Here is a 71738-nt window from a genome sequence, read left to right on the forward strand (position 1 = left end):
GGTCCAGCAAACAATTTATTCATTTCAATTATTTCATTTCTATACCGCCCAATAGCCAAAGCTCTCTGTCAGAAACAATCCTTATCTTTGGTTGTGAAAGGCCCAGGTTCAAATCCTCATCCCGCCATGAAGTTTGCCTATGGGCAAGTCCCTTTCTCTCAGCCTATTCCCACCTCATAGGATTACTAAGAGGTGGTATGAAATAACAGCTGTATGAAGAGATGGGCAAGCTTGCTGTGGACTGATTCTGAAATGCATTGGAGATAAGTAGTGAGGTGTGTGTGTGTGTGTGTGTGTGTGTGCGTGTGCGCACGCGCACACACGCGTGTGTGATACGTCTACCACTGTGGAGGATCTTTGGGGAAAGAGAGTTCCCTGCAGGGGTGAGGTTTTGCCCTACTCCCAGATTTCCCAGAGCAGCCCTTCTAAATGAACCCATAAACCAACCTTCCCCAACCTGGTGCCCTCCAGATGTTTTGGACTACAACTCCCACCAGCTCTGACCATTGGTCATGCTGTCTGGGGCTGATGGGAGGTGTGGTCCAAAATGTATGGTGAGTGCCAGATTGAGGAAATGTATTGGCTTAATTCCCTATGGGGCCAGTTTGAAGGAGGGCTGGAGGGCTGAGCCAGAAGGATGGAAGGGGTGTTTCTCCCTTTGAAACATGCCCTCTGCTTTGGCGTTAGTTTGGGATGTGTGTGCAAAATGGGGGGTGAATATGTTCATCTGCTCAGAACAAGGGCACAAGCCATTGCCCTCACTCTGATTTGGCTTCATGATGTCATGATATAGCCAAAGCCCATTACGATCCCCACCCACCTCTTGCAGAAGTACAGTTCCCAGACTTATCTGGGAAGAGGGAATAACCATTGTGGAAGAAAACTCCAACAGCCATTAATCAGACTGATGCTTGCACTGATCCTGCGTTTCACTAATCTTGCATGCAGCAAGGTGACAGTAAACAAAGAATGCAGACTGAAAGTCTGGGTAAAAAGCAATGTCAGGGTAAAGGGAAAATATTTGTGCCCTGGCTTCAATGCCACCTGAAAAGCCAGAGAAAACCAGAACAGTAAGAACTGCTTATTAGGGATGTTAGAGAATTCCGCCACGGACTCCAATGAGGCCGGATTATTCTAAAGAATTCCAGAGTCTGTGGCGGAATGGAGCACTCCCCCCTGCCACCCCATGAACTAAAGTCGGGACGGACCCTACCTGCTGCAGGCCAGTCTGGGTTCATCCGCTGCCATCCATCCACTGCCCCAGACTGCAGACACAAATGGCTGCCCCGGTCTGCGGCCGCCATTTGCCTCCCTACTTTAGCCGTGATGGGCTATGTAAATATTTACATAGCCTATCACGGCAAAGAGCAGGGACGCAAATGGCACCCGCTACGCCATTTGCGTCCCTGCCTTTTGCCGTGATAGGCTGCGTAAATATATACGTAGCCTATCACGGCTAACGCAGGGAGGCAAATGGCAGCCACTACGCCAGACGCCATTTGCGGCCGCAGCCCAGCAGCGGATGGAAGTCTGTCTGTGGGTGGGCCCAGCCGGCGGCTCCGCAGACTTGCCGCAGAGCAGAGCCGGCCAGGCAGGATTCCGGGGGGAGGGACAGATCGCCTCCCCCCCCAGCGGATGCCCCCACCCAGAACGGTGTAAGTAATCTGCCCATCCCTAGTGCTTATCACACTGGCAACTAGGCTTATTGTTTTGCTATGTGGCAGTTGCAAGCCAATCCGAAGTATGTATTATACACCTTGTCCCGCCTCTGTAACGTTCTGTATCCAATCAGTGTTACCCAAAGTTGTGCCCTGTCATTCATTGTAGAAAAGCTTTGTTTGAAATGTAAACGAGGAGAAACTCCCTACAAGAGTGTTGAAGGAATCTCCACATATATATATGCCTTCTTTCCTGTCTTTTCGTTTTCTTTGAATAAAGATGTGAATGCTTGGAATAAGCTGTGAAGTTTTCTTCAACACCATTAAATCAGTCGAAGGGTCTGTGGTCCTGGGACTCCTGCTCTCCATCTTTTCTGGCAGTGAGAGAGGTATCCACAGTCCCTAGGCTTGCACTAACAGTCCGGCAACTTCCTTTTTTGCCACATTGGGCAGACTGCTAATCACTGAACTCTCTCTTTTAAAAAACAACAGCAGCCCGGCACGATGCCCCCAGAGTAGCTCACCTGAAGTCGATACCCTCATGCATCCTCCCTAAAATGTTTCTTAATGATCTTGATCGTAGTCAAGATTCCTTTCCAGGCTCAAGCCAGGACTGGAATCAGCCCCAGCAGTGGCATCTGGGCCTCAGGATGCCAGCAGGTACAGACTAGTCCTGGCTTGTCAGTGGATAAGCAGCCGCCATGGTAGTGGTGCCTGCATGTGCTTATTTTCCTCTTCCCTCCCCACCCCTTTTCCTTTTGTACCACAACAATTCAATTGCAGGTCATTATTTTAAAGTGTGAATTGCATGAAGTGTATGGCAAGAACGTCGCTATATAAATGTGAGAAGCAAATAAATAGCTTGAAGCGTTCCAACCTGGGTTTTGGAAGGAAACTTATCTGAAGGCAAGCTGGTACACTGGCTAAGTAGGCATTCAAGCCAACCAGTGAAAAACCAGGGAGTTTAGAAGGACTCAGTGTGTACATGAGCAACCTGGAGAGTGAGAAGCCTTATAGCACCTGTTGTTTCCTGATCAGTATCAATCTGGTAGGGAGAAATATGTCTGGTTAACATTTTAATGTGAACTTATCTCATTCCCTTTTCCTGAACCAATCTTTGAACTGAAATGCAGTTAGACTTTGAAATTTGTGCTTTCCCAAATGTTGTGATGCAGTCCTCCAATAAAAAATGCATTAAAATGCAGAATTTAGGGGAAAGTGCACACAAAAAATGCATATATTAGAAAAAATGGGACACTGCACATTAGGAGAAATGTGCACAGAAATGTGTCTGGATTTTGTGTGGACCGTTAAAATAATTATCGAATTGATATGGAAACAGGATGAAACAAATTTGAGGTTGGAATAATGAGAAACAGAGCAAAGCCAAAACTGACAGACTCATCCATCCCTGCTCAGACCATTTGCAATGGTGGAAGTACAAGCCTAGCAACTCCCTCCTTAGAATCAAGTCATTGCAGTGGTTGAAAGAGCAGGGGACCCCAGTCTCATTGCCAGAGTCACAGGTTGAAGGTTCCTGGTCTTACACCCACACAAATGTTAACCTGATGTACAAGGATAATCTTGCCTGTAAGTCTTTCGAACACAAGCCCTCAATATATTTTGTCTCCAGTTGCCATAGTTTCTAGAGATTCCCACTAGCAGAACATGCTGCTGTGGGCTCCAAATGTTGTTGTCTAATATGGGAAATGGACCATTGGAAGGGCCGTGAGATGCCACCCTCTATGCCTGCTATATAATCAGCCATCATCTGCTAAGTGTTGTGAGATGCGTTTGCATTTCTTTCGGTACTCATCAAATGACTGCCAGAAAAAACAAGGGACACGTGGATTTTCTGATTGCATCAAGCAGCAAGTAGAGCTTTATTGGACAACCCTCATCAACATCAGAAGCCAAGTACCAGCCACGAATAAAGCAAAGTGAGAACACGACCTGCGAAAAAGAGCTTTGAAGAATGGGAGGAACATGAAGTGGGGGCAACTGGCTGCAGTGGACTCATACAGAGAGATGGCAAAGGCAGCGTTGAAGATCGGGAGGAAGCCATCTGTTCTGCCTTGGGGGTCCATGCAGAGAACTTCAGCTGGTGCTCTCTTCCTCTATCAGCGCAACAAACTGGAGGGTTTGGGGTGGGAGCGTCATCATCGAGCAGTTGGTTACTTTTAGGATTTCCTGCCATGTCCTGTTGAGAGAGAGAGGGAAAGAGCGGGGAGGGTGGGGGTGACATGAGACTTTAGAGGCACGGGAATGTAGGAGTGCCAAGAACTGAGTTGTGAAATGCACTTGCTGCCGACTTTTCTCGCTTGCTTTTGAAAGCCCTGGATGTAACAAGCTTTGCACAGTCCTGCTAAAAAGATTGGCTGTCTATCCTCATAAGACAGTGATGTGGCGTATTTGACCACCAGCTTAGGGGGAGCAGGGCAGGCCACACAGCCCACAACTCTTTCCTCCAACATCACGCCACTGCCTCCCAGCCTGAGTCAACCGCCTTACTCTGCCTAACAGTAGGGCCGGCCCTTCTAGAAAACAACTGCATCACACTTGCATCGACTTTTATTGATTAACGTCCCTCCCACTGTCTGAGAAAAGAAAAATATGGAGAGAACAGAAGGTTTAAAGAAGCAAGATTGCCCTTGTGTTCATTCCAGCTCACCTGGTCTGTAAGAACCGCCATAGCTTCCTCCTCCTCCACCACTGATGCCTCCACCAATTCCTCCACACGAAACGCCTCCGCCGATGGTTCCTCCACCAATCCCACATGAGCCGCCACCTCCGCCGATGCTTCCTCCACTACTGCCTCCTCCCACACTGATGCCGCCTCCGCCGCCGCTTCCTCCGCCAGCACCTCCTCCCACGCAGATGCCGCCTCCACCGCCGCTTCCTCCGCCAGCGCCTCCTCCCACGCTGATGCCGCCTCCGCAAATTCTGCCAGTGCTGCCCCTTCTACCACCACTATATCCTCCTCCGTATCCTCCTCCGTATCCGCCTCCTCCTGAACCACTGGAAAACACAAACATAATCATGAATGACATGGAAGGCCCCTTCACAGAAAAAGAACACCATGGTAGAACATGCCTTGTGGACTGGGCATCAGCATCCCAGTTTCCTCCATCTATGCCCACCACCACCACCATTCAGTCTGGGAAAGAGCTCCGCCTGAGGCCAACTGTCAACCAGTTGGAGTTGACAGTATTGGATAGGGACGTTAGAGAATTCCACCACCGACTCCAGTGAGTCTAAAGAATCCGGCCCCCTGGAGTCCGTGGTGGAATGGAGCAATCCCCCCTGCCACCCCACGAAGTCTGGTCGGGACGGACCCTACCTTTTGTCGGCCTGCTACGCCACTTGCGTCCCTGCTCTTTGCCGCGATGGGCTATGTAAATACATACGTAGCCTATCACGGCTAATGCAGGGACGCAAATGGCGGCCGCTATGGCAGCCGCCATTTGTGTTTGCAGCCCGGCAGCAGACAGAGGTCCGGCTATGGGCAGCCCCAGACAGCGGCTCCATTGACTCACCATGGAGCGGAGCCGGCCAGGGAGGATTCTGGGGGGAGGGACGGAACGCGTCCCCCACAACGCGAAAGCCCCGAACCGGAATGGGGTGAGTAATCCGTACATCTAGATGGACCAGCGGCAGGGCTGTATCATATTTCAGTTCATATTTTCACCCATCACACCTATCACCCATTGTTCTCCTGAACATAGATTTGTAGCACGATCAGTAAGTACATAAAAGCATGACAACCAGCTGACTCTAGAACCTCTTACAGGTTCATTACTGGCAAAATGTGGGCAACAGGATTTATATAGAAATCCTCAGGAGGAGGAGTAATAGTAGTGGTTTGAGTCAAACAATCCACAGCGGTTGATTCATTTGTCTAATATTCCGTATCGGCAACCTACATTTCTTGCTGTCCTTCCTCAAGCAGTCGGCGATACTGACAAATCTCCTGTTCCAGACGGGTCTTGATGCCAAGGAGCAACTGGTACTCCTGATTCTGGCTCTCAATCTCGCAGCGGATGCTGGCCAGCTCAGCTTCTACTGGCTCAATCATGCACTGAATCTGTTGTAGCTGCATGTTGTACCGACGTTCTGTGTCCTCCAGATTATTTTGCAGAGACTGGATCTGAGATTAGAAAGGAAACACATGGGATATGACCTTCAGGAAAGAGGCAAATATGCCTTGATGCAATACAGAAAGCTGAGATGTTTTTAGGGAAAGGAGAAAAATATTTGGCCGTAGCCAAATGGAAAATCAGGTGTGCCGAGTTTCCTGTGGACTCCACATGCCATTTGCGCATGCGACCACGTACCATGCTGATTTGAGATTGCAGCTCGATCTCCAAAGTCTGATATTCTCGTCTCAGCTCTGACACTTGCTGGTTGCCTGTCGTTATCTCCTGGCCACTTGAACTGACCTGTTGGCGAACCTCCTCCATCTATAAAAAGGCACAAACAAAGGTTTTGTGATTTACATGGCCGTTTACTTCCAGAGGCAGACATGGCAAACTTGTGAACATAAAGAAGGTAAAAAGACGCACCTAGGACTGGACTAAACAAGCACACATAGTATTAGACAGCTGCTGAGTAAGCTTTCCGCCCTGTATTTCTGTATGTAGAATAATGCTAAATCTCATTTAAAAGTTTTGTCAATTCAACTTAGGAATGGATGGATCGGTTTATTTTCAGTCCCTGTAAGTTTTGCATGTGTTCACTCATAAACCCATCCTGTCCTGTTTCTGCATTAATTACGATTTAAAAAAAAACCTGCATGAAAATGTGTGATTTAAATATGTAATTCTTCTCAGCTCCCATCTTCCCTTGACATGTTCCCTACTCTGTTCAAATTGTTTCTGTTGACCCCTGCACAGCCTACAGATCCCTGGCAATAGTCCTACTTTGCAGTCAACACTTGGAGCTATGTACTAAATTCGACTCAAGATACCAGCATCAGTCCCTGTTCTCCAGGATCCTGTCAGTGGGTCCCTCAAAATAATCTGATCGTGTTGACTTGAAGGGTTGGAAAGAGTTCCCTCTTGTGAGTTTTCCAATCACTGATGAGGCAAACACAGTAAATAAATATACTCCACTTGCCTTGGTTTCATACCAGGTTTCCACCTCTCTGCGGTTTTGTTCAATGATGTTTTCATATTCACACCTGAGCTGATCAAGACGTTGTTTCAGATCCTGGCCAGGGGCAGCATTCACCTCAACATTGACATCTCCATGAGTACGTTGATTTCTCAGTTCTCTCAGTGTCTGCATTGGTGGGGGAGGAAAATGCATCATAAAATGAAACCTGCACAACAAATGTGATTCTTAAAAACACCTGACTAGTGTGTCTGTGACTGACTCTAGGAAACATCAGATAGAAGAGGGAGGGAGAAGCACCTTCCTGCTCCAGGAGAGAGAATAATCACTGCACCTGAAAAATTAATGTATGAAGTGGCCCTTAAAGTGGCAGAAATACAAGGCTAGTAGTCAATTTAGGTCCCTGTGACTTCCCAAATAGAAAGGAACTGGAATGCATCCAGAGAAGGATGACCAGGGTGGTGAGGGCTCTAGAGCCCAAGTACTATGAGGAAAGGTTGAAAGAGCTGCGGGTATGTTTTGCCTGGAGATGGAGAAGAGACGATTCAGGGGAGCCATGATAGCTGTCTTCAAATACGTTCTGTCATGAAGATGGAGCAGACTTGTCCTCTCCAAAGGGCAGGCAGAGCCAATGGGTGGGAATGGCAGGGAAGCAGAGTTTGGCTAAACCTTAGGAGAAAATTCCTAACAGTAAGACTGCCATGGGAGGTGGAGGGCTCTCCTTCGCCGGGGGTATTTAAACAAAGGCTGGTCAGCCATCTGTCAGGGATGCTGTGGTTGTAACCTGCATTCAGTGGAGGGTTTTTTTGCACTAGATGGCCTCCAAAGTCTATCTCTGTGATTATTTAACTCTATGCTGCTTGAAAGCCATTCACTCCCTTAATACAGTTTAGTCAAGAGTTGTATGTACTGATAATGCAATGCAGCCTTTACCGAAGAAGAAGAAGAAGAAGAAGAAGAAGAAGAAGAAGAAGAAGAAGAAGAAAGTTTCCTGCCCTAATTCATGCTTAATGAAGATGGGGAGAGCATATCTGGTATCACAGAATGCATAATTTGAATTTTCTACCCAACCTAAACAAAATGGTGGGTGACTACATGTTACCCAACAAATCTCACAGGAGGCTCAGAATGTTCTCTTTTTTTTTTCATGGTGAACTAGAACTCTTACCTCCTCATGGTTCTTCTTGAGACAGATCAGCTCCTCTTGCAGAGACTCAAACTGCATCTCCAGATCAGACTTTGCAAGAGTCAGTTGATCCAAGAGAGGGCGCAGTCCATTGATATCAGCCTCCACATTCTGACGGAGTCCACATTCGGTTTGATACCTAATCCACAGGAAAGGGGGCCGGGGGGAACATTATTGACAAGTCATGCAGAAGTACCCCCCCCAAAAAAAAACCCAAAACAACAACAATCCCCAAACAGCCCAATCAGGACTAAGCTCAGTGGCCACAGAATGCTTGCTGACTTTCGGAGGAGTAAAAACAGAAAACAAGGGGAGAGTGGGGAAGGGAAGGGAAGGGAAGGGAAGGGAAGGGAAGGGAAGGGAAGGGAAGGGAATCTGTGGAGACTGGTGGCTCCAATTCCGGTGGGGCTGTGAATGCATTCTGGATTTCAGTCAGAACTAGCCAGAACCCTAAGGGGTCTATCCAAGGTGCTGAACCTATTTTGGGGAGGTGGTCCAGCAGCTTGGATAGCTCCTTTAGAGTTCTGACTGGTTCTAACTGAAACCCAGAATGGATTCATACCCCCCCAAAATCAGAGCCACCAGCCTCCACTGGACAGAATGAAGTGCGCTGGAAGAGGCCAAGGCTGGCTGGCTGGCTGGAAGGAACTCAGTACAGGAGTACTCCACACTGCAACATTTTGTTGCAGTTCCCTCTTGTCATTTGTGTTCTTATCAGCCACTTTTTGTTTCTATAAACAAAAAGTGGGATCTCTCTCTCTCTCTTGTAAAACTGGCGAAGGGAGCTCAATCTGTTTCTGAAGAAGGCAGGTGAAAAGGAGGTATACTCACTTCAGTTTAAAATCTTCAGCAGTCATCCTGGTGTTATCAATATTCAGAAGGATTTGGTTATAATCATCTGTTTCACAAACAAGCTGGGAACAGATGAGTGGAAATGTTTATTTTCAATCATGGCTATCGCTCTAGAGATTGTAACAACATAACAGAAACCATAGATCAGCCTTCACCTGGGGGCCCTATAGATGTGCTGGACTACAGCTCCCATCAGCCCTCAGTCAGCACAATCTACCCTGATCTACACCCCTGTCCTTTCTCTTCCTCCCTCCATCAGCTTTTTGGTTTTACTTTGGGCTGCCTGTCTGGTGCTGCAGTTACGTTCTGTTTATATGAACTAAAAACAAAACTTGATAAAATATTAATAAGAGAAAAAGGATAAAGGATACTACTATTACAACTTCTACAACTACTAGAATTAGTTTTCGAGGCTCAGATCTATATGTTTGCCTCCACTTGTAATGACTATAGAGGTGGTTGGTATAATATGCATTGTTGTCAAAAGCAATATTGGGGTGAATGCTCCAGATAACTTGACTTAACATGACTTGATTAAACAGAGATGATTTGGTTAAAATGGGGGTGGGTGCAATCCAAGTGGGGGCTTGTGGATTTAATTAAGCCCCTTCCACCTTTGTCCTCCCCCAAACTTGAGCATGGGCTAATACCAATGAGCAACCCAGCCAGCTGCCATATTCTGGTCCAGTGGCGATTTCTGAACCCTTTCCAAAGGCAGTCCTGCAGCCTGCCACATATAAGGCTGGATCCAGATTTAGTCCTACTTCGAGCAGACCCATTGAAATCACTGGGCCTTCAATTCATCATTACTAACTTAGGTCCCGTTGATTTCAACAGGTCTAACTCTAAGTAGGACTAAATCTGGAACCACTCCACTATATAATAGCTATAGACCAAAGTGCACGCATGAGATCATGACAACTTAGTCAAGAGCTCGGTTGGCTTAAAACAGGCTTGTTTTCTGGGTGCGACCAGCTTTGCCCAGCATGTGAGTACTTGGGTCTGGTTCATCTATGCATCTGTAACAGTCTCTACATCTCATTGTGAAGCACTGGATGGGCAACTGAAAGAGTGAAGTGACTCCCATTGAAGAGCACTGTGACTGAGCTCCTGCAAGACCACATTAGCATTCTCTCCATGGTATGCTGTATCCGTGATGGGCCAGTCACATCTGTATCCGTGATGGGCCAGTCACATCTGCGAGCCATCACTCAGTGCTGCGGTCCTGGACAGGTGATTGTGCTCTTCGATGGAGAGCCCAAGTTCAGTTCTGTGCAACGATATGTGGAATAATCGGGGTGAATCCCCTCTCCAAATTGGTAATGATTACCACTGGAGATAAAGGGTGAATCTACAAATGGCAGTTTTACCATTATCACACTGCGATGGAGGTAACTATTGGCGCACATGGCGCCAATGGGCACCAATAGTTTTCACTGCAGGATGGTAACGGTGAAACTGCTATGAGTAGATTCAGCCTTAGACCAGGGGTGTCCAATCTCTTTCAGCCCAGTTCAATTTTGGATGAGCACTCAGGGGCCATACTCCAGTGGTGGGTGTGGCTGAAGGTAAAAGGGGAGGGACCAAAATCTCCCCTGTCAGGGTTGTATCTGAGCCCATAGAGTCCCAAGGCAGCTCTGATTCTGAGAAGGAGATACAATTCGTGGGGGAGGAACTCTCTCAGACTTCAGAGGCGCAGCTGGAGGGGGAGCCCCCCCCCTGCTCAGATGCCTGGGAGCGACAGTGACCCAGGCATGGAGAGGGAGGGACAACTTGAACTTTTAGACATGAGGCACAGGCGCAGGCACAAGCGAGAGATTGCAGGAGCCGAGCTTAGGTGCTTGGCCTGACTGGCTCGATGTCAACAGCTGTGCCCAGAAGCATCATGGGAGAGGGGGAGATCTTCCCCTCCCACCCCTTAAGTTCAGAGAGTTGCTGCATTTTTCCCAGATGGACATCAACTGACGTCCTAACCCTAGAAACCCCTAGATGGCTGTTCCTTTGTAGTTCCTCTGCATCTCAGGCAATTAGCATCTGTATGCCTCATTAGGATGAATGGAATTAAAGCCTTGGAAAGCAGCGCTTTTGTCTGAGTGTTGATTCTGACTATTGGAGGATTCAGTAGGCAACAGGGGCATCATGACACCCCCAAACCCCAGCATATTTTCGCTTAGCACTCTTTCTGCTAGTAACTAAGCTTTGGGAGAGGCATTTCAGCCTTTTTGAATGGAGGCAAAACTGCACAGAGGCCAGGAAACCACCACATGCTCAGTGGTTGGGGAAAGGGGCTGAGGCCATGGGAAAGGGAGCAGGGCCATGTAGAGAACCCCAGAAGGCTAGAGTGGGACCCAAGGAAGGACGGATTTTACCCCTGGGCCTGAGCTTCCCCACCCCTGATTTGGACACTTTGCATGCTAAAAGCAACATGGAAAAGATGGATACGAAATCATGCTGCTGGCAAACAGAGGACAAAATGGACTCAGAAGGAACAGCTGTGCCATGAAACTAATCACCCAGCTCAGCTGCAGAAATTCTATCACTGCAGGTTTTCAACAAGAGGCTGTATAGAAGAATCTGAGCCATTGGGTTTCCCCCTGCTCCCCCGTCCCAGTTTTCCTGCTTCAGTGAAACAGTTTAGGGACTAGCTCAACCTTCCCCAACCATGCAGTTGTGTTGGAACACCACTCCCATCATCCCCAGCCAGCATGGCCAACAGGCTGGACTAAGTGATCTGCACGTGTCATCTGGTAAGATGGTTGCAGACACAAGTGCTGGGCTGAAATGATGGGCAGAGTGACCATGGGCTGGAAGGAGCCTCCATTATATACTGGGAGTCAGCCAGTCATGGTGATGTTCTCCACTCATCATGGGGAGCAACCGTTCAGTACAATGGAGCAACTGTTCAGAAATTTTCAAATAGCCATGGAGTGATATTTATTTATCACTGATCAAGTCCTCTGAAGGTATCACAGAACCTCAGAGCTGTGTCTTCTCTGTTGGAGTCCTTATATTTGCCGGGGTGGTGGGGATTCCATCACAGTTTCATTGAGCCCCTGCCATGCAGTAGCATGAGAGCCTTTGGCAGGGATGGAGAACCTGGGACCCTCTAGATGTTGTAGGCCTACAACCTCCGTCATCCCTGACCATTGGTTTCCCCATCTCTGGCACAGAGGTTTAGATCTCACCAACAGCAGTTGAGGAGGTAAACCTGTGTCTGGACTGTACCATTTCTGACTGCAGATGGGGACTTGTGGGGTGGAACGGGCCTTCGTTGCTCTGCATTTACAGCCTACAAGAAAGGAGATCAGGGAATATTGAAATCCCAGAGTCTAGGTTGAAGGGAATGGTAAAGTTTCACTACTGAAATGTGTGTGTGTGTGTGTGTGTCCCCTCCATAGACAAATTGTCCACAGTTTCCAATTTTTGTCAGCTTCACTGAAAAATAGGTTGCAAAAGGGCCAGCTATTGTTGCCTTGTCCTTTGAGGCCGCATTTTTGCCTGTTGCCTCTTGGTTGTTTTTTAACATAGTGTATTCATTGATTATTCCTCTTCCTAATTCTATCTCTAAAGAATATACTTTTACATTACTCAGTCTCATTACGTAGGATGTTTTCCATAAATCATTCCTCCATCATAGCTTTCCCTAACCTGTTGCCCTCCAGATGTGTTTGACTACAACTCCCAGCATGCTTTCCCCCATTTTCTTTCATTACATTAATAAAAAGCTGCGGGATGTAAATGGATCCTTAGGATACCCGTGCTGCATTCCAAAAATTAAAGCAGCGTGCTGTTTACAATGTGTTAAATATTGATGAAATGCCATCTATTAAATATTTCTCCACCTAATAACAGAATGAAACGTAAAAAATCCAAGGTTTTGTAGTACCAATTGAAAATATGAGGACATACCTCTCTGTACAGCTGCTCGATTTGCTGATAATAGGAGCTGTAGTCCCTTGGTTCGCCAACATCACCATGCTTCTGGTACCACTCTCTGATGTAGATCTCAAGCTGCGCATTTTCCTCTTCCAGTCTTCGCACCTGGTCCAGGTAACTAGCCAGGCGATCGTTAAGATGCTGCATGGTGGACTTTTCATTGGTGGAGAGGAGGCCACCCTCACCACCTCCGATACCAAAACTGCCGCTGCTGAATGGGTAGCTGCCGCCACCACCACCATAGCTGACACCGCCATAGCTGACACCGCCATAGCCGCCTCCACCATAGCCGCCTCCACCATAGCCGCCTCCACCATAGCTGCCTCCACCATAGCTACCTCCACCATAGCTGCCTCCACCATAGCTGCTACCTCCGTAGCATATCCTCCCTCTGCTTATTCTTCCACAGCTACCGCTGCTGAAACCTCCACTCCTGGATCCTCCTCCACCATAACTTCTTCCAGAAAATCCTCTCGAGGACCCTGAGGATGAGCGTGTGATTTTGATACTTCTGCCACCACCACTAATACGCCCGCCACTGCGGCCGCTGAAGCCGCCACAGCCACCTCCAATTTTAATGCCTCCACCGCTTCCGCTGCCACCACCCTTAACGCCACAACTCATAATGGAAGATGTTTAGAAGAATCCGAACCCTACGGAAGCTGCACAGTCTGGTATTGGGATTCTGACTGCAAATGTTCCCTCTCTGCAGATCCTTCTTTATATCTCCCATGAAGGGTGTTGCCACGAAGGGTGTTCCTTGTTCCTCCCACGGCATTTGCCAATCCCATTGTTTATGCCAAAAATCATCTGCCAAAGGGAGGTGATTCTTTTAAAGCTATCAAAGGCAATCTTGGACATACCTGGGATCTCTCTCTCTCTCTCTCTCTCTCCCCTGGTTAGTTTGAGTTAAGATAGAACATGTTGCTGTGAGCCTGTGATGGAGATATACCTACATCTTCTCTTGCGTCTCTCCATTTTGCTTTTGCCCGGTGTGTTCAAGCAGTCATCTGCTCCAGTTCCAACCCATCAAACAATCATTCATACAACTCAGCAATGAAGAAAAACACACAATCGCGAAGTGCTACAATTAAATGAAAAGAAGGATAATTTTGGACTGCCAGCTTTTATACACAGAAGAGAGAACCCTCTGAAGAAATGCTGAATGGAAAGTCCGGGAGAATCATAACATTAATGTTCTGCAACTGTAAAGTGTGCAAATGGGGGAGGGGGGATATGCTTTCTTCACCCCCACTCCTCAGTTTCACCATCACGTGTGTGTTTTGTATGCACTTTGGCAGAATTCTGCTGCAAACACATTTGCAGTCTAGGGCTCAGAATTGCCTTCTGAAAATCCTAGCACCCAGGTACGATCACCACTTACACCTTGCCAAAAAAGAGGACCAAAGAGGACAGAGGTTTGCATAAAATGTGTATATGCTAATGTATATGTATAGATGCAAATTTAGAAACGATAATTGTGCTTTAAATAGAAATACAAAACATCTTACCACAGCAGGGAAAACTGTGACCTGTGTGCCTTCTCAGTCCGCTGTCCAGCTGCTACCTCTTGATGGGCAAGTTCAAGGTCCCTGGGTTCTCCTTTACGAACATAAGGAGAGCCCTGCTGGATCAGACCAAGGGTCCATCTAGTCCAGCATTCTGTTCACACAGTGGCCGACCAGCTGTCGCCCAGGAACCCACAAGCAGGACATGAGAGCAACAGCACCCCCCCACCCATGTTCCCCAGCAACTGGTGTACACAGGCTCACTGCCTCTGGTACTGGAGGTAGCACATAGCCATCAAGACTAGTAGCCATCAATAGCCTTCTCCTCCAGGAATTTGTCTAACCCCCTTTTAAAGCCGTCCAAACTGGTGGCCATCACTACATTCTGTGGTAGTGAATTCTGTAGTTTCACTATGCACTGTATGAAGAAGTCCTTCCTTTGATCTGTCCTGAATCTCCCACCAGTCAGCTTCATGGGATGACCCCGGGTTCTAGTATTTTGAGAGAGGGAGAAAAATGTCTCCCTTTCTTATGGTTCACTATATCTTTAAACCGGATTTGGACTGGACAGCCCTTCAAATAGACTATTTAATACATGATGCCTTCAAACAGAGGACACTCCTTTCTAATGTAGGACACATGGCCATGCTACACTGAGGTGGAACCTTCAGATATTCTAAACAGTATGTCAGTATTAGTGAAAGGGGGAACCTTATTATTATTTCACTGGGGGAGAAATCTACCCATCCTTTCAATCCGCAAAAGGGGCCCGCCAAACAGAACAAAAAATAATGAGATAAAGACAAAGGCAATATATCAATTTACAGCACACTTCTATATATGTTTACTCAGACGTAAGCCAATTAAGTTAAATTAGGTCATTAAGTATAGAACTGCAGCCTCAGCCATTAGATGTGCATGCAAAACAGCAGCACGAGAAAGGCATAAAACAACTGGGTTGGTATTTTTAAACTTTAAAAATACATTGCCATGGTGGGAGGTCAAAACAGATGAAAACCACAGAAGAATAAAGAAGTCTTTTTCATCCTCCTGAAACTCAGAAGAGTTTATTAAGAAGAAAGTTCTGTACTAGTCTAACACACACCTGCCCTGCCCTGCCCTGCCTCGCCCTGCTGCAAGCTTCTCAGCAATTATTTGTAGACTATTAATTATTATTGAACCATTGTGGAATTGTAGAGTAAATGGATTTAAGTAGCAGGCTGGTAATTTACTTCTAGACTGTACAAAGCTGATGGTCCATAGGGGGAATGACCTATCACAAAATGAATCGGACAAGATGAACTAGTGGGCATTTTCCACTGAGGTTTTAGGGAGGTGTGACTCTGCTCCATTGAGCTGGCATAAAACAGCTGAACTAGCATAAAACAGCTGAACTAGAGAACTTTTTTTTAATTAAGGGAGGTGCACTGTGGTTTCCTTGTTTTATTTGGGTGGCAGTTAATGTATACAAAATTAGAAGAAAGTTCTAGTGAAGCCAGGCGGCGGCAGGGGGGCGGCAGGGGCGGCAGGTGTGGTGGCGGCGGGGGCGGCAGTGGTGGCGGCGGCGGTGGGGGCGGCGGCTGGTCTCCTGGCCAGCCGCGGCTGGGCACAGCGTACACAAATGGTGGTGGCTACAGCGGCCGCCATTTGCGTCCGCTATTTTTCGACGTTCTAGCCTACGTAAATATTTACGTAGGCTAGAACGGCAAAAAATAGCGAACGCAAATGGCGGCCTCCGTAGCCGCCACCATTTGCGTACGTGTTTTTTTTTACTTTGCCATGATAGGCTACGTAAATATTTATGTAGCCTATCACAGTGAAGTAAAGGGACGCAAACGGCGGCGGCTACGGCCACCGCCATTTGTGTCCCTGCTGCCCAGCGGCCGGATGTCTGTCTGTGGGCGGAGCCGGCTAGCGACTCCGCGGAATCCCCGCAGAGCGGAGCCGGCCGGGCAAGATTCCGGGGGGAGGGATGGAGCGCCCCCCCAACGAAGCAGATCCGCGAAATGGTAAGTGACTTTCGTACATCCCTATTAAAGACTAGGGACGTCAGAGAATTCTTCACGAATTTTAAATGAGATCGAATTCTGACAAATCCAGTCTGCAGAACCCTCCTCAGAATGGGGTGTCCCAATTGACCCAGACTGGAGCTCATGCAGACCTTTTTTTTTTTTGTCCACCCAACAGCGGATTTTACAAAAATAATCACGAAAAGAAATCCATAAATCAGAAATGGAAGAAGAACGCGAACAGCTTTACCCTTTTTACGATATAGGCATTTTCCCTGTGACCCGAGGCTTTCTTTTGCTGGGGCTGAGTGGCGAAGTCCACGGAAATCCTCCATCTTTTCTGTTTATTGTCTGTGGAGGTGAGGTCAGGACAGGTCCTGTGAGGTCAGGTGACTGGAAGTTACGTGGGAAATCGCCGTGAAGGGCTTTACCCTTTTAACGAAAATAAATAGGCATTTTTCCCTATGACCCAAGGCTTACAGACACCAATGGCGGCGTGCGAAAAGGATTTTTTGGTGGTACTTACGGAATTATTTACATGAGTTCGGGGAGCGGGGGGGAGGGGGAATCCGGGGCATGCGGACGGCGGAACGGGGCAGCTCTCAGCTCTGCGGAATTCCCACGGAGCAGAGCCACTCCACAAGGATTCCAGGGGGGAGGAACGGATCACCTCCTCCCCCCCCCCGTGGATTCCCCACTGGAACGTATGGTAGGGAATCCATATATCCCTATTAAAGACTAACATCAAGTCTTGTTGCATCAAGACTGTTGTTTCTGATGCAAAAGACTAACACAGCTGCTCCTCTGGATGACTTTACATACATGTGGTTGTACATGCACACTCTCCATACACATGGGATCCTGGAATACATGGAGGTCAGGGTGTGGATGCTACCTTCATCATATTCCTCCCACGTGCTCACGGAATGCCTGGACAGGGCTTTGGTGATATGTGGATTCAATATATGGGGTTGGATCCAGACCTATTAGAATAGACCTACTGGAATCCATGGGACTCAAGTTAATCATGACTGACTTAAGTCCCACCAATATCAATGGGTCTATGATTAGTATGACTAAATCCGGATCCAGTCCAAGGTGTATATTGTAAATGAGATCTAGCAAGAGTTTCGCTTGCCATTTTCTAGCTAAATAGGCAGGGCAAGGATCACAGCCGGTCTCCAAGGGTTCTCACCTGGCAGTACACAGTGCAATTCAAACCAATATTCACTATTGTTCTAGCAAGTCTCCTGGCAATGAGGCTGTGAATATTATTGTACAACCCTAATCACTTCCTTGTAGAGCGAGGCATACCAAGGGATTCACCTGTTGATTTAAGGCCTGTAACAAGTGTTTGTACTTGGGTGCTATTGAGATGGGTAATTTGGTGGATGGGTAATGAGCCTGATGTCAGCTGTTGGTGACATCGAAACAGAGTAATTGAGTGACTGGGTTTTGATGTCCTGTCATGTCCCCAAATCTTGACTCAAGACTACTACAAATCTTGAGATCTTTAAAAGAGAGGTATATAATCATTATCATGTTTTTGCTCTTATATTTGTGTACATGCCCTCTCCTCTCTCTCACACCCACACTTTTTCTAAGCAGCCCTTGGAAGACACACACACACACACACACCAGTTTTGCTGTTGGCATTAAATTAACTTTAAAAAATACAGAAAATATGATTGCTTTAGCCCATTAGAAAACTTTGATCATAGCCCGATTTTTTATTTCTCAAATTTACAGTGTTTATTATGATTATCCTAGAAACCATTCTACTAAAAGTGAATATACTTCCAACCCATTTGCTACATATCCACACATTGCAGCTGGTTCAGATCAGCCTCCTAAATCACTAGGCTAATATATTAAAATTTTAGAAAGAAGCAAATCTGAGTGGTAAATTTTCAAATATTGGCCTAGTGATTTAGGAGTTGGGTCTGACTTTGAACCAGCCACAATGTTTGGGTAAGTAACAGGTGAGTTGGAAGTATTTCTATTTTTACTAGAATGGTTTCTAAGAGCCAGTGTGGTATAGTGGTGAGAGTGTTGGACTGAGAGTCGGGAGATCCAGGTTCTAGTCCCCACTCGGCCATGGAAGCTCAATGGGCGACTTTGGGCCAGTCACAGACTCTCAGCCCAACCCACCTCACAGGGTTGTTGTGAGGATGAAATGGAGGCAGAGGAGGACTATGTATGCTGCCTTGGGTTCCTTAAGGAGGAAAAAAAGTGGGATATAAATGTAATAAATAAATAAATAAATAAATAAGGTAATCATAGTACGCACTGTAAATTCGAGACATACAAAAGCCTAGATTTGGGGGGGGGGGGAGACTGAAGCAACTGTGACTGAAGCAACTTAGACAGGTACAGCTGTATCAGGGCTTTTTGGGGTGTTACTCATTTAGGTGGGGAAGGGAAGAGGAGTGCTACCATAACCTCTTTTGTTCAAAGGGCTGTGCCACTGTTCATAAGATTGAAGCAACTGATAAAAGAAGAAACATTTTCACACTTTCTGACACCCACGGTGAGCACACCCAGAGTTTCCTCATCAGTTACCTTTCCTTAATAAGAGACGACCCATTTAGTAAGAGCTTCCTCAGCTACAAGGATGTCTAAACAACCCAGGACATGATATGCAAATGTCATCTACACGGATTCAAACAAGGCAGCGATTCAAGCGGCATGTAAAGTGCCTACTTTAACAATGACCAAGGGGGGGGGGGGTTTGGAGTAATTTCCTTTTCCCCTTTTCATTTAATAATCTGTTATGGCCAACCAGTACTACCATGTACCATTTTCTGCTTGAGTCTGGTTTGGTTCCATCTCGGGAGGCACCCCATCCAAAAGAGATATGATTTTGTAAGCATCTCCTTGGCTAATCCTGATGCAACGCCGCTTTGAAGATGTTTTCTCTTCATGGTGATTATCTTGTCACTTGCTCCGCTTAATCAAGTCATGATGGGAAAATACTTCAAACTCCTTGATCATCTCGTGATCACTGGTCCCCATCCCACAGTCCAAAGATGTGGGTGTTATCACTAAGCACATGATAAATTGTCCTCTGGCCAAGTAGCTCCCAAATTTGGCCCTCCAGTTATGGGGGGGGGGGCTCCAATTCCTGTCAGCCCCAGTCAGTATGACCAGTGACTAGGGGTGATGGGAGTTGTAGTCCAACAACTTCTGGAGGGGCGCAGGTTCTACACCCCTGCCTGAAGGGCTGCTTTACAAGTTACAGTTGGCACATGTTTACAGCATGTTTTGAAAGTCTCCATGTGGTAGCTGTTAACCCTGCTATCTTTTTAGAGCTATTGTCACATGGAAAGCAGCATGGCTCCAGAGACTTCTATGAAGGCTCCTTCCAACAGGAAAAGAATGGCAGAGAGCACTGAACCCCTCACTCGCCCTTTGCCTTTCAGGAAGACAGCCCCAGCTGAGCTATGCTGGTTCAGATCTCTAATGTTGCTAATCTTCCCTAGCAGCTGGGGTGGGGGTTGGGGGTGGGGAGAACAGAGAAGATTAGCTGTGAGTGGGTACTTCAAGCCTCTCATAGAATCATAAAATGGTAGGGTTGGAAGGGGCCTACAAGGCCATTGAGTCCAACCCCCTGCTCAGTGCAGGAATCCAGGTCAGAGCATCCATGACAGATGGCTTTCCAGCCTCATCTTGAAGGCCTCCAGTGTGGGAGAGCCCACCACTGCCCTAGGTCATTGGTTCCATTGCTGTATTGCTCTAACAGTCAGGACATTTCTCCCGATGTTCAGCCAGAATCTGGCTTCCTGTCACTTGAGCCCATGATTCCGTGTCCTGCACTCTGGGATGATGGAGAAGAGATCCTGGCCTTCCTCTCTATGACAACCTTTCAAGTACTTTAAGAGTGCTATCATATCTCCCCTCAGTTTTCTCTTAACAACTTAATTGTTATGTTGCTGTATATCTATATCTGTTGTGGACTCACTTTGAATGCAGTAATAGCAGCAAAAGGGGCATATAAACAAACCTGATTTGACTGACCTAAAAAAGTGGGTGTGGCTTTTGCCATGTCTTATTACTTCAGACTAGGGATGGAGTTCATTCCATCATGGGTCATACTTCATACTTGATGCTAGGCATACGTTTCATTCCATCCCACACCCCCTTGAGCCCCTAAGTAAGTCTGTCCCCGACCCCCTGCCTTTTTCTGTGCAGATTTTTAGAGGAAATCCTTTAAAATCTGCACTGTTAAACCAAACTTTAAATTTTTAAAAACCAAGTTTTGTTTGGAATTCTTAATGAGGACTGCATGAGATCAAATTCCTTCTGAAAATGCCCAGGAATTGGCAAAATATCGTGACATGCTGTCACTTCCTGCGTAACTGTATGCGGAAAAAATGGCTGTCCCGATATACCGACCGATGGGGGCAGCCATCTTTATTTCCACACAATGTCCCTGTGAAACTAGCAGGAAAAAAAGAGGAGAAAAAAAGACATGGTGGCCTCCATTGGTAGTATATAGAAGCAGCCATTGTTTTTTCCATACAATGACCCAGGAAGTGATAAAGATGAGGAAAAAAAGATGGTGGCCTCCATTGGTAGTATATGGAAGCAGCCATTGTTTTTTCCATACAATGACCCAGGAAGTAAAAAGAAGATGAGGGGGAAAAGATGGTGGCCTCCATTTGTAGTATATGGAAGCAGCCATTGTTTTTTCCATACAATGACCCAGGAAGTAAAAAGAAGATGAGGGGGGAAAAGATGGTGGCCTCCATTGGTAGTATATGGAAGCAGCCATTGTTTTTTCCATACAATGACCCAGGAAGTGCCAGCACATCTTGACGTACTGCCCCTTCCCTGGCATTTTGTGCAGTGGGCACTGCATTTTGTAGCTACTGCAAGGAGCTTTAAACTGTAAAAAAAAAGAAGAAGAAGAAAGGCCAGAGTCAGTGGAAGCGGGCAGGAGAAAGGAGATCCCTTAGGCGACCTCAAAAGGGCAAGTAGTGCACGTGGTGCAAAATGGGTGCAGGTTCAAAGAAATATAAGCCAACCCTCATATCGACCTCCCAAAATAGAAGCGAATAAAATCCTCCCCATCTCTACTTAATATTAGGGATGCCAAGTACAATTTCAGCCTTCTGCCTATGTCGGAACAGCCTCAGGAGAAGTTCGAATGCACATGCTGGGAGGAAGCACCATGTGAACCGATCTGTATACAGCGGAGGCAGAGGGACAGGCATCTCAAGCTGGAATAGATGTTTGGATGTGTACAAACAGAAGTACAAACAGGCCCATCACGCCATTGGCTGTAGGACCTGTCACTGTCATTGCTGCCCATTCACCAGCATCTTGGGGGCTTCAGTGCACATGGAGAGGCCGTAGCTCAGTTGTAGAGCGCATGTGTTACACTCAGAAGGTCTCAAGTTCAATCCTCACCATCTCCAGGTAGGGCTAGGAAAGACTTTTTGATTTGGACTCCTGCACTGAGCAGGGGGTTGGACTCGAGGGCCTTGTAGGCCCCTTCCAACCCTACTGTTCTGTGATTCTATGATTCTATGACTCCTGCTTGAAACCCTGGAGAGCCACTGCCAGTCAGTGTCAGCAGTACTGGGCTAGAAGGACCCATGGTCTGAGCCAGTATAAGGCAGTGTCCTATGTTCCTACATGCAGAGCCATCCAAACAGCTTATACATAAACAAATAGGGTACCACGTGCTTTGGATGCTCCTATATTTGTTCACACAGTTTGGCCATTTAGCAGCTGGTCATTCATGCGCATGAACAAATCAGCCTATTTCTGGCTGGTGTCACTTTTACATCTGCTCACTCATAAATCCATTCTGTCCCTTTTCCTTTCCCCTTTTTGAAAAAAATCCAGGAGAAAATTTGCATTTAAGTATGTATTTAAATACGTACTTTTAAAATGTCTTTTCTCTCAAAATGCACATATTAAAACTAGGGATGTCAGAGAATTCCGCCACGGATCTCGGTGAAGCCGAATGCCAGTGCATTCGGCCCCCCAAAATCCATGGTGGAACGGCCTGCCCCCCCACCCCCCACAGATCCCCCCTGGGATGAGACTTACCTGGGGCGGATGTTCCGGGTGGTGGCGGCTCCAGCAGCGGCTTCGGCAGCAGCGGCTGGTCTTCCAACCGGCTGCTACCGCCTCTATTTGCAATCTGGTCGCTTCTGGGTTTCTTTGTTTGTTTTACATAGATGTGATAGGCTATGTAAAGACTTACGTAGCCTATCACGTCTGGGTTAAAAAAAAAAACGCGTACACAAATGGCGGCGGCTACGGCCGCCGCCATTTGCGTTCCTTATTTTTGGCCGTCTTAGTCTACGTAAATATTTACGTAGACTAAGACGGTAAAAATAAAGGGGAACACAAATAGCGCCCACTATGCTATTTGCATTCCCCCTTATTTTCACCGTCTTAGTCTACGTAAATATTTACGTAGACTAAGATGGCCAAAAATAAGGAACGCAAATGGCAGCGGCCGTAGCCGCCGCCATTTGCGTATGCGTGTTTTTTTAAAAAAACCCAGACATGATAGGCTACGTAAGTCTTTATGTAGCCTATCATGGCTGAATACAGGGATACAAATGGCGGTGGCTATGGCAGCCGCCATTTGTGTCCCTACTAGCCAGCAGCCGGATGTCCGGCTGCGGGCGGAGCCGGCCGGTGGCTCCACGGAATCCCCGCGGAGAGGAGCCGGCCGTCGAGGATTCCTGGGGAGAGGGACGGAGCGCCTCCCCCCCCATCGAAGATTCTGGGGGAGGGACGGAGCGCCTTCCCCCCCCCTTTGCGAAAGATTCTGCGAAACGGTAAGTGTCTTTCGTACATCCCTAAATTTAAAACACATTTGAGATACTTTTTTTTTTTTTTTAGCCAAAACTGTGGCAGAACATTCACCAAGTGTGAAACCTGATGGATAACTGTATTCCAGTGTGCACATTAATCTGGGAGGTCAAATAAGGTGAGTTCGTATTGGAATTAACAAAGCTGGAATTTCTCAAGCATCCCTAGAGCTTCAGCTAGTAAGCAGTAGAAATGTAATAAATAAAATCAAAGACGTTTGTGGCACTTTGAGCAGTGCACAAAGCAAGCAAGAAATAGGTACCAAGGAGAGCCAAAACAGCAGTAAATGAAGTTCACTCTAACACAGCCTTCCTGACATGAAGCCCTCAGAAATTGTTTGGACTACACCTCCCAGCAGCCCCAGCCTGATGGTCTGGGATGATGGGAGTTGTAGTCCCAAACATCTGGAGGCCACTAGGTTGGAGAAGGCTTCTCTAACACACAACACTTCTCCTACAACATCCTTTCTTTTTTTTGTCTTTCCCCATTTCCTAATCCCAAAAGGTTATGATTTCCCGGTCTTCCCAGGAAACTATTCTATATGCCCTGACAAATTACTTTCTCTTAAACAGTACTGTAATTAATTATATGCTACCCTTGGCAATTTGAAATATGGCAGTAAAAGCTGAATTATTCTCTTTGCTCGCCCTGTGAAGGAGTTTGCGGCATCCTAGGCAGGTGAAGTTTTAATTTTGCCAGGGGGCATTCCAGATGTCTTGTACCAGCCTGTGTAATAGTGAGTGACCTGGAAAATGAATGGAAACATCTGATAGGATCTGAGGAATTGCAACATCTGATGCTCATTAAAAAAATTAAAAGCTGACAGAGCTTATTGTGCATAGTAACAGCAAGTGCAGCATATAGCACATATACAGACAGTAACTTTCTCATGATATTCAGCCAAACCTGACCTACAGCAGCCCTGTGGGTTCTCTGTGTATTGTCATCCTCACATCCTGGCTAAAAGACGGACACTTGGCTCAGCTTTCCAGCAAATAGCTTGATATACCAAACTATGTGTTTCTTGAACCTAATATCCTATCCCCTTAAGGTGCTTTCCCCATGACGCTCAACTGAAAGTGTGAGAAACTTTGAACCTCTCTCATGCTATTTGTGTGCTCACAAATTGCAAGGGTAGAAAATGGGGGGAAAGCCATTTTTAATGCTATGTACCCGCTAAGGCAGTGGCTTCAAAACTGTGTTCTAGGCCTCTTTAGGGTTCCTTGGAAGCTCTTTTGGTATTTTTCGATCAGTAATGACACACGAACCTCCCTGAGGGGTGGGGGAAACCACCTTGCCTCCTGCTAACTATCATTCCCCTTCCACATGCAGCAACAAGGGACTGTTGGGCATGTTTTAGGCCGCATCATTGGTTCATGCAGGGCACTGATGGGCCCAAGAGGGAACTGGTTATGCTGCACCCTGGAACATGCTCCCAAGTCCTCAGCAGATCACAAAGTTTCCTCAGGATAGAAACGGATGTGCAAAAAGTTCCCTGAAGCTAGAAACTCTGAAAAACCACAGGCACAAGAAACGAGGGCTGCAAGCTCAGATAGACAGGCAGGGATGGAGGAGGATTTCATTTGGCTCCTTCTTCGATAAGAACTCGATAAGAAATTTGCACATTTCCTCATAAAGACGAAGGAAAAAACTTGAGATTTAGAAAAACTGAATGTGGGAGAAAGTGAGACTGAAAAAAATTATTCATAGAGGCAGAAGGGTTTTCATGCTTAGCACTGGGTTGGAATCCGTGTTTGTGGCGCTGAGTTATGGTTGCCACTAGGTCTTTTTTCTGACAGGCTGATCATCTTTACATGGCGGACAGGCACAACGTTGCAGCCATGTAGGCTGGAGGCTCTGATGTCAGTGCTGTGAATACCCTCTGGGTTTCAGTCAGAACTCTAAAGGACCTATCCAAGGTGCCGAGCCCAGCTCCTTTGGAGTTCTGACTGGTTCTGACTGAAACCCAGAGCAGACAGACATGGCAGACAGAAACAACATGTTCCTTCTCCTGCTGGGAATAGCTGCACCTACCAAATTGATCCAGTGCAGATGAGTGAGAACTTCACAAACTTCTTCATCAATGTAATGGAAAGAACTTGAGATTAAGGGCTGGCTGGGGGGGTGCTGGGAGGACTAGGACTTATTTCTGTCTAACATCCAGAGGAGTGTACCCTAAAGCTTTCAAGAGTGGGAGAAAACAAGATTGTCAGAGAGATAGTGGGAGTCAGTTTTTAATTGGTGCCATTGAAACTTCACACTTGCTTATTTGGAGGGGCTATTTTGGGTTCAGCTGTATTACCAGAATAGAGGATGAAATGGAAAAGAACATCGGTGGTCTTTCCTTCTAACAATAGTGGCTTGTTTGTTGTTTGCTTCCTTGCACACATACATACACACACATACACAAGAGGGAGAGAGGGAGAGGGAGAGAGAGAGAGACCATCCATCCATCCATCCATCCATCATGATCATTTAACAACCTACAAATAAATATATAAAGAGCAATGCAAAAGACCCAATAGGAACAAATTTTAGTGAAGAAATGAGAAGAAGAAAAGTTTTTGCCTTCAACCTTCTCTTCACCCACCCACTTCCAAAAGCAATTTATCACTCCTCACATTTACTTCCTTATTATGGGTTTCATGGATAGTTCAGATAGTTCAGGTCCATAGACAAATGTTTTCATGAGACTGTTGTGGCGAAGGGGCTCGTGTAACTCAGTGAAGCCATAAGCTATGCCATGCAGGGCCACCCAAGACGGACAGGTCATGGCAGAGAGTTCTGACAAAATGTGATCCACTGGAGAAGGAAATGGCAACCCACTCCAGTATTCTTGCCAAGAAAACCCCATGGAACTTATCACAAGGCTAAAAGATATGATGCCGGAAGATGAGACCCTCAGGTCAGAAGGTGTCCAATATACTACTGGGGAAGAGCAGAGGGAATTTCCAAGTAGCACCAGAAAGAGTGAAGCGGCTGGGCCAATGCCAAAAGGACACTCAGCTGTGGATGTGTCTGGTGGTGAAAAGAAAGTCCGATGCTGTAAAGAACAATATTGTTTAGGAACCTGGAATGTAAAATCAACGAATCAAGGTAAGCTGGAGGTGGTCAAACATGAGATGGCAAGACTGAACATCAACATCTTGGGAATCAGCGAACTAAAATGGACAGGCATGGGCAAATCCAATTCAGGTGACCATTAAATCTACTACTGTGGGATAGGGATGGGGGAGAATTTCTCCTCGAAACTTCGGGGGGCCGAGTGCCAACGTATTCGGCCCCCCAAAGTAGTTTCGGGGAGAAATTCTCTGCACCCCCCTGACCCCCGCACCCCCCCCGGGATGGGACTTACCTTTCCCGAATGTCCCTCCCGGCGGCGGGTCCCGGCGGCGGTTCGGCAGGTCTTCGTCAGGGGAGGGGGCGGCAGCCGGTCTTTTGAACGGCTGCCGCCGCCGCCATTCCAAGAAAAGTTAAAAAAAAAAAACGCCCCTGTGATAGGCTACGTAACGATTAACGTAGCCTATCACGGCTAGATTTGCAAAGTCAGCAGTGATAGGCTACGTAAATCGTCACGTAGCCTATCATGGGTGACTTTAAAAAAAAAAAGCGCGTACGGCTAATGGCGGCTCTACGTAAATCTTTACATAGACTATGGCGAAAATAAGGGCAACGCAAATAACGTTGCCCTTATTTTCACCATAGTCTACGTAATCTTTACATAGACTACAGCGACCAAATAAGGAACGCGAATGGCAGCTCCCTATGGGGGCCGCCATTTGCGTACGCGCTTTTTTTTTTTAAGTCACCCGTGATAGGCTACGTGATGATTAACGTAGCCTATCACGGCTAGATTTCCAAAGTCAGCCGTGATAGGCTACGTTAATTGTCACGTAGCCTATCACGGGTGACTTTGGGGGGGGGGAAGCGCGTAAGCAAATGGCGGCGGCCCATGGGCGCCGCCATTTGCATTCCTTATTTTGGCACGTCTAGTCTGCATAAAGATTTACGTAGACTACGGCGAAAATAAGGGAACGCTATTTGCGTTGCCCTTATTTTCGCCGTAGTCTACGTAAAACTTTATGTAGACTAGACGTGCCAAAATAAGGAATGCAAATGGCGGCGCCCATAGGCCACCGCCATTTGCGTACGCGCTTTTTTTTCCCCCCAAAGTCACCCGTGATAGGCTACGTGACGATTTACATAGCCTATCACGGCTGACTTTGGAAATCTAGCCGTGATAGGCTACGTTAATCGTTACGTAGCCTATCACGGGTGTGTGTTTTGTTTTTTACTTTTTTATTTTGTAATGGCAGCGGCGGCAGCCAGTCGGGAGACTGGCCGCCACCCCCGCCCCCGACGAACCACCGCCGAACCGCCGCCGGGTCCCGCCGCCGAGAGGGACATTCGCTGAAGGTAAGTCCCATCCCGGGGGGGGCGGGGGGCCGGAGGAGAATTTCCCCAACACTTTTGGGGGGCCGAATGCCTCAGCACTCGACCTCCCGAAGATTCGTGGAGAAATTCTCCGCCATCCCTATGATTATGTCGTTTGCAGCCAAAGATGGAGAAGCTCTATACAGTCAGTCAAAACAAGACCTGGAGCTGACTGTGGCTCAGATCATGAGCTGCTTCTTGCAAAATATCGGCTTAAATTGAAGAACATAGGGAAAAGCACTAAACCGTTCAGGTATGACCTCAATCATATCCCTTATCAATATACAGTGGAGGTGAGGAATAGATTTAAGGGATTAGACCTGATAGACAGAGTGCCTGAGGAACTATGGACAGAGGTCTGTAACATTGTTCAGGAGGCAGCAACTCAATCCATCCCAAAGAAAAAGAAATGCAAGAAAGCCAAGTGGCTATCTGATGAGGCTTTACAAGTAGCTGAGGAAAGAAGGGAAGCGAAAAGCAAGGGAGAAAGGGGAAGATATACCCAACTGAATGCAGAGTTCCAGAGAATAGCAAGGAGAGACAAGAAGGCCTTCTTAAATGAACAATGAAAAGAAACTGAGGAAAACAACAGAATGGGAAAGACTAGAGATCTCTTCAAGAAAATCGGGAGATCTCAAGAGAACATTTTGTGCAAAGACAGGAATGATAAAGGACAAGGAAGGCAGGGACCTAACAGAAGCAGATGAGATTAAGAAGAGGTGGAAAGAATACACAGAAGAACTATACAGGGAAGATCTTAATGTCCCTGATAGCCATGATAGTGCGGTCACTGAACTTGAGCTGGACATCCTAGAGAGTGAAGTCAAGTGGGCCTTAGGAAGCATGACTAACAACAAAGCTAGTGGAGATTACAGTATTCCAACTAAGCTATTTAAGATCCTAAAAGATGATGCTGTTAAAGTGCTGCACTCAATATGCCAACAAATTTGTAACACTCAACAGTGGCCATAAGACTGGAAAAGGTCAGTTTACATTCCAATTCCAAAAAAGGGCAACGCCAAAGAGTGTTCAAACTACCACACAATTGCGCTCATTTCACATGCCAGCAAGGTGATGCTCAAAGTCCTACAAGCTAGGCTTCAGCAGTATGTGAACTGAGAACTACCGGAAGTACAAGCTGGGTTTCAAAGAGGCAGAGGAACTAGAGATCAAATCGCCAACATTCGCTGGATCATGGAGAAAGCAAGAGAATTCCAGAAAAACGTTTATTTCTGCTTCATTGACTATGCTAAAGCTTTTGATTGTGTGGATCACAATAAACTGTGGCAAATTCTTAAAGAGATGGGAGTACCAGACCACCTTACCTGTCTCCTGAGAAACCTGTACGAGGGTCAAGAAGCAACAGTAAGAACCGGACATGGAACAAGTGATTGGTTCCAAATTGGGAAAGGAGTACAACAAGGCTGCATATTGTCGCCCTGCTTATTTAACTTATATGCAGAGTACATCATGAGAAATGCCGGGTTGGATGAATCACAGGTCGGAAATTAAGATTGCCGGGAGAATTATCAACAACCTTAGATACGCAGTCGACACTACCCTAATGGCAGAAAGCGAAGAGGATCTAAAGAGCCTCTTGTTGAGGGTGAAAGAGGAGAGTGCAAAAGCTGGTCTGAAACTCAACATTAAAAAAATGAAGACCATGGCATCTGGCCCCATCACTTCCTGGCATATAGAAGGAGAAGAAATGGAAGCAGTGACAGATTTTATTTTCTTGGGCTCCAAGATCACTGCAGACGGTGACTTTAGCCCTGAAATTAAAAGACGCTTGCTCCTTGGGAGGAAAGCTATGGGAAACCTAGACAGCATAGTAAGAAGCAGAGACATCACCTTGCCGACAAAGGGTCGTATCATCAAAGCTATGGTTTTCCCAGTAGTAATGTATGGCTGTGAGAGCTGGACTATAAGGAAGGCTGAGCACTGAAGAATTGATGCTTTCGAACTGTGGTGCTGGAGAAGACTCTTACGAGTCCCCTGGACTGCAAGGAGGTCAAATCAGTCAATCCTAAAGGAAATCAACCCTGAGTGCTCATTGGAAGGGCAGATACTGAAGCTGAAGCTCAAATATTTTGGCCACCTAATGCGAAGAGAAAACTCCCTGGAAAAGACCCTGATGCTGGGAAAGATTGAAGGCAAAAGGAGAAGGGGGCGGCAGAGGATGAGATGACTAGATAGCATCACCGATGCAATGAATAGGAACTTGAGCACACTCTGGGAGAGAGCAGAGGACAGGAAGGCCTGGCGTGCTATGGTCCATGGGGTCACAAAGAGTCGGACACGACTTAACAACTGAACAACAACAAGGTGCTTCTAAGGGTGACAAAGTCATGATGAACAGTGCAATACTGTGCATGTCTACTCAGAGATAAGTGCAATCCTAAATACATGTATCTCGTAGTAAGTCCCATTGAATTCACTGGGTCTTACTTCTGAGTAGACATGCATAAGATTGCACTAAGTCTGCTGGACTGGCTTAATTACAGATGGCTCTTAACTGGTGGGTTCTTAGTGAGCTTTTTTTTTTAATTATAAGGAGGCAACCCTGCATGTTGAGAGAGAGAAAAAGCCCATCTAGCAAAAAATGCTGGGCGGGAGGCCAGGGAAAGTCATCTCTGCTGCTCCTCCTGCCCTGCATTGGATGATACCAGGGCTCCAAGTTTGGAGGCTTACAATCATCAAAGGTGCAATCCATAGGATTGCACCCTTAATCACTTCAGAGATATTGATTAATCAAATAAAAACTGACCTAGCAAAAGTCAGTTTTTAAGCAGCAGGGTGAAAAAAAAAAACAACCAACCATATGTGTTCTCAATCTGAATCCACTTTTAAAAACCTGTTCTCCGTTACCCTGCTGACATCCCTGGTGTGGCCCTTGACATCCAACTTCCATATACTCCATGTTTGAGCACATTCCGCAGGAGTTAGGAAGAGATGGATTTGGAATCTCGATCCAAAGCAGACAAGGCAAAGAGCCACACAGTAATTTAAAGTCAATATCATTGTCATACCTGCGCTATGGACAGTGGTGGCTGGTGGATCCAGTTTGGTGGGGCTGTAAATCCATTCTAGGTTTTAGTCAGAACCAGCCAGAACTCTAAAGGTGCTATCCAAGGTACTGAACCTACTTTGGTTCAAAGTACCTCCAAAGGTTTGGTTCAGTACCTCCAAAGTAGGTTCAGTACCTTGGATAGCACCTTTAGAGTTCTGGCTGGTTCTGGCTAAAACCCAGAATGGATTCACAGCCCCACCAAAATCGGAGCCACCAGCCAGCACCTACTCTGGAGATGAAAGGGTGACCTGGCCAGGAAAGGGGCAGAGAGGTCAACCCATTCCTGTTCACATATCAAATGTGTGTGTGGAATGAGTGTGTGGAAGGAGACTGCCCCCCTCTATATGTTCACTGAACAGAGCCTACATGAGCACGCATGGTACGTCCCATCTGCAGACTCTGTATGCGACCAGGGATCCTGTGCGTTTGTTGTGCAAATAGGATCCCGTCATGCAGAATGGAGGTTTAGCAGCCTAGAAAGCAGAAAAGATGTCATGTCAGGGGTGTTTCTGAGCACAGGGAGTGGGATCGTAGTTCAGATTCTAAAGGAGAACCGCCAGACATGGGGGAGGCATTTTCCCAGGCTAGTCCAGACATGGCTAGGCAGGCTCCTCAGGTTTCAAAGGTCCAGCTGGAGGAGGAGGGTCCCTTTCTACCCACCCCCACCCCTCTCGTGAGAGACAGCAAACAGGGGCAGGCAGGATTTGGGGAGTCTGATGTAATAGACGCCAGGCGCAGGCACAGAGCAAAGAGAGAGGAGGCAGGGGCAGAACTTAGACGGTCTACCCGATTGGCCTTGCGTGAAAAGCTGCACTTAGAAGCAGAGAGAGAGAGAGAGAGAGAGACCTCCCCCCACCCTTAAGTTAGGCTAGTGGGACCACCTTCCTCTTCAAATGGCGGGCAACTTTTGTAACTACCTTTTGAACCCCCTGAAGGAATTTCCTTGTAGACCGAGAGTCACTGAGAATTTGCATCTGTGTGACCTTGTGAAGTAATGGATTAAAAGCTGTAGACTGAAGCTTCTCGTCTGTGTATGTTTCGGTGTTTGAAGTGAAGTGGGGGCAAAAGGAATCCTGACACATGGCTTAAAAACAGTGCTGCGCAGATTTGATTACAGTTAGTTTTATCTCGATCTGCTTGCGAATACGCTGATTGATTTTGGTGAGCATGGGTGTAACACGGCAGTCTGAGAAAGCTTTGAGTTGCCAACTCAGCATCATGCACTGAGAGAGCTTTGAAGGGTTCCTCCCAGATGGGGTCATGGTGCTCATGGCAGAGGGTGCTTCTGAGTAATTATGCCAATTGAGGAGGATGAGTAATACCCACAGTATTTAGGAGCCAGCTGCTTACATATTCCAGCATGGCATTTGGGGTTCGAAATGAAATCTGGGCAGGGGTGCCATCAGAGCAGGATTTTGGGGGAGAAGACAAGGGCCCCTCACCAGACTGGGCAGTGCCCCCAGATGCAGAAGGGCTGGCTTGCCATATTTTGAAGAAACCCATGACCATCTAAAGGGGGACTTCCCCACAGGGCCACTAAATTAAATCCAGAGTGTAAAATGACCTAACTGCACGACTAACCAACCAAAGCCATGTTTATTTAGCACATAGGCATTTCCACATATTGGTACATAAAACAGTTATGAAAAAGAAACAGCAAAATGAGTTTAAATGAAGATATGTAAAACAAACAGAACTACTAATACTAAAAAAATAATAATTAAAAACTATACACATTACATAAAATCAGCAGCCAACTTTACATTATAGATGATGTCCATACTGTTACTGGCTGTTAATTAATTGTGATCTTATCTTAATACCTACAGCAAAATATTTGGCTGGTTTCTTATGTTTCAACCACCTCCAATCCAATGCCTGGTTTCCCCCATTCATTTCTGCTCCTTTGCATTTGAACATGCAGAAGTGAAGAGGGAATGACGGTGAAGACAAGCTCCAGAAAACAAAATGCATTGCACTCGGCATGTTTCGGAATGCTTCCTTCCTCAGGAACTTATGCAAGCTGTTTGATCTCTTGCCCTGAAGTGCATGAATACACGGCCATGTCTACAGAACATTTTGGTGCCTGTGAAATGATCAAAGAAAGAATGCCTTTTGATACCTGGAATTACCCTGTCCTTTCTAGGGAGTGTATGCTTGTTTTGTCGCTTTTATTCAGAAAATTCCTGTTCTATAGAGCAGGTGTCTCTGCCTCTATAAAACCCAGAGCTCTAATTAACTGGATGGATCACAAAGTTCCCCCCGAGAATTCTGATATAGAATATTCTCTATGTGCTTGAACGTTTGCTGAATATATTCTCTGAATATCTGATGTCTGTACTGGACATCCTATGATATTAAATTTCAGTTTTTGATATTGGATAGTTGCTGTGTGCCATCAAATCTGATATTCTTTTAAGGTATTTTATTTATATCTCACCTTTCTGCTATAAAAGAATATAGTACTTAAGGCAGTATGTAATGCCATGTATATTATTTGGCATGAACTTGAGCACACTCCGGGAGAGAGCGGAGGACAGGAAGGCCTGGCGTGCTATGGTCCATGGGGTCACGAAGAGTTGGACACAACTTAACGACCGAACAAATATTATTTGGTATTAAAGAGTATATAATTGCTGGCATGCAATGGTATTTACCATTTGACTGTAGCATTTCACTTTATTTAATAGGAGTCATGCAGTATATTTAGTATTTGACACCTTCGCAGATTTCATTTTTGTGCAAAAACATCAAGAGATCCCCCAAAATCTAAAGTGCTGGCATGAAGCATTCTGAGGGACAACATTTTGCATTCAAAATGTGAATTCAGGTTTTGAAATTAAAATTTCGCCATCAAACTTTGAATGGAGAAGGTGGAAAATTAACCAAAGGTTGAATATTTGTAAATATTCATTTCAGCTAATGAATGAAACCTCATGGAATGGAGAGTCAGGATGAATCCTTTAGAGTTGCTCAGAGAGTGCTTTTTCTCTGCAAGTAAGTAGAGTGAGTACCCGGTGCTTCTCACTCTCGCTTATGTTCTATTGGTCATACACCATAAACGGGCAGAAAAGGGCAACTAAAATGATCGAGGGTCTGGAGCATCTCCCCTATGACAGAAGGTTACAGCAGCTGGGATTGTTTAGCTTGGGGGAAAAAGGAGGGTAAGGGGAAACGTGAGAGAGGTGCACAGAATTATGCACGGTGTGGAGAATGTGGATAGGGAGACATTTTTCCCCCTCTCTCAAAAAATACTAGAACCCAATGTGGTCATCCCATGAAGTTGATTGGTGGGAGATTCAGGACAGATCAAAGGAAGGGCTTCTTCACACAGCTCATACTGACATGGAATTTGCTACCACAGGATGTGGTGATGGCCACCAAGTTGGATGGCTTTAAAAGGGGGACTGGATAAATTCCTGGAGGAAAAGGCTGTCAGTGGCTACTAGTCTTGATGGCTATGTGCTCCCTCCAGTACCAGAGGCAGTGAGCCTATGTACACCAGTTGCTGGGGAACATGGGCGGGAGGGTGCTGTTGCGCTCATGCCCTGCTTGTGGGTTCCTGGTCGACAGCTGGTTGTCCATCAAGGGTCCATCTAGTCCAGCGTGTGAGCAGAACGCTGGACTAGATGGACCCTTGGTCTGATCCAGCCGGACTCTTCTTACATTCTTATGTTCTTATGAATGTATTGATTTAATTACTTTATTAAAATATTTCTACACTGCCTTTCGGCTGATGGTCCTCAAAGCGGTGTACAGTACACAATTTAAAAACAACTTTAACAATAAATTTAAAGGCAGAGCAAGAAAATATACGAGCGTGAGATCAACGAGTAGCTCTTCTTTCACAGTCATTAAATGGAACAAGGACATTTCCACTGCTCATCAAAAGGCAAACAGTGAAAGAGGTAGTCTGATTCCCCTAGGGAGGGAGTTCCAAATATGGGGTGCCACCACAAAGAAGGCCCTGTCCTGTGTTCCAGGCAATATAGCCTCACCGGGTAGTGGGACACAGAGCAGGGCCTCAAATGAAGATCGTAAGGAATGGGCAGGCCTCAAAGGGAAGCAGGCAGTCTTTATTCAGATACGTTGATTTACAGTGGTTATTGTCCAATCTCTTATTCTCCCCCCCAATACTCCTTTGCCCCCCACCCCCACAAACTACCACTAGCACTTGTTAGGGGTGTACGAAATACTCACCCCATTCCGTTTTGTGGTGTCCGCTGGGGCGGAGGCGATCCGTCCCTCCCCCCCAGAATCCTGGCTGGCCGGCTCTGCTCCACTGTGATTCCGCTGAGCCACCACCTGGCTCCAAAGCCCCAGCGATACGGCTGCCATTGCCATATCGCTGGCTGGACTGATGTACTGCGGACGCAAATGGCATCCGGCGTAGTGGATGCCATTTGCGTCCCTGTTTTTTCACGCAGTAGGCTACGTAAAGATTTATGTAGTCTATCACGTCAAAGAGCAGGGATGTAAATGGCGTAGCCAATGCCATTTGCGTCCACAGTACGTCAGTCCAGCCAGCGATACGGCAATGGCGGCCTTATCGCTGGGGCTTCGGAGCCGGCAGCAGGCAGGATCTGGCCGGCGAAGATTTCGCGAGGACACGGAGGTAGGTAGGAGATCCAATCCTCCATGGACTTCGGGGGGCCAGATTCAATAGAATCCAGCCTCATTGGGGTCCGTGGAGGATTTCTCTGACATCCCTAGCACTTGTACCCATTTTCAATGTCTTTCACATCTCTTTTCCCCATGTCAAGGGCTCCTTGGAGCTCTCTCAGCCTAATCCAGTAGTCAAGTCCAGACACAGACAAAGGGATTCCTTTCAAAGCTTTATTCTTCTTTTACAACTTAACAACTCTACCGTTTGCAACTAGATCTGAGCAGCACAGTACCTATGCCCTAAGTTGGAACAGATGGTCCCCGTTTGAAAGGGAATTACTGGCAGACCCCTGAACTTAAGGACTAGGGAGAGTCCCTCCCCTTTTCCCTTGGATCCTCTGGGCGCAGCCATTGTTTGCGCGCCAACCGGGCACTACGCCTCCTTTCTGCGCCCTCCAGTTGGCGCCGCTCTCTGCGTCTGAGTCGCGCGTCCACCAAGTCTGCTTCCAGCGCTCTGTCACTCCCTGGACTGCTATCTAAGCTAGGAATGCTGGTGGGAGGAATCTCCATCAGCTGTTGGCCCTGGGAAAGAGGAGCACGCTCCTCTCCCAGGAGCGACTGCTCTTCCTCAGAATCAGAACCATTCTGGGATTCTATGGGCTCAGTGTCCACCCTGACACCCCAGCTCTTTCCAGACTGCTTCTCAGTTGCTTCCTGCTTACTTTGCCTACCTTTTCCCCGATGTTCCACATTGCTTGGACAGAATTTTCACTTCCAATCAGTCATAGGCATTAGCCCTCTTCAGGCATTCATAAATTGTATCTTCCTCCTGATGAAGTGGACAAGGTGCTTTCATCTGTAAGGCCGACCACCTGCTTACTTGATCCTTGCCCATCTTGGCTCATTATGAGCTGCAGAGAGAGACTGGGTGAGGGGATCAAGGTGGTGGTGAACGCCTCCCTTGACGAGGGAGTGATGCCATCAGCCCTCAAGGAGGCAGTGATAAGACCGCTCTTAAAGAAGCCCACCTTGGATCCTCAAGTTCTGAACAACTTTCGCCCAGTCTCAAATCTGCCATTTTTGGGCAAGGTGATTGAGCGGGTGGTGGTGGTGCAGTTGAAGGCACACTTGGAAGAAACTGATTATCTAGACCCATTTCAGTAGGGATGGCGGAGAATTTCTCCCCAAAACTTCGGGGGGCCGAGCGCCAACGTGTTCGGCCCCCTGAACAAGTTTCGGGGAGAAATCCTCCACACACCCCCGCCCCCCGCACACACACCCCGGGACGGGACTTACCTTCGCCGAATGTCCCTCCCAGTGACGGGTCTGGCCAGCGGTTCAGCGGGTGTTCGAGCGGGGCGGGAGTGGCAGCCGGTCTTTCAACCGGCTGCCAGCGCCGCCATTCCAATAAAAGAAAAGGGGGAAAAAACGCCCCCGTGATAAAACGCCCCGTTTTTTAAAAAAACCGCCCCCGTGATAGGCTACGTGACAATTAACGTAGCCTATCTCGGTTAGATCTGCAAAGTCAGCCGTGATAGGCTACGTTAATCGTCACGTAGCCTATCACAGGTGACTTAAAAAAAAAAAAAAAGCGCGTACGGATAATGGCGGCCCTCATAGGGAGCCGCCATTCCCATTCCTTATTTGGTCGCTGTAGTCTACGTAAAGATTTACTTAGACTACAGCGAAAATAAGGGCAACATTTACGTAGACTACAGCGACTAAATAAGGAACGCGAATGACGGCTCCCTATGGGGGCCGCCATTAGCGTACGCGCCTTTTTTTTTTTAAGTCACCCGTGATAGGCTACGTGATGATTAACGTAGCCTATCACGGCTGACTTTGCAGATCTAGCCGAGATAGGCTACGTTAATTGTCACGTAGCCTATCACGGGGGCGGTTTTTTAAAAAAAAAAAAACAATGGAGTTCGCGGCCGGGCGAGGCAAGGCACCTCCCCCCCGGCCTGAATTTCGGCCGGGGCAAGGCGGGAAGCCTCCCCCCCGGTCTGAACTTTGCGGGGGGAGCCGCGAAGCGCCTCCCCCCCACCGCGAACAAGCTTCGACGAAAGGTAAGTGCCTTTCGTCCACCCCTACATTTCAGTCGGGCTTCAGGCCTGGGCATGGGACAGAAACGGCCTTGGTCGCCTTGGTGGATGATATGAGGAGGGCTCTGGATAGGGGTGAATGCTCCTTCCTTGTTCTCCTCGACCTCTCAGCGGCTTTTGATACCGTTGACCACGGTATCCTCCTGGACCGCCTGGAGGGGTTGGGCATTGGAGACACTGTATTGCGGTGGTTCCGGTCCTTCCTCTCCGGCAGGTACCAGAGGGTAGCACTGGGAGAGGAGGTTTCGGACCCGTGGCCACTTACTTGTGGGGTGCCACAGGGTTCCATCCTCTCCCCGATGCTATTTAACATCTATGTGAAGCCGCTGGGGGCTATCATCAGGAGGTTTGGGGTCCAGTGTCATCAATATGCGGATGACACGCAGCTCTACCTCTCATTCAAATCTTCACCAAGGTTGGCCGTAGAATCCCTGTCCAAATGTCTGGAGACAGTGAGTGGCTGGATGGGGAGGAATAAGCTGAAGCTGAACCCTGACAAGACCAAGGTACTTTTGGTGGGAGACAAGAGGAGGCTGGGGGATGTTGACCTGGTGTTGAATGGGGTACGGCTACCCTTGAAAGACCAGGTCCGCAGCCTGGGGGTCATTTTGGACTCCCAGCTGTCCATGGAGGCTCAGGTGTCAGCTGTGAGCCGGACAGTGCTGTATCAACTCCATCTGATACAGCAGCTGCGCCCCTTCCTTCCCGACCATCTGCTCTCTTCGGTAGTACATGCCCTGGTCTCCTCTCGTTTAGACTACTGTAATGGGCTCTACATGGGGTTACCCTTGAAGACGGTTCGGAAACTGCAGCTGGTACAGAACGCGGCGGCTCGCCTGATTAAAGGCAGCCGCTGGCGAGATCACATCACTCCAGTGCTGAAGGAGTTGCACTGGTTACCAGTTGTTTTCCGGGCCAAATTCAATGTGTTGGTTTTGACCTTTAAAACCCTATATGGTTCCGGCCCAGCCTATCTTAAGGAGCGCCTCCAGCTACACCAGACAGGCCGCTTAACAAGATCAGCCTTGGATGGCCTTCTCTCTGTCCCATCAGCCAGGACAGCTAGACTGGTGGGGACGAGGGAGAGGGCCTTTTCTGTGGTGGCCCCTACTCTGTGGAACTCCCTCCCTAGGGAACTCCGTCATGCCCCCTCTTTAATGAGCTTCCATCGTGCATTAAAAACGTGGTTGTTCAGGCAGGCATTTGGGGTGGGTTAGGGTATTTTAAAAAAAAAATTATGGTAGAATTTTATTGTTTTAAATTGTTTTATGGTGTGTTGTACATTGCCCAGAGTGGCTGGGTGACCAGCCAGATGGGCGATTAATAAATTTAATAAATAATAAATAATAATAATAATAATGCAGGGCTCCTTCGCCTTCCACCTCTGACCTTCCCCCATTGATCAAGAAGGTTTGAAGGGCGATTGTAAGTGTCTTTGGCTGAACATGGTTACAGCTCTCCCTGCAATCAGGAATCCTGATCACGCAAGTTTCCTGATTGTGGGGAGGACCGTAAGCAAGGATGTCTGCCACAGATTCAAATGAGTTTGGATTTCTATGAATCCGAACTGCGAATTCTGCAGCGGACCAGCTTGGGGAGGGGGGGTGCGCTAATTCGCATTAGCACAAGTGTGCATTAGTGCAAGTACACGTTAGCACAAATGCACACTCATACTAATGTGAATCAGTGCAAAAAGAACAAAGTTCTGGTAAAAAAAAAATCCAATTCTGTCAATGAGCGGATGCTGGAATGAAAGCCCGCTGAACACAGACAGAACGGATTGAACAAAATCCTTACATCCCTAACTGTAAGCAGTTCAACTGAACACACTTGCAATCTCCCTTCAGACTGTCCTGTCAGAGGGGGAAAGGACAGCACACACATCCCTGGGTCCCCTCCATGGGTATCATTCATGAATCCCCTCATAGGGCTTTTACTGCCGCTGAATACCAGCTGCTAGGAGCCACAACAGGACAGGACTTTTGACTTCATGTCCTGGTTGTGGGCTTTCCCAGAGGCATGATCCTGTAAGCCAGGGGTCCTCAACCTTTTCGAGTAGGTGGGCGCATTTGGAATTTTGAGACAATGTCACTCTCACAAAATGCCTGCCATGGGGGGGGTGCTCTTTCATAAAATGGCTGCAATGTTGGGCATGGCCATTCACAAAACACTCATTTCCCAGAAGGCAAACTGATGAGACTAAAACAAAAATAACTTGCCCAAGAACCTCAGTACAAGGCAGAGGGGAGTCTGAGCTCCAGAACACAAAAGCACTCTTTTGAACCCAAAGAAAGACGGTGCTGGAGGGCAGCATTTTCTTTGCAGCATGGCAACCTTCCAGTAGAAAAAAATGATTTAGGGTGCAGGAGCGCAGGACAGGAAGGCCTGGCGTGCTATGGTCCATGGGGTCACGAACAGTCGGACACGACTTAACGACTGAGCAACAACAACCTATGTCCCCTAGACAGCATCTGAGGGACATAGAATATTTAGGTTTCAGGGATCCGAGGTCGGAAGCAGGGCAGAAACCGCGCTCCCCCTCCCCAGCTGTGTCTCCACGTTCGGAAATGGGGTGTGGAAATGGCAAAAAGGGGGTGGTCCCGGGAGCGGGAAGGGAAGGAGACTGCAGAAGCCGCTTTATACAGCTTCCTATGTGCGTTCTGGTCTCCTTCCCTCCCCGAAGCCAAGCCTAGATGGGCGAAATAACTGGTCTAGGGAAAATGCCGGGCCGGCCAGCTGCCCTGCATTCTATATTTGGCAGCCTCCAACTTCGGAGCCTGCCTACTATCAAAATAGGATTGCTCCCTTAAAAACCTTGACATAAATTTAAAAACAGGAGGACCAGGGCGCCTGACAGGTGTCAAGAAAGATGTCCGCAGGCACATTGGGGTCTGTGGGTGTTTTGCTGGAGACCCCAGCTATAAGCAATTGTGCACTAAGGACTTTGCACAAATCTATCCATTCTGTCGCCAATATTCAGGCTTTCTTTTAAAAAATGTTGGCAAGGATGAAGCATTGCAAGGAGGGAGTGCTATAGTGGCTAAGCATAAGTGCAGAATACAGGAAATAATCCAGGGGAAGTGGGGGGGGGGATGATTTGCCACCCTTCGGTATAGTTCCCATATTTTCAAGCTATTCCTTGCTACTATAAGCACTAGAAACCTGCTTTTTTGTTTTCAAACCAAAAGATATATTATTTTAATATACCAGGTACTATTATTCCATACCTGCATATGAATGCACTGAATACAAATACTTGTACCTGTAGGGCTTCATTTGGTTCTGCTTGCCCTTCTGCCTTCCTGACATGAAAAAAATCGTTCTTTCATTTACAACACAGATTAACTTTATAACTTATGATTAACGCAATTGCTTTACAAGAGCTCACCCGCTATGGAATGTTACGACAGGCCTGGCCAGTCAAGGATGGGGGTGTCATTCTCTAGGTGTGGGGGAAGAGTAAAATACAAACTATTGCACCTGTAGGGCAGGGCTTGGGAACCTTTTTTCTGCTCACAGCCACACTCCTTCTGGAGTAATCTGTTGGGAGACACATGCCAATGGGAGCCAGGGCCAGAGTCAAAAGTTGGTTGGGCATCCCTTTTCTCCCTCTCTGCCACCCCCCCCCTCATTCACTTCCTTCTGTGTGTGTGTGTGTGTGTCTTCCCCCGCTTCTCTTCCTCTCTGCCTCTCTCTCACCCCTACTCTCTCTGTGTCTCTCTCCCACCCCCTTTTCTCTCTCTCTCTCCCCCACTACCTTCTCTCTCTCTCTCTCTCTCTCTCTCTCCCTCTCTCTCTCTCTCTCTCTCTCTCATCACCTTCTCTCTCTGTCTCTCTCCCATTTCCTTCTCTCTCTCTCTCTATCACACCCCCTTCTCTCTGTGTCTCTCTCTCCCATCCCCTTCTGTCTCTCTCTCTTTCTCTCTCCCACCCCTTCACTTCCTCTTCCCCCCTGTCTATTGGGCCGCCAAGGAAGGGACAGATCACTCTTGCCCGAGGTCTGAACTGATCGCTTGCAGAGCCCAGGGACCCATGAAATTAGGCCTTCTGCTCCACCTTGCCCACCCTTGCTATAGGGCTCCATTTCGTTCTGTGACTCTGCCTCACACTTCCATCTTCCTGACATCACAAATAATTATTTCATTTGCCATACAGATTAACTTTCTAACTTATCATTACTGTGATTACTTTACAAGAGCTCATCTACTACGGAACGCCACAACAGGCCTGGCCAGCCAAGGATGGGGGTGTCGTTCTCTTGGTTTGGAGGAAGACCAAAACTTGTCTTTGTGCAATATGTTCCACCTGAAATGATCAAACGGCACTTTGAAAACTGGCTAATGAAATAATCATGACTAATTACAGATTGCATGTTAGCACATTTGTGCCTTACACAACACACGATGACAATATTTATGGCAAATCTCTGCAGCACTAATATAAAACTTGGATACATCCAATATATAAATATAAGACCTAAGACAAGCCACAGTTCTAGCAGTTCCTCGCTCAACAATTTCACCGTGTGTTGCTTTCTTTTTTCTCTACCTCTTTCGGGATATCTCCAGGGGCAGTTTGGGGAGCATCTTTGGGGCTCAGTCCTTCTGCAAAGTGTTGCTAGTTCTGTTTCCTTGTGTTTCAACAAGCCCTGGAGAACTGAATCAGAGAGACTAAAGAGATGACCAGTCTTCGATTTCACTAGTCTCCTGGGCGGAGCCAGGAAGTGGGCAAAATCCAGCAGGCTGGGCCAAAGTCTGGCAAACCAGGGGTGAAACCAAGGCGCTTGGGGCCCTGGCCAAAGCCAGGCAGAATCTGCTGGGTTAAGGATGGAGCCTGACAAACTATGGAGGTTGCTGGCTTTTCCGATCCCAATACTGTTCATCTAATCAAATGGGGTTCTATCAGTAAAATAATAGCTGGTTGGCCACCATGCTCTAGAACGAAACAGTGGAGTTCAGTCTTCACTTGGACAGGTGGGAGGCGGCTTTTAAAAACACCCAGCTAGAAGGGCTTCTTCACACAGAGCTTTTATCCTGCTGCTGAGATTGGTTACTCTTGTAATTCTTGTTGCAGCCTGTTGTGCCATCTTATAATGCATTTATTAAGGCATATCCTTCCATGGACTAAAGACCATGGAAGTGTATGCCACAATATATTTGTCAGTCTTTTAGGTGCCACTGGAGTTCCAGTTGTTTTTATAAGAGTTTCCATTTCCAGGCACAGGGTTTATTTTTTCCAGGTTCACCTAGACCAGACCTAGGCAACCTGGTGCCCTCCAGACGTTTTGAACACCAGCAGGATAGTTTTTAAATTTCCCTTTTTCTGTTGTGCATGTGTGTGTTTTGCCTTCCTTAAACTGTTTCCTTCCCACTGATGTCAAGGAGAGGGAAAATACTGCCTCTAGTACCTCCAGTACCAGAGGTAGTGAGCCTATGTGCACCAGTTGCTGGGGAACACGGGTGGGGGGGTGTTGTTGCACTCATGCCCTGCTTGTGGGTTCCTGGTCGACAGCTGGTCGGCCACTGTGTGAACAGAATGCTGGACTAGATAGACCCTTGGCCTGATCCAGCAGGGCTCTTCTGATGTTCTGATGTTCATAAATTAACTACCCCTCTGGGGCTGCTCTGGGGCTGGCGTACATCTCCCCCTGTTATGGGGCTGTGTGTGGCGGAGGCACGGGAAGACTGCGAACCCACAGTGAATTTTACTGTGCTTTATTTTATTTCTTTTTGTACCTGCTTTGGCATTATTTTATAGTGAAAAGCAGGTAATAAATTTTCTAAATAAATGAATAAATAATATTTTATTTATTTTATTTATTTATTTTCTATACTGCTCAATAGCTGATGCTCTATAAAAATCCTGCAAATCAACAGCCTCTCCCAACAAACCCAGAGAACGTTCCCAGTCCTCCTACTTTTTGTTTCCCCCTCTAAATCCTTCCTTCCCTGATGAAAGGGAAAAGACTACAGATATTCCTTTGGGGCTTGGCAGGAAGCATCTGAGGTTGGATCTCCCCCTCTTATGACAGATCTCTCTCTCTCTCTCTCTCTCTTTCTCTCTCTCTCTCTCTGCCCTGGAAGGGTCTCTTAGGGGCCATAGGATCTGAAACATCCTATGGCCCCTAGGTAGGGATGTACGAAAGTCTCTTATCTTTTCGAAGGGTGACATTTGCGGTGGGGGGGAGGCGCTCCATCCCTCCCCCAAAAATTCTCTCCGGCCAGCTCCGCTCCACGGCAATTCCACGGAGCCACCGGCCAGGGCCGCCCGTAGCTGGACATCCAGCCGCTGAGCAGCCTGCAGGGACGCAAATGGCGGCTGCCGTAGCTGCCGCCATTTGCGTCCCTGTATTTTGCCATGATAGGCTACGTAAATATTTACGTAGCATATCACGGCAAAAAAAACCCAGCTAACGCAAATGGCGGCAGCTACGGCGGCCGCCATTTGCGTTCCCTTTTTTTTTTGGCTGTGATAGGCTATGTAAATATTTACGTAGCCTATTATGGCAAAAGAGATGGGTGTAAATGGTGGCCACTACGACATTTGCGCCCCTCTCTTTTGCCGTAATAGCCTACATAAATGTTTACGTAGCCTATCATGGCCAAAAAAAAAGGGAACGCAAATGGCGGCCACCGTAGCCGCCACCATTTGCATTCCATTTTTTTGCCGTGATAGGCTAAGTAAATACTTACGCAGCCTATCATGGCTTCTGCAGGGACACAAATGGCGTCCCTGCATTAGCCGTGATAGGCTACATAAGTATTTACATAGCCTATCACGGCTATAGTGATGAAGCGAATGGCGGCCACGGACACAGCCACCATTCGCAAGTCAGCGCAAACGGCAGCAGGTAGGTGTCCCGTTTTGCATGCCTTTCGTGGGGTGGGGGGCGGAGGGGCTTCATTCCACCACGGATTTTGGGGGGCCAAATGCACTGGCATTTGGCCTCACTGAGATCCGTGGCAGAATTCTCTGACATCCCTACCGCTAGGATACCCTCCCAGAGAACATTGAAGGTGCTGGTTTTAACCTATAAAGCCTTACATGGCTTGGGACCGCAATACCTGACGGCACGCCTCTCCTGAAATGAACCTACCCCTACTCTATGGTCAGCATCTAAGGTCCTCTTCCAAGTGCCTCCTCCAAGGGAAGCTTGGAAGGTGGCAATGAGGGAGAGGGCCTTCTCAGTGGTGGCCTCCCATCTGTAGAACAAGCTCCCTGATGAGGTCCGCCTGGCGCCAACATTGTTATCTTTTCAGCACCAGGTTAAGACCTCTCTCTTTTCCCAGGCATTTGGCAGCACATGATGAGTTTTAATCAGTCCTGGATGTGTCTTAGTTATGAATGACTGTTCAAAGTTGTTTTTAGTTATATGTTGTTTGTGTATATTGTCTGTGTGCTTTCATGTAAATGGCTTTTACACTTTTTATATTGTATTTAATGTTTTAACTTCTGTAAACTGCCCAGAGAGCTTCGGCTGTGGGGCGGTATAGAAATGTAAATAATAGTAGTAGAAGTAATAATAATAATAATAATAATAATAATAATAATAATAATAAATGGAATTATAGCCTTAGTGCCACATGTGAGATGATTCGCACCATCGCAATACAAAGGGCCTGTTCAGACATCACTCTAAGCCATGGTGGTTGGGGAATTTAGAATCATAGAATAGTGGGGTTGGAAGGGGCCTACAAGGACATCGAGTCCAACCCCCTGCTCAGTGCAGGAATCCAAGCCAGAGCATCCCCGACAGATGGCTGTCCAGCCTCATCTTGAAGGCCTCCAGTGTGGGAGAGCCCACCGCCTCCCTAGGTCATCAGTTCCATTGTTGTGTTTCTCTAACAGTCAGGAAATTTCTGGTAACCATGGTGGCTTAGTGTGTCATGTGGGGGGAGAAAACCACATCCCATGTGGTTACTAAGCCACCCTGGGTAACCACCCCATGCAAAAGGGTTAAGGGGCCCTGGGGAGGCTTACTGTGTCATCTGGTGGGCTCCCTGCTGATTTAAATGGGCTCCAGAGGACTTCCAGACTGGGAGCATAGAGTCCGCCAGCTAGAGTGTCTGCTACTGCAGGCGATGCTCTAGCCATTGTGGACTTTCTCTATGGTCACATGTTCATTTGGGATGCCGGACCAGCCGCCAGCAGCCTGTTCGCACCGCAGAGGATGTTGGGATGCGCCTTAACCACTCAGGCAAGCTTGCCCGGTAACTATGGAGAGGGTGGATTAGCAGAAGCAGAACCACGCAGCGCCGCGTGGTTTGCAGTCATGTGTTGCTCCCCTCCCCTCTGTGGTTACCCTAGCCACCCTCCGTCCGTGCACGTTGTGAATAGGCCCAACGAAAAGTGGCAAAGCTGTTTGTGGACTTTATAGAGAAAAGGCCAGAGAAGGACAGCTGTGGGGGAAAAGGTTGAGACAAAGCTTGGAGCATTTCAGCTGTGAAGCAAGCAAAGCGGTGTCTTGAGTCAGCTAAGAGAGGCAGAGGCCGATGATGACTGTGAAGATAGTTAAAGGAGGAGTCAAAGGGAAAGGCAAGGGAAGATTTTAGCAGACAGAGGTATGTGTCATTAGCATTCATAAGATAAGCTTAATTGCAAAATGAAGCACCCTTACAGTGCCTACGCCCAGAATAAAGAGGCAAGACACGTGTATAGGGTTAACTCGGGTATTGTATTATGGTGTAATAGTGTTTATTATGCTATGAGAGAGCCAGAGTGGTGTAGTGGCGAGAGTGCTGGGAAGGGAGCCGGGAGATCTGGGTTCTAGTCCTGTGTTGCCCCAGCTGTGGGCTTTGAACACTTAGGTTAGAGGTGCCAAGATAGTGATAAATCAGATCCAGGTTTACTTACAAGGAGCACTTTATTGAGTACAATCAGCATACAGGCGTATCCAATGGTTGGATCAGACAGCTTCTCTGAACCCAGAGCCATGGGGTACAATGGGTTTTATACCATACACATTAGCAATGAGGCAGCATGACAGCAGCAAGCACCCCCTAGCATTCATTCCCAGCATAGACTAACAGCAGTCGGTTCTCAGCACAGCCACCTGTAGCTTTAAGGTAAACAAACTTCACTTCCCAGGCACATCTTGATTAGATACTCTACTCATTAGTATGGAATGTGCTAGGCCATGCTATTGGCCCTTTGACTCATCTGCACATGCTCAGAGGCTTACTAACAAGGGAATTGCACTAATAATGAACATAAGCGAGGATAATGGCTCTCTAGGCCCCTCTAACAATACAGGTAACTTGGTTACACTCCTGGAGCCAATACAAGCCCCCACTCAGCCATGGAAGCTCACTGGGAGACTTTGGGCCAGTCACAGACTCTCAGCCCAGCCTACCTCATGGGGTGGTTATTGTGAGGATAAAATGGAGAGGAAGAGGATTATGTATGCTGTCTTGGGTTCCTTAGGAGGAAAAAAGGTGGGATATAAAGATAATAAATAAATAAATAAATTTAATAGTGGAGATCTGCAACTCAACTAGTCAGCTGTGGAGGAACTAACCAAGGAGGAGCCACCCTGTGGCTCAAGCCAAGTCAAAATTCCTTAGAAGACTTCTCGTTTGCTTTTTCGAGAAAATGTCTGAGATTTTTCACTTTCTTACACCCCTAGAAAATGAAGGCCACTTTGCGGAATGCTCCCCAAATACTCTCTCCCATTTTTGTGTGCGGCAGCCCTGGAAGGATGCTAGGTCTCGGGCACAGTGGAGAATGCAAAATGGTGGTCAGGCAAATAGAGTTGTTGCTGCTGCCACTTGCAGCGCCAGGAAAAAGAAAAAGAAAAACCTTTCAGGAAAAAGGAAGGAAGCTCCTCCCAGCTGTAGTAAATTAGGGCTCCCGAGAGTGGCCGACTGATGTTTTAAAACATCAAGATCATAAATGTTCTATGCATTAAGGAGTGTGAGAATGGAGATTGCTCTTAAAACAGAGGACAACTGCAGCTTTTGTTTTCTATTCCTTATTTTAATGCCCCCCCCCAACAGCTAATGCTGAGACCCACCTCCAAGAGAATTTAGCCTCCCCCTGGAGACATTTGGTGAAACGTTCCACCTGGTTTCTCTGCCCACAAATAGTACGGAGAATTCTCAGGAGGCCATTTGCAGCCTCCTCCTAGAAGCCTAATTCAGGCCAAGCTTGCCCCTGCCCTGCCTACTTTTGCCCCAGATGGCAACAGCTGTGATGTTGAGGGAGGCCCTCTTTAATGACTACCAACCCCCTGAGCCCCATGACTCTCTGGGTGTGTGTTCCAGACAAGCCCAAGCTCCTGCGTGGCAAGTCTAGGGTATCCCCTTTCACCATAACAGTGCCTCGGGGCACTCGCTAGTGACTCTGAAATCTACTTTTCTGTGCTGGCTGTCAGGATTGAGCCCAGGCCCTCTGTTTTGGTTTGGACTCTGATTCAGAGTTAGAAGAATTCCAGCAGAGGTGGGGTGCGAGGGAGGAAATTCCCCAAGACTCCTTGGGAGCCAGCGAAGTACCTTCCTGGGGGCTTATCGAGGAGGAGGGCCAGGCTCAGAGACCACCTCTCTCCCTCCCCATGGGAACGTGAGCGCCGTTGGCAGGAGAGGGAGCTTCGGGATTGACAGATGCCAGAGCTCGTTGCTGAGTTAAGCAGGCGGAGTTGAGAGAAGGAGGTGGGGGCATCACACCAGGTTGGCTGCCCGTCAGAACTTGGGTCAGGAGGACCCAAGTTCTTCAGGATTCCTCCTGAAGGCAGGAGCTCAGCAAAAGCCAGCCGAGCATGGCAGGAAACCTGTCCGGAGCTGAAAGGCAGCTCGCTTGCTTTCGCTAGCTCTCTTTCCAAAAGATTCACCTTGCAAATTAGGCCTAGAGGGCAGCTCTACATCTTTGTAGTTGCGGCAGAGGTGAACAGGTGCTATTTGCTGAATAAAGAGTTAGTGGATTGCACAGCAAATCTCTGCCGCTTCCTTATTCAGCAGGAGGGCTTGGCATCCGTGACACTGGCCTGCTGTTGTGACCAACCTACCTAATTGTGGGGTGTCACTTCTATTATTTCTGAAACTCCCCTAGGATCCCTGTAGAGTAGCTGAAGAACCCTGAGCCAATGTGGTCCACAGGCAAAAAAAAAAATTCTACTTGGCCCCAAGGCAACTGGTTGCTCCTAACTGGACAGGAGGGTGGGTGCTGAGATAAGCCAAAAGAGGACTGGTGGAGGGGGCAGGCTTTTATCTCTCTTTTCAGCTTATTGCAGGCACATCAAGCAGCCTTAGGCTTCTGTCCATCCCACCTTCCCTCCGTGACAGATGCAATAGCACTCCCACCCCACTCTCCTGCTTTGGGCCACAGAAGAAGGGAGATTTCTCAACCTTTTTTTTCTTTGTTTCTTCTGTTTGTGATCTGGAGCATCCTCCACGTAGGGATGGGCGGATTACTTACCCCGTTCCGGGTGGGGGCATCCGCTGGGAGGGGGAGACAATCTGTCCCTCCCCCCGGAATCCTTCCTGGCTGGTCCGCTCCGCGGCGAGTCTGCGGAGCCATTGGCCAGGCCTGCCGGCAGCCGGACTTCCGTTTGCTGCCAGGCTGCAGCCGCTGATCGCGTTCAACGTAGCGTCCCTGCGATAGCTGTGATAGGCTAGGTATATATTTACGTAGCCTATCACGGCTAACACAGGGACTCAAATGGCGGCCGCAGACCGAGGCAGCCATTCACGGCTGCAGACCTGGGCAGTGGATGGACCGGACCAGCTAATGCCAGGTAGGGTCTGTCCCGGGAAAATTTCGTGGGGGGGTGGCTCCATTCCACCACAGAATTCTTTGGAATCTGGCCTCGTTGGAGTCCGTGGTGGAATTCTCTAACATCCCTACCTCCAGGATGCCAGAGTTCCTGCTGTAGTTGCAGCTCAGCCTAATCTATCTCCTGTCTGCCCCAAAGCCAAGCATAGAAGTGTTTGGAAGGCAGAAAGGGAGGAGCTGTTCCGTGCCACTTTCTTATAAGAGATCCCAACATTTGGTATCAAGTGCATACCTGGAACGTGAAGACTACAGCTGAAAACTAGTATTTAAATACCATTTTGGGGGTGGGGGAGGATCCTATTGCAGGTGAGATGCTGGTGAAATTTGAGACGGACTGAAATGAGCTCAGATTTCTAAGAATCTGACCTGTGGAATCTGCTGTGGAGTAACCCCTCAGGCCGCATGGAGGCCATGGGCTTTTGGATGTTTTTTTTCACTTTACTGAAATTTACACAAATTTATTCATAGGAAAATAAGGAAGTTTCTGCTTAGGAAAGTTGAATGGGGGACAATACGCTAAATGTTACGTACTAACGTAAATTGTGTAAATTCTTATGAAACCTCTTATGTAATTATTTGTGCATTTTTCCACTTGACAAAAAAAAATCACATCCATCTGTGAGCGGACAACAGAACAAAAGGTGCCTGACAATCCACGAAACACAGACAGAGAGGAGTGTACACAGTCCATCCATCCCTAATTGCAGGTCAGGAATTTTTTTTTAGAAAATTGACTTCCTAAGTTGTGACCCTTTGTGAAAATGAACTCAGCTAGGGGTGCACGAAAGTCACTTACCTGGTCTCACAGCTTGCTTCGCGGTGGGGGGGAGGCGCTTCGCTGCTCCCCCCGAAGTTCAGGCCGGGGGGGGAGGCTTCCCTCCTCGCCCGGCCGAAATTCAGGCCGGGGAGGAGGCGCCTCGCCTCACCCGGCCGCGAAATAAAAAGTTAAAAAAAAAAACGCCCCCGTGATAGGCTACGTGATGATTTACGTAGCCTATCATGGCTAGATTTGCAAAGTCAGCCGTGATAGGCTACGTAAATCGTCACATAGCCTATCATGGGTGACTTTAAAAAAAATTTTAAAAGCGCGTACGGCTAATGGCGGCCCCCATAGGGAGCCGCCATTCGCGTTCCTTATTTGGTCGCTGTAGTCTACGTAAATCTTTTTTACGTAAATCTACGTAAATCTTACGTAAATCTTACGTAAGTCTACGTAAATCTTTACGTAGACTACGGCGAAAATAAGGGCAACGCAAATAGCGTTGCCCTTATTTTCGCCATAGTCTGCGTAATCTTTATGTAGACTACAGCGACCAAATAAGGAACGCAAATGGCGGCTCCCTATGGGGGCCGCCATTAGCCGTACGCGCTTTTTTTTTTTTTTAAGTCACCCGTGATAGGCTATGTGACGATTTACGTAGCCTATCACGGCTGACTTTGCAAATCTAGCCATGATAGGCTACGTTAATCGTCACGTAGCCTATCACGGGGGCGTTGTGTTTTTTTTACTTTGCTTGGAATGGCGGCGGCAGCAGCCGGTCAAAAGACCGGCTGCCGCCCCTGCCCCTGTCGAAGACCTGCCGAACCGCCGCCGGGAGGGACATTCGGGAAAGGTAAGTCCCATCCCGGGGGGGGTGCGGGAGGCAGGGGTGTGTGGAGAATTTCTCCCCGAAACTACTTCGGGGGGCTGAATATGTCGGCACTCGGCCCCCCCGAAGTTTCGGGGAGAAATTCTCCCCCATCCCTAAACTCAGCACATTTAGTTTTGCAGTCACCAGTTGGGACTAGTTTTCACTGAAGTGATCAATCTTTGCCTGGTTCATACCATTTCAATCTGCCGTGGGGGCTCACATCATCAAATGCTCTTTCCTATAAGATGTTCTATCCAAATAGAAAACTAGCACATCAGGTAGGGATGTTAGAGAATTCGGCCCGAATTTTAAATGGGATTGAATTCTGACAAATCCAGTCCAGGGAATCCTCCTTGTAATGGAGCAGCCTTGTCAACCCGGACTGGAGCTCACGCAGACCCTTTTTTTTGTCTGCCAAATGGCGGATTTTACGAAAATAATTACAAAAATAAATCCATAAATCGGAAATGGAGGAAGAAGAATGCGGACGGCTTTAACCTTTTTACAAGGCATTTTCTGGAGGCTTTCTTTCACTGGGGCTGAGTCGCGAAATCCACAGAAATCCTCCATCTTTTCTATTTACTGTCTGTGGAGGTGAGGTCAGGTGAAGTCCAGTCAGGTCCAGTGAGGTCAGGTCAGGTCAGGACAGCTCCAATGAGGTCAGGGGAGATGAGGTCAGGTGAGGTGAGGTCAGGTGACGTCAGGTGACCGGAAGTTACATGGGGAATCCCCGTGAAGGGTTTTTCCCTTTTTACAAAAATAAATAGGCTTACGGAGACTGATGGCGGGCGCATGGAAAGGAGTTTTTGGCGGTGTTTATGGAATTATTTACGTAAGTTCGGGGAGCCGGAAAAAAATGGGGGAATCCAGGGCATGTGGATGGTGGAACGGGGCGGCCCTTGGCTCTGTGGAATCCTCATAGAGTGGACCCGCTCCACAAGGATTCCAGGGGAGAGGAATGGATCGCCTCCCCCCCCCACGGATTCCCCACCAGAATGGACAGTGGGGAATCCACACACCCCCTAATGTCAGGAAGCCTGCTAGGCTCACAGATATCCAGTTTTCTATATTCAGGAGATTCTATCTTTATGGAAGAGCATTCCATGATGTGAGCCTCCTCCTGCAATCTGAAGTGGGACATCTCAGACACAGGTTCACCACCTCCATGAGAATTAAACCTATGCTGAAATGGCAGGTTTACCAGCCCCGTTGAGACCTGAAAGGATGTTGTTACTGGGGAGCAATGAAGTAACATTTGATCTGTTCTAATCAGGGGTCTTTAAGGTTGGTCCCCACCCATTTCTATGCCTACAAGCATGGCCACCTTTCAGGTTTCGGCACCATCAATTGAATTTAGCACCATGGCATCAGGGCCTGAATAAACAGCCCAGCCATCTGGTTGCCCAAGAACCAAAGATTTCAACCCATTTTTTCCAGCCCTGTTACCACTAACCTAGAAGCATGGGGAGAATCCCTAAAGAAGTGGATGGATTTTTTAAATGATACAAAAAAGCTGGTTGTGCTGATAATGGCTTCAATCCAATGTCATGCTAGCAGAAGTCAGCTGGCGTGACAAGACCGTCTCCATCTCCTCCCTCCCCCTGCGGCCCTCAGTGCACCCAAAAACTTCCAGCCCTCTGGCGGAGATTTTGAGGGCACCCAGGTGGGGGGTTGAAGGCAGGGAGGGGGAATCGCCTGCCCCTGCCCTCCTGGTTTCCCGGATGGAACTGCTTCTGTCAGTAGAATGTAACGATTGGATACAACCCAGTGGACATGTCCTCTTCTGTAACCTAAGATCATCCTCAGCGGTCCTTCTCCGTGAGCCCTGCCAAAGTAAGTGAGGCGGGTGGCTACCAGGAGGAGGGCCTTTTCTGTTGCAGCCCCCCAGCTGTGGAATGAGCTCCCTAGAGAGGTTCACCCAGTGCCAACATTGTAGTCCTTCCTGCACCAGGTGAAGACCTTTTCATTCTCCCAATATTTTAGTAGTTTCACTTCCTAGTCTTTTAGCTCTGGTGTTTTAAATCTGTATTTTAAATATCTGCATTGCTGCTCGGTTTTATTCTGGTTCTACTGTTATAGTGTGGTTTGAAGCTTTCATATTTTATATTGTTTTATGCTGCACTCTGTGGCTTTAACTTTTGTGAACTGCCCACAGAGCTTCGGCTATTGGGCAGTGAAGAAATTAAATACATACATACATACATACATACATAGCCTGGACTGCCAAAGATAACCAGAATGGAGCACAGTAGCAACTCCTCAGCCAAATGTCAGCATTCTGGCTGCCCGCTCACACGAGGGCTAAAAGTGTGTGGGGGGGGAGATGTGGCTGTGCATAGAAACCCCGCCCCCTATGTCTCTTTCTGCTCAGTCCACAACCTTCCCACATTGAAGAGGGAGGTCTGAAGTGTGTGTGTGGGGGGAGGGGGTTACTCACTTTCACTTGAAGGCAAGTTGGACCCTCATGGAGTCTCCCTTCAAACCTTCCCCGTCAGCACATGAAGACTGGGTGGATGGGGATGTAGGGACAGGGCTGGCAGGCGCAGCCACATCCCCTCACCACTTTTAGCCCTCACATGAGGAGGTTGAGCGCATATGGCTTGCCATTCACAAAGACCACAAGATTTGGAATAGCAGTGCCCTTCTGAGCCTTTTCAGACCTGACATTCAGCGGTCCTTTCACCTCTGCACCTCATGGTAACAGAAGCTGCTGAAGTGGATGGAGGCCAGAAGTCCTGTTTGTGAAACACAATCGCTTTGGAGACCCAGATTTCTGGTTGCTTCATGCAGAGGTAAAGCTTTATTAGAGGTGCAAGCACAGTAAAGACCAAATCGGATGTAGAGAACAGAAAAGGCAGATAACATCACAGGCAGAAAGAGGATCTGTCTGCATACCATCATAGGTTACAGTCCTACCCACACTTACCTGGCTAGGAATAAGTCCCTCTGAACTCAAGGGGGCTTACTTCTGAGTAGGCAGGCATAGAATTGTGCTGCAAATGTATTTCCCACTTATGGGGGAACATTTACATGAATTTAGGTATAACAAACTTCTTAAGCAACTTTGTCCTAGCTTTAATTGGCTTGTGAAAATTGTATATTCACCTCATTTTATATATCGGAGGCGTTAACATTCCCAATAAAGTATGCAGCTAAAAGCAGACATTGAAAGATAAATGTAAAATGGCTGGATTTCAGAAGATACGTAACATTATTAGCTTAAAATTCATAATAATATTTAAGACTACATTTTAGAGTGTTTCTCAAAGTCAATTTTCAAAAGTGAAATACAAAATATTTGAAATTCAAAAGTTCAGATTGTAATTCTGAAATTTTGCTGAATTTTGACAGCATGGACAATTCCAGCTGTAGTATAGAAGTTATTTTCTTAGTAGGCGTATCAGTGTCTGTTGCCTATTTAGCTTGTACAGCATCTGTTTTCTTGCTGCATGGCCTGATCTAAACATGGCACTGCTGAAATTCCAAAGGTGTATAGTATTTTTGAGCTGTATTTGCATCTGGAAAGATGTCCAGATGTGTGTGGCATGTAAATTTGTGAACTGAGAATTTCCCAAATGGCAGTGCACCTGTCACTAGACCACAGGGCAATGGCAAATTGTTGGTGTTTGCCCTCTCCTCTATAAGAATCTACCTTGTCACATCATGTAAAACAAGCAAGCCTAATTCCATCTGACAAATAGTAGAGGGTATGCATTTGGGTGGGACTGACTGACACATGGAAACATCTGTGAATTGGAAGAAAAGTCTTGCTCTTAGCATAGTGGATGGCCTTGCTTAATCCATAGCTTGACTTGGAAGGATTTGTTGGAAGAGGTTGATGCTGGTATCCGCGATGACTTAGCCCTTTCGTGAATAACCTATCAAAAGAGAGGAAAATATTTCTGCAGTTAAATATACCAATATCTTGTGTGGCCAATGACTATGGAATAAAACACAGATGGGGTAGCAGAAATCAAGATTTATCCAAGATCTCTGTATTAATTGGGGTGGGGGAGAGTTGCCACCTTTGGTCACCACGAGGGATGTGTGAGGTTCTTTGCTTGCTTTATGTCTGCATCCCTTTATCATCACATGTATAATCAATAAACTGTTAAACTGATCCATTTCTGACTTTGGGCTTCTTCACACAGAGCTTTTATCCTGCTATTGAGATGGCTCTCTCACAGAAGTTTGCAGTAGGGGTGGACGAAAGTCACTTACCTGTCCTCGAAGCTTTTTGCGGTGGGGGGGAGGTGCTTCTCTGCTCCCCCCGCGAAGTTCAGGCCGGGGGGGGAGGCTTCCCGCCTCGCCCGGCCAAAATTCAGGCTGGGAGGGAGGCTTCCCGCCTCGCCCGGCCGCGAACTAAAAAGTAAAAAAAAAAAAAAAAACGCCCCGTGATAGGCTACGTGACAATTAACGTAGCCTATCATGGCTAGATCTGCAAAGTCAGCCGTGATAGGCTATGTTAATCGTCACGTAGCCTATCACGGGTGACTTAAAAAAAAAAAAAAAAGCGCGTACGCAAATGGCGGCCCCCATAGGGAGCCGCCATTCGCGTTCCTTATTTGGTCGCTGTAGTCTACGTAAATCTTTACGTAGACTACGTCAAAAATAAAGGCAACGCAAAACCTGATGAGTTGAGTTGCTGTAGTGCAGGGGCGTGCATGCATGCGTGTGTTGAAGCTCAGAGTATGCACAGATATATGTAGGTTGATACAGGGTGAAGGGTAAACCGAGCTTTATAAGGCAGGAACTAATGATACAGGAAATTCAGAACTGGGGAAAAAATAGCTGGGGTTATAAAACCTGTATAAAGCACCAGGGGGTCTCAGAGTGGGTCTCTCACCAGTGAGGTTCCGGTACCTTACCTCCTGTGCCACCAGCACTCTGTTTCCATGGCAAGTTCAGCAGACTGTACTCTGTGCTTGAAGGGTACAATCTAAGCTGCATTACGAGCATGCCTAAGTATCCAGTCAGCTGACTCCAAGATCCAATCCCTATCCACCAGGCCCTATAAAGCCCTCATCTCAGAGCTTTCTCTTCAGTCCGAGCACTTTGTCTCTCGTATGTGTGAGGACACTACTGAAGCTCCTCCTCCCTGATGCTGATGATCGCTGTGGGCTCCTGCCTGTTTTTGACCATGCGCATGCTTCTGGCCCCTCTGATCCTGAATTGCTGCCTTAGGACTTGATCATGGCTTGTTCTAGCCCACACACCTGCTCCTGGTCCAGTTGGAATAACAGCGAGCTTATCCTGGGACTTAGAAGCAAACTGCTTGGAGTGTAACCCTTACCAAGGCCTGACACATGAATACTATACAAACTCTCAATGTCTGCTTGAGCATCAAAGTACAAATTAAGGACTGTGAAATGCCACCTCCCCACATGCCCAGAATTTTTATTACATGCCCTTGCTCTTTTCTTTAATTTTTTTGGAGCAAACTCCAAATTCACTTCAGATTTCAGTGGCAACTTATGGATGTATGGAATTCCCCTTTAAAATGCTGTTAGTTTTATCAAAACCTTTTTGGCTTCTTTGAAATTCCTCAGCTATTTTGCCTGAGGAACACCCCCCAAATTCAAATGTTGCTTTAGTGATGACAGCTGTAGAATAATTACCAAACCTCTGCTGCAACACCTAATTAGTGTTGTTCTTTTTTATTGTGTTCAGTTTTTATTGTTTTAAATTATTATGCACTGACTTGATGGCTTTTTAGCAGATAAGGTGGTATATAAATGTTAATAATAAATAAATAAAATAAATACTGGGAGACTTTTCAGTTTTGTACTAGTCAATCTGCCAAATGGACAGTTTCATCAAGCAGCTTAGATAACACTCTCAAAACGTCCTTAATCCCTGAACAACTGTGTGAGGATTTGGGCATGGCTTTTTTCTAAGTTTCCCAGGTTAAAAAGAAAAAAAAATCTATGAGCATGAAGCATGGTTCTTCTTACCTTGCTCTTCAGACTGAGACTGGGATGAACAGGAGGAAGACTGAAAAGGACTACCACCACCTCCTCCTCCAGAACTTCCTCCTTGTGAAATCCCACCATATGAGTGTCTTCCTCCTCCAGAACTTCCTCCTTGTGAAATCCCACCAGGTGACTCTCCTCTTCCTCCACTTCCTCCTCCTCCTCCAGAACTTCCTCCCTGAGAAATTCCACCAGGTGATTGTCCTCCTTCACTTCCTCTTCTTCCAGAGCTTCCTCCATGTGAAATCCCACCATATGATTGTCCTCCTCCACTTCCTCCTCCTCCAGAACCTCCGCCTTGTGAAATCCCACCATATCGTCCTCCTCCACTTCCTCTTCCTCCAGAACTTCCTCCATGTGAAATCCCACCATATGATTGTCCTCCTCCACTTCCCCCTCCTCCAGATCTTCCTCCTTGTGAAATCCCATCATATGATCGTCCTCCTCCACCACTTCCTCCTCCTCCTCCTCTAGAACTTCCTCCTTGTGAACTTCTACCAGGTGATTGTCCTCTTCCTCCTCCAGAGCTCCCACCAAATGATCCACGTCCACTTCCTTCATCATATCCGCCTTGCTCTATGCTGGCCCTTTGATAAATAAAAGAGAAAGACAGAAATGTCATTTTAGGTGGGTGAGTGGGAGAGAGAGAGAGAGAGAGAGAGAGAGAGAGATGAACTGTATGCTTTGACAGAAACCACACATACGTATTTATTTATATCATCATCTGTTCTTATATCAATGTGACTCAGCCTTCCTCTATCACTGAGTCACATTGATCACTATCACTACACATTATTTAGTGTATCTGAAATGACCATGGGAGGGGGAAAAATTTCAGATAAAATGTCCTAGTTCTTATTTGCTTGCAAAAAAAATTAACACACTTGCATTAGATGCAGACTAAATTAGTCCACCTTAGCTCCTATTCAAATCAATATAAATAGCCATAACTTAAGTGCTATTAATTTAAACTTAGTTTGGAGCCAACTCATAGTCTTCTAGCTCAGGTTTCCCTCCACCCAGCTTTACCAGTTATGGATGCTGTTGAATGTAGGAGCATGGTGGGGTGGGGTCTGGGATGTACCAGTTGATATTTAGCATTATTTCCATATATTTTTTAAAACGAATGTCATTTTTTTTAAAGATATCTCTCAAAGTTGAATTCTAAAATTTTCTGTAGGTCATGACCAGTTCATCCCACTAGGCACAAAAGTCTCTTCTCTAACTAAGAGGTGTACTTCAGATATTCAAAAGGATCTCAGAAAGAAGTAAGAAAACCATTGTTCAAGCTGGGCACTGAGGAGGATATACACACTGGATCAAAACTGGGAACGCATGGAAATTAGTTGGTTAGAAGGCAGAACGTGGTGGCCTCTGGAATTGGTAAGTGGAAGGAAAAGGCACACTTACAGGACTCTACCCCTTTGAATTGGATTTGCTACTCAGAGCAAGTGCAGTCTAATGAATAGAGCTGTAGGTAGAGGAACTGGGGCTAAAGCCTTGCACCAGTTGCAATTCCTCTATCTATGACCCTGTTTCAAAGGTTTGGTGTGAAGGTGGATGAAAGGATCATAAAGGTGCGTGATGTGTGATAAATAACAGTTGCAAGTTTTTGGAAAGGCATTCTTCCAGAGCAGATTCACAAGGGACATTTTTCCTCACATCCCTAGAAATAGCAGCTAGCATATCATTTTACTTAATGCAGGGACATCTGCATAATGTCTACATACGCAAGGTGCTTCCCTTTCTCAAGCAACTGACGATACTGGGAGATCTCTTGCTCCAGATGGGTCTTGATGCCAAGGAGTGTCTGGTACTCCTGGTTTTGACTCTCGATCTCGCATTTGATGCTGGACAGCTCTGCTTCCAGTGACTCTATCAGGCTCGCAATCTGCTGTATCTGCATGTTGTATCGTTGTTCTGTGTTGTTCAGGTTGCTTTGCAAAGACTGGACCTGACATTGCAAAAGAAATGCAAAGCTTTCAAGAGTATGGCCAAACATAGGCCTAGTTTTAATAAACAATACATTCATTACTCCATGTGGATAATTAGGTGTCAGGGAGACATTTTCTAGCCAAGCATTCTCCCTGACATGCTACTTTTCTATGTGTAGGAATCTTTGTTTTGTATTGGGTAACATGCAAGTATGTAACCATCCCTGTCACATTCCTTGGCTTTGATTCCCACTCTGGCTCAGAGGAGGACTCCCAGGTAGAGGAAGCATCATCCATTGCCATTGCCTGTTACTCTGGGACCTTCTGGGCCAGAGGATATGGCTTTACTGGACTCAGAAGCCCCCTCCCCCCCCGCCATGCAATCCTCACCATCCCCATGCTGGAGGAGTCAGTGGCTGCAGAATCAGGCAATAGCCCTTTAAGAGCCAGACAGTTTCTCAAACACGGTGGGGCAGGCCCCGATCAGCCAGCCTTCATAAAGCCTCAGAAGACCTCTGCATGTTGCTGAGACAACAGCTTTTCCTGAGCGAGCTGTCCAGGGTCCTGACAGGCCTGGCTTTGCCTTCCTGCATGACTGCACTTGACTCTGGCCCTTCTAATAAGTGCAACTGCTTCAGATCTGCTCCCCTGGGGACCTTGAGTTAGGCCAGGCAGGACATCCCTCATTAGGGATGTACAAAAGTTCCGCCACAGATCTCGGGGAGGCCGAATGCCAGTGCATTTGGCCCCCCAAAATTGTTGGCAGAACGGCCCGCCACCACCCTGCCCCCCCCCCGGGACGGGATTTACCTGGGGCGGATCTTTCTGGTGGCAGCGGCTCCAGCGGCGGTTTGGCAGCGGTTCAGCAGCAGTGGCTGCGGCGGCTGGTCTTCCAACCGGCTGCCGCCGCCGCCATTTCCAAGTTAAAAAACAACAACATGATAGGCTATGTAAAGATTTACGTAGCCTATCACAGCTAATTTAAAAAAAAAAAACACCGTGATAGGCTACGTAAATGTTTACGTAGCCTATCACGGCTGATTAAAAAAACAACAACAACGTGCATACATAAATGGCGGCGCCCATGGGCGCCGCCACTTGCATTCCTTCTTTTGGCACGTCTTAGTCTACATAAACATTTACATAGACTAAGACGGCGAAAATAAGGGGAATGAAAATAGCGTAGCGGGCGCTATTTGCATTCCCCTTATTTTCGCCGTCTTAGTCTATGTAAATGTTTACATAGACTAAGATGTGCCAAAATAAGGAACGCAAATGGCGGCGCCCATGGGCGCCGCCATTTGCGTACGCGCGTGTATGTTTTTTTTAATCAGCCATGATAGGCTATGTAAACATTTACGTAGCCTATCATGGCTAACTGCAGGGACGCAAACGGCGGCGGCTATGGCCACCGCCATTTGCATCCCTGCTAGCCAGCGGCCGGATGTCCGGCTGCTTGCGGAGCAGGCCGGCGGCTCCACAGAATCTCTGCGGAGCACAGCCGGCCGGCCAGGATTCCGGGGGGGGGGGGAGGAATGGAGCGCCTCCCCCCTGGCGAGGATTCTGGGGGAGGGACAGAACGCCTCCCCCCGCACCATCAGCATAATCCCTGAAAGGTAATTGATTTTCGTACATCCCTATCCCTCATCTGCAAGTTGCAACCTGGATACAAGTTTACCACCTTATCTGCTGTGTAAAAATTAAGCATTAAAGCAGGCTTCTGCAACCTGGTGCCCTCCAGATATTTTGGACTATAAGCCCCTGCATTCCTGATGATTGCTCACGTTGGCTGCAGCTGATGGGAGTTGAAGTCTAAAACATCTGGAGGGCATCAGGTTGGGGAAGTCTGCCTTGAAGTCCCCAGTCAATAGAAGAAACCACAGATTCATTTGGTTCAACCCCCACCTCCAGTGAGTGGCAAATGCAGGTGGATGTGCCATGGGGGGCGGGGGCACAGCAAGGGATGGAGAAGAGTGGGGAGATGTAAAAGACTGGGACAAGGCAATGGTGGCCAAGATGGACAGAAGCTGAAGATGTGAAGGTGAAGTAGAGTCAGGGCTTGCAGGGTTGAAGTGCCAGGACTTTTGGATCAGTAGGGACAATGACATCAGTTGCCAATACCCCTCAGGCTTCCCTGTTCCCTCTTAGCTTAGCTGCAGTTGTCATTGGAGTTGCGGGGGGTGGGCGGAATGGATTTTCCCATCAACAATATATTGTTGGGAGCTATCCCTGTTGAATTGCAAAGTCATTTGTGGGAGCTTTGGTTCTGAATGGGTAATTTGTTTGTTTATTTATTTATTTACAATATTTATATACCGCTCCACATCAGAAGATTTTGGAGCAGTGGACAACAAAGGTAAAAGAATAAAACACCACTTAAAACAGTTAAAACATTTTTTTAAGACAAATTCCAATAATGTCGAATTCAATAAACTGTGGCTGGTCACTCAGGGAAGACCTCTCAAAATAACAACGTCTCCAGGAGGCACTAGAAGGAACACGACATTGGCGTCTGCCTGACCTCCAAAGGCAGGGAGTTCCACAGGAAGGGGGCCACCACTCTGAAGGCTCTTTTCCTGGTGGACTCCAACGAGGCCATGGGTCCATAACTAAGACCCATTAGCTTCATACTGCCTTTTGCCAGCTCACTGTTCTATGGCTGTCTGCTGATCCTAATCAACTGGCTAATTTGCTAGGTACCGCTGCTCTTTGGTGTGTGTGTGTGTGTGTGTGTGTGTGTAAACACACACACACACAGAGAGAGAGAGAGAGAGAGAGAAGAAGAAGAACAGCCTTCCCCAACCTGGTGCCCTCCAGATGTTTTGGACTTCAACTCCCATCAGCTCCAGTGGTCAGGAATGCTGGGAGCCGTCATCCAAATCATCTGGAGGGTGCCTGGTTGCAGAAGGTTGATATAGACCAACACAGCTGCCTGTAGTTTTGGACTCTTTGGGGAATGTCATGATGAGCTCCTGCACTTCCAAATGTACCACTGCATCACTGCACTGGCCATAGGAAAGCCATCCCTGGCAGTAGCCACTGTTGATGCTCAGTCTGCTTCCTGTTTAGCTGGGCCACTGGCAAAAGAGGGCTGTGAAGCTAAAGTAATGGCTGCAGACATGACCTCCTCATCCGTGAGCAACTCGTCCTACCTTTGTCTATGACCCAGACGGAGGGGAGAGCTGTGTCTCAGATTGTGTGGGACATCTGCCTTGCTGTGCCAGATTCAGCATGCATGTCCCTCTGATGCCATTGTCCCCCTGTCTTGAGAGTACATCCCCAAATCCCCATCATAGCTGTAGAAGGCAGTAGGGTTCACCCCGAGGTACGCTGGGCATTGACCACTCAGTATGAGACATGGTATGAGACACCATGAGAACTGAGACGCCCACTCAGGATGGCGGGCACCTAGCACAGAAGAGCCTTTCCAGTCCAGGACAGCAATGTTTGGAACTGTGTTTGGCAAATCAGTATCAATGAGGTGTGTGGAGGGGTTCCAAAAGGTCCAGCTGGAGGGTAGTTGTATAGGATCATGATTAGGGATGTACGAAACACCTACCTGGCTCCGCGCCGGGCAATCCGCAGTGGGGGGGAGGCGCTCCATCCCTCCCCCCGGAATCCTCGATGGGGGGGAGGTGCTCCGTCCCTCCCCCTGGAATCCTGCCCAGCTGGCTCCGCTCTGCGGCCAAGCCACGGAGCCACCAGCCGGCTCCGGCCGCCCGCAGCCAGACATCCGGCCCCTGGGCAGCCCTGCAGGGACGCAAATGGCAGCTGTCGTAGCCACCGCCATTTGCGTCTCTGTATTGAGCCGTGATAGGCTCTGTAAATATTTACGTAGCCTATCACGGGAGGGGAAAAAAACCCAGCGTACGCAAATAGCGGTAGCCACCGCCATTTGCGTATGCTGGGGTTCCCCCCCCTTGCCATGATAGGCTATGTAGATACTTATGTAGCCTATCATGGCTATGAAGAGGAAGTAGCGAATGGCAGCCGCAGGACAGCCGCCATTCACAAAGCAGCGTGGACTGGAGCAGGTAAGTGCTCCATTTCATGTGCCTTTTGTGGGATGGGGGGGCGGGGGCTTCATTCTGCGATGTATTTCGGGGGGCCGAATGCCAGTGCATTCGGCCTCACTGAGATCCGTCGCGGAATTCTCTGACATCCCTAATCATGATACAGAATCAAAAACTGCCACACCCACCATGGTGAGCTGGGTCTGCAGCTCGATCTCCAAGGTCTGATATTCCTGAGAGAGCTCTGTCAGTTGGGTGTTCTCAGACCCAGGCTCCTCCTGGTTGCTTGAATTCTCTTGCTGACGAACTTCATCCATCTGGAAAACACAAGCAAGAGGTGCATAAATTGGGGGCTTGTACACATATACACATTCCACAGCAAAGCATAACGCATTTCTGCAAGCATTATCCTACCATGTTAAGCAAAACAGGGAAGCTACATTCTGAGTGAATTTTCATAGCTCTTATTACATTTCAATTCTATTCAGATAGTGCTGGCATGATTTTAAATAATATTGTTCTTTCCAAAACTTGCTGAACGTCATTAATTTTAAGTATTTCGGCAGAATAGTATGGAATATGAGTGCTTTTTTGCATTGCAGTGACGATCATTGTATATTGTATTTCTATAATATTTCAAGACGTGGTGATGGCCACCAATTAGGATGGCTTTAAAAGGGGTTGAAATAAATACCTGGAGGAGAAGGCTATGGTTACTAGTTCTGATGGCTACCTGCTACCTCCAGTACCAAAGGCAGTACACTTCTGTACACCAGTTGCTGGGGAACATGGGTAGGAGGGTGCTGTTGCACTCGTGTCCTGCTTGTGTTTTCCTGGTCGACAGCCGGCTGGCCACTGTGTGAACAGAATGCTGGACTAGATGGACCCTTGGTCTGATCCAGCAGAGCTCTTCTTATGTTCTTAATGAATTTTGCTAAATCTTATCTCAAATCACAAATCCAACATCCGATATTGTATGGGAGATACTTTGGAACAAGTAGGGATGTGGAAACAGTATGGGGGGTTCTGAGGCTGGTGGGTTTGGGGCCTGGTAAGTGATTGAGAAAAGCAGAAGGTATTCTTTTTCAAACTTAAGTAGGTGCTCAATATGCTAAGGGCATATTTATGCTAGTACAAACATATGCCAAGTTAGTTCGATTCCCAAAGCATCTTGGGAAGTGTACTTTGGTGAGGTTGCTGAAATAGCACTGCATTCCTTGGGGTTTCCTGGAGGGAGAGGGACTATCAAGCCAGTTTATGACTATGGAGGAAACAGGTCCTGTTTCCTGAGATTCCAGTCCTGCCCCTGCTTTTCTTGCAGACAGCTACCCATAATAGTGAAGCACACATTAACGGTCAGGCACCTTTCCCTTGTTGTGTCACAATGGACAGACTGCCAGCATTTATTTTTTTTTTTAAGTGGGCAGGGGAGATCAGCCTTTGACACTGTCACTGCATTTCCAGGGTAACTCACCTTGGTTTCATACCACTGTTCTACCTCCCTACGGTTTCTCTCAATGATGTCTTCATACTCATGTCTCAGGTTCTCCAGTACCTCTTTCAAATTCTGGCCAGGATTAGAATTGACCTCAACAGTGACATTCCCACCAGACTGGTGTTGCAAACCATTCTTTTCCTGCAGGGCAAAACAAAATAAAAAGAGTGAGCACCTATTGAGAACCATCAGACACACACCTACGCTGGGCATACCTCCCTAGTCATGTGCAAAGGAAGTGTTAATGTGCGAGTGCTTTCATGAGTATGTGGATACAGAATGTGCATTAGAATGCACATTGAAAAGTGCATCCCATCCAAAGCAGTGAAGTGTAGATAGACTGCATCCTTGCTGAGAATACGGCTTTTCATTTGAATGTGCAGCCAATTTAAGTCCATGGTCCCCAGGATGTAAGGGTTATGTGCAAATAAATCTGCTGGTACACATGGATCTCCTTAACTGGATCCAGTGATGACCTCCTAATTTTATCCTTATGGTGCCTATCTCTGGAACTCATCTCAAAAACTAGGGTGGTCACTACAGATGCTTGAGGAATTGGACCTCTGCGAATTCCCATACAAACTGATCTGATCTGTACGTCCTGGACTATGTGCAGGTCCGAATGTACTTATCAACTGGATTTTACACTTCTTGAATGTTCTAACAGAGTTCTCGGCTCTAAAAATGTTTCAAAATACATTTAAACATCATATTCCTGCACTGAGCAGGGGGTTGGACTCCACGGTCTTGTAGGCCCCTTCCAACCCTACTATTCTATGATTCTATGATTCTATTTTGAGAGGAAAAAAAAGTATTTAAATACACATTTATACACGAATTCTCATGCAAATATTTTCCCATGGGTGACCACTTACAAAGGTGGCACAGACCAGAAATGGACCAATTCAAACCTCCCCTGTGGTTGCCTTTTTTTTCTGGCAAAGCCCCTGTCCATTTATCCATTCCACAACACATGCCAAAGTTTAACAGATGTAGCATTTCCCAGCATAGAGATGAACTGTTGAATACCTCTCTGCTGTCATATTAAAGGCCAGGAGCCCTCCCAGGAAAAAAGGGGACTAACCTCTCTCCAACACCTTCGTTTACGAAGTCCAAAAATGGTAGTGGTGGTTCACAAATCCAGATATAAGTGTGACGATAAATCCCACATGGAGGAAACAGAGTTCCCAAAACATCCACAGGTCTCCAGTCCCCAAACCACATACTCAGGGCCACATTAAAGAGCATGAGGGCTCTATGAAGACGTATATTTGTGAGACCTAACCCTCTGCATGCATACAGATTTCAATTTATGCCTTTCTCACAGCCCTCTTCCATCTCGCAGAAACTGTGCAATCTTTCTACAGCAATATTGATTCAGTACCAAGACTGGAAAAGAAAAACAATTGCTACATTCTGGAATTACACAGAAATATTGAAAAATCTCAGTGGAGAAAGACATAGATGCATTGGGTTGGATCCGGATTTATGCTGGATTAACTGTGCCAGTGGAAGTGGAATTCCCTGCCCCCTCCTTCCCATGGCAGCCCCCCCAGCCCCCTGAAAATGCTACCCAGAGCATCAGGAGAATCTGCTGAATGGGGTAAGTTGTGGTGGGCTGGGGAGGGGGTGACCGCCCAAAATCAGGTGGAGGGACCTTCCATGAGCAGAGCCCTTCCTCTCATGGAAGGCAGATCCTGAATCCAACCCATAGGTCCTATCTGAAATTTATCTTGCTTATCTAAAATGCAAAAGGAGTGGGGGATCTTACTTCATCATGGTTCTTCTTAAGATGTATCAGCTCTTCTTGGAGAGACTCGTATTGCATCTCCAGATCAGACTTCTCCAATGTCAGTTTATCCAGAATAGGACGCAAACCTTGAAGATCAGCCTCTATGGTTTGGCGCAGACCACATTCAGTCTCATACCTAACCCACAAGTGAAGATGTCAAAGACATTAGACTTAAAGCCGACAAGTGTGCCATCTGCAATGAACCATTTCGTTTGCAGCAAAACGCTTCTTTGGCCAACAATATCTTTCCATTTTTGTCTGGGGTACTAAATATTGCTTGTGTTTTTTGCATCGCTCTTAATCGCTTTTCAGTTTCATTTGCAATGAAAGCAACTCCCAGTTTCCTCTGGATATTTTTATAATTTCTCCCCCCGCCCCCAATTTGCCACCTCGGAGAACCAGCAAGGCAATTTTTCTGACACCCTAAATAAATGAATAGATTTGCAGAGAATGCTAAGAACTTCTCAGAGAGAGAGAGAGAGAGAGAGACTTAACAACAGTGGGAACAAAATCTGTCTTCTCCTGTTGCTTATGAATTGGCTTTTGAAACCAAAGTCTTTCAAAATGATCTGATTCAGCATAAGGCAGCTTCCTATGTTCCTACTATGTCCTCTAATTGAACAACTGTCTGGTCCAGCTCTGGTTTAAAGATCAACCACAGTACAAAGGGACAGCAGCAGGGTGCTTGAAGTTGCCCATCAACAGTTTGCACCTGGACAGCAGACTGAGCACCAGTCACACTGGTCACCTGGTCTCACCCACTATGGCGAAATGTATTGCATTTCTACTTAGATGACAGTAATTATTTGTATATCTGCATCTGTATAGATCAATTAGCACATGCAAATTTTATGCAAACCTGTGTCATCTTTTGTCCTCTTTTTTGGCCACGCACTGGTGGCCACCCTACCTCTGAAAGTGTTTTTCTACAACAGAAGTCCATAGAACAACAACATAGAAGTCCAACAGAAGCTACAGGTAGTCTATCCTTAAAGCTGTAATGCCCCTTCCCAGTTTTTTTTTTAATGGGTTTGTCTCTAGAGGGTCTCAGTGGAGGGGGAGGTGAAAGTGAGAAAAAAATGGAGCAAATGAGAGAGGCAGAAACTGTAAGAAACAAAAGGTGACGAATGACAGAGATGGTCTGCCTCTAGGCCCTGCTTGTTGTGTCCTCCTTAGCAGGAACGAGATACAAAACTATAGATTCTGGAAAGGAATGGGACTTGGTAAAGCTTTTGTTTGTTTTGACTTTATTGCCATGAACTTAGACCATTCTTTTCCCAATCTTCCTTCGTCTCGTCCTCTGCTCACTCCTTAGCTTATAGTCACATGAAAGAGGAGAACACTAATCAGAAAAGGGTGAACCACTATAGAATGGATTTACTTTAACTTGAAGTCCTCAGCGGCCATCCTTGCATTATCGACATCCAGCACGATCTTGTTGCAATCCATGGTCTCAGAAATCAGCTGCAAGATGGGAAAAGTGCGCACTTTAGTGATGACTCACGACCATCGTTCCCACCCCCCTCGCAATACAAAGGGATAAAACATTTGCAGCAATGGCACTTTCTTTTTGAATGATGTGTGGAAAGCTGATATTCTGATGACTCTGCAGAAGATGCCCAATTTTTCACTGGAGGCCCTTGAATCACCTTTTAGGATGGAGGGTGTCTACCAATTCCATACACATTTTGAGCATTTCTACAGAACAGACCTATAGGAGGAACCACGAGGAGCTATCGGGCTTCAAAAGTGAAACACTTGGATATAGAAGTCTAGAATGGAGAATAGACACATAGGAGGAACCACGAGGAGCGACCCAGCTTCAGAAGTGAAACACTTGGATATATGGAGAATAGACACATAGGAGGAATCACGAGGAGCTATCCGGCTTCAGAAGTGAAACACTTGGATATATGGAAAATAGACATATAGGAGGAACCACGAGGAGCTATCGGGCTTCAAAAGTGAAACACTTGGATATAGAAGTCTAGAATGGAGAATAGACACATAGGAGGAACCATGAGGAGCGACCCAGCTTCAGAAGTGAAACACTTGGATATATGGAGAATAGACACATAGGAGGAATCACGAGGAGCTATCCGGCTTCAGAAGTGAAACACTTGGATATATGGAAAATAGACATATAGGAGGAACCACGAGGAGCTATCGGGCTTCAAAAGTAAAACACTTGGATATAGAAGTCCAGAATGCAGAATAGACACATAGGAGGAACCACGAGGAGCTATCGGGCTTCAAAAGTGAAACACTTGGATATATGGAGAATAGACATACAGGAGGAACCATGAGGAGCTATTGGGCTTCAGAAGTGAAACACTTGGATATATGGAGAATAGGCACATAGGAGGAACCGCGAGGAGCTATACGGCTTCAGAAGTGAAACACTTGGATATAGAAGTCCAGAATGCAGAATAGACATATAAGAGGAACCATGAGGAGCTATCGGGCTTCAAAAGTGAAACACTTGGATATAGAAGTCCAGAATGAAGAATAGACATATAGGAGGAACCACGAGGAGATATCGGGCTTCAAAAGTGAAACACTTGGATATAGAAGTCCAGAATGCAGAATAGACACATAGGAGGAACCACGAGGAGCTATCCGGCTTCAAAAGTGAAACACTTGGATATAGAAGGCCAGAATGCAGAATAGACATATAGGAGGAACCACGAGGAGCTATCGGGCTTCAAAAGTGAAACACTTGGATATAGAAGTCCAGAATGAAGAATAGACATATAGGAGGAACCATGAGGAGCTATTGGGCTTCAGAAGTGAAACACTTGGATATAGAAGTCCAGAATGCAGAATAGACATATAGGAGGAACCACAAGGAGCTATCCGGCTTCAGAAGTGAAACACTTCGATATAGAAGTCCAGAATGGAGAATAGACACATAGGAGGAACCACGAGGAGCTATCGGGCTTCAAAAGTGAAACACTTGGATATAGAAGTCCAGAATGCAGAATAGACATATAGGAGGAACCACGAGGAGCTATCCGGCTTCAGAAGTGAAACACTTGGATATAGAAGTCCAGAATGCAGAATAGACACATAGGAGGAACCACGAGGAGATATCGGGCTTCAAAAGTGAAACACTTGGATATAGAAGTCCAGAATGGAGAATAGACACATAGGAGGAACCACAAGGAGATATCGGGCTTCAAAAGTGAAACACTTGGATATAGAAGTCCAGAATGGAGAATAGACATATAGGAGGAACCACGAGGAGATATCGGGCTTCAAAAGTGAAACACTTGGATATAGAAGTCCAGAATGGAGAATAGACATATAGGAGGAACCACGAGGAGCTATCCGGCTTCAAAAGTGAAACACTTGGATATAGAAGTCCAGAATGCAGAATAGACATATAGGAGGAACCACGAGGAGCTATCCGGCTTCAGAAGTGAAACACTTGGATATAGAAGTCCAGAATGCAGAATAGACATATAGCAGGAACCACGAGGAGCTATCGGGCTTCAAAAGTGAAACACTTGGATATAGAAGTCCAGAATGCAGGATAGACATATAGGAGGAACCACGAGGAGCTATCCGGCTTCAGAAGTGAAACACTTGGATATAGAAGTCCAGAATGGAGAATAGACACATAGGAGGAACCACGAGGAGATATCGGGCTTCAAAAGTGAAACACTTGGATATAGAAGTCCAGAATGGAGAATAGACATATAGGAGGAACCACGAGGAGATATTGGGCTTCAAAGGTGAAACACTTGGATATAGAAGTCCAGAATGGAGAATAGACATATAGGAGGAACCACGAGGAGATATCGGGCTTCAGAAGTGAAACACTTGGATATAGAAGTCCAGAATGCAGAATAGACATATAGGAGGAACCACGAGGAGCTATCCGGCTTCAGAAGTGAAACACTTGGATATAGAAGTCCAGAATGCAGAATAGACATATAGGAGGAACCACAAGGAGCTATCCGGCTTCAGAAGTGAAACACTTGGATATAGAAGTCCAGAATGCGGAATAGACATATAGCAGGAACCACGAGGAGCTATCCAGCTTCAGAAGTGAAACACTTGGATATAGAAGTCCAGAATACAGAATAGACATATAGCAGGAACCACGAGGAGCTATCCGGCTTCAAAAGTGAAACACTTGGATATAGAAGTCCAGAATGCAGAATAGACATATAGGAGGAACCACGAGGAGCTATCGGGCTTCAAAAGTGAAACACTAGGATATAGAAGTCCAGAATGCAGAATAGACACATAGGAGGAACCATGAGGAGCTATCGGGCTTCAAAAGTGAAACACTTGGATATAGAAGTCCAGAATGGAGAATAGACATATAGGAGGAACCACGAGGAGCTATCTGGCTTCAGAAGTGAAACACTTGGATATAGAAGTCCAGAATGGAGAATAGACATATAGCAGGAACCACGAGGAGATATCGGGCTTCAAAAGTGAAACACTTGGATATAGAAGTCCAGAATGCAGAATAGACATATAGGAGGAACCACGAGGAGCTATCGGGCTTCAAAAGTGAAACACTAGGATATAGAAGTCCAGAATGCAGAATAGACACATAGGAGGAACCATGAGGAGCTATCGGGCTTCAAAAGTGAAACACTTGGATATAGAAGGCCAGAATGCAGAATAGACATATAGGAGGAACCATGAGGAGCGACCCAGCTTCAGAAGTGAAACACTTGGATATATGGAGAATAGACACATAGGAGGAATCACGAGGAGCTATCCGGCTTCAGAAGTGAAACACTTGGATATATGGAAAATAGACATATAGGAGGAACCACGAGGAGCTATCGGGCTTCAAAAGTAAAACACTTGGATATAGAAGTCCAGAATGGAGAATAGACACATAGGAGGAACCACGAGGAGCTATCGGGCTTCAAAAGTGAAACACTTGGATATATGGAGAATAGACATACAGGAGGAACCATGAGGAGCTATTGGGCTTCAGAAGTGAAACACTTGGATATATGGAGAATAGGCACATAGGAGGAACCGCGAGGAGCTATACGGCTTCAGAAGTGAAACACTTGGATATAGAAGTCCAGAATGCAGAATAGACATATAAGAGGAACCATGAGGAGCTATCGGGCTTCAAAAGTGAAACACTTGGATATAGAAGTCCAGAATGAAGAATAGACATATAGGAGGAACCACGAGGAGATATCGGGCTTCAAAAGTGAAACACTTGGATATAGAAGTCCAGAATGCAGAATAGACACATAGGAGGAACCACGAGGAGCTATCCGGCTTCAAAAGTGAAACACTTGGATATAGAAGGCCAGAATGCAGAATAGACATATAGGAGGAACCACGAGGAGCTATCCGGCTTCAAAAGTGAAACACTTGGATATAGAAGTCCAGAATGAAGAATAGACATATAGGAGGAACCATGAGGAGCTATTGGGCTTCAGAAGTGAAACACTTGGATATAGAAGTCCAGAATGCAGAATAGACATATAGGAGGAACCACAAGGAGCTATCCGGCTTCAGAAGTGAAACACTTCGATATAGAAGTCCAGAATGGAGAATAGACACATAGGAGGAACCACGAGGAGCTATCGGGCTTCAAAAGTGAAACACTTGGATATAGAAGTCCAGAATGCAGAATAGACATATAGGAGGAACCACGAGGAGCTATCCGGCTTCAGAAGTGAAACACTTGGATATAGAAGTCCAGAATGCAGAATAGACACATAGGAGGAACCACGAGGAGATATCGGGCTTCAAAAGTGAAACACTTGGATATAGAAGTCCAGAATGGAGAATAGACACATAGGAGGAACCACAAGGAGATATCGGGCTTCA

General features: G+C 47.0%; 2 protein-coding genes and 1 long non-coding RNA gene across 3 annotated transcripts in view; all 3 read right to left on the reverse strand.

Moving 5' to 3' along the window:
* Positions 1 to 3513: 3513 nt before the first annotated feature.
* LOC146341040 (keratin, type I cytoskeletal 17-like) lies at positions 3514 to 13437 on the reverse strand. Its single transcript, XM_084808256.1, has 8 exons — positions 12718 to 13437; positions 8788 to 8870; positions 7939 to 8095; positions 6774 to 6938; positions 5993 to 6118; positions 5582 to 5805; positions 4330 to 4676; positions 3514 to 3858 (listed from the first exon to the last, which is right to left on the reverse strand). The coding sequence occupies exons 1-8, from the start codon at positions 13366 to 13368 to the stop codon at positions 3839 to 3841; spliced, it is 1773 nt and encodes a 590-aa protein (XP_084664382.1). The 5' UTR covers positions 13369 to 13437; the 3' UTR covers positions 3514 to 3838.
* An 18731-nt stretch (positions 13438 to 32168) lies between these two features.
* LOC146341041 (uncharacterized) lies at positions 32169 to 45349 on the reverse strand. Its single transcript, XR_014784102.1, has 3 exons — positions 45293 to 45349; positions 41501 to 41617; positions 32169 to 32688 (listed from the first exon to the last, which is right to left on the reverse strand). It is a non-coding gene; the product is annotated as an uncharacterized LOC146341041 (long non-coding RNA).
* A 13028-nt stretch (positions 45350 to 58377) lies between these two features.
* Positions 58378 to 71738, reverse strand: part of LOC146341042 (keratin, type I cytoskeletal 42-like) — a 20314-nt gene continuing 6953 nt past the window's right edge. Inside the window, exons 2-6 of the mRNA XM_084807316.1 lie at positions 67297 to 67379; positions 65895 to 66051; positions 64103 to 64264; positions 62817 to 62945; positions 58378 to 58635 (exon numbers count right to left, since the gene is read on the reverse strand). Of these exons, the coding sequence (XP_084663442.1) occupies positions 58378 to 58635; positions 62817 to 62945; positions 64103 to 64264; positions 65895 to 66051; positions 67297 to 67379 (789 nt within the window). The remainder of the gene's footprint in view (positions 58636 to 62816; positions 62946 to 64102; positions 64265 to 65894; positions 66052 to 67296; positions 67380 to 71738) is intronic.

This window comes from Heloderma suspectum, chromosome 6 (genome assembly GCF_057233095.1).
Source record: "Heloderma suspectum isolate Gila_16-S chromosome 6, 16-S_ref, whole genome shotgun sequence".
Classification (NCBI taxonomy): domain Eukaryota; kingdom Metazoa; phylum Chordata; class Lepidosauria; order Squamata; family Helodermatidae; genus Heloderma; species Heloderma suspectum.

Coding starts and splice junctions, on each gene's coding strand:
- LOC146341040 (XM_084808256.1), bottom strand. CDS start 13,368: ATGAGTTGTGGCGTTAAGGGTGGTGGCAGCGGAAGCGGTGGAGGCATT. Junction 6,119..6,773: donor AAACCTGGTATGAAACCAAG/GCAAGTGGAGTA, acceptor GCCTTTTTATAG/ATGGAGGAGGTTCGCCAACA. Junction 3,859..4,329: donor TGGCGGTTCTTACAGACCAG/GTGAGCTGGAAT, acceptor CTCTCTCAACAG/GACATGGCAGGAAATCCTAA.